We start from the raw sequence: 72,089 nt of genomic DNA, 5'->3' as shown, positions 1-72,089 counted from the left end.
TACATTTATTTCACTCTTCAGTTGTATAACATTTCACTATTCTAAGCAGTTTAAAAATCACACTCTTAATACACCACACAACTCCCAATAAGTTGCAGACAAGTTAAGCTCACAAAATGAAGTGGTAGCAAAATGACACTCCAGCAATTAAAAAGGGAGGGAAAAACAAAGTTAACTGAAATTGAATCACACCAACAGGTAAGTACTCAGGGCAATCGAACAAGAGAGACTACAATGATAAAATCAGATAGAAAAGGCTTAGGGCCAAAGTCAATAGGTCAAAAGTCTTTTGTTCAAGATAATACAGTTTAGGGTAGTTCGTGGTAAAGTTCGTGGCACGGTTTCCGGATGAGGTTGGTTGGTTGAAAAGGTAGTTCAAAGAGAAGAGAAGGACAAGCCCTCGGATTGGAGAAAGATTTCAAACACTTTCACGGCGGCTGAACGAAACGAACAACCGGATTTGCACAGTACCTTAAAATGGAGAGGGAGCTGTAGCTGAGGCAGAAGTTCCTGATAGTTCCTGCAGGCTCACGGTTCCTGAAGCGACTGTCGGACTGATCAGAAGTAGGAAGACTGGAGGGTCCTGCACTACCCAGGGAAGAAACCAGCAGCAGTGCAAAGCAACAAATAAAAGGTATGCTCCTTAAAACCCAAGCAGGGTCCGACCTTCCTGGCTATCCGGCCCACTGTAGCTCTGTACAGCGAATTCAACCAGAGGAGGGGTCCTGGCTTGCAGTTTGGGCGAACTAGTTGGTCCCACCAGCTCAAGGGAAGAAGTTTAATGGAGGATCTTCTCTGTCGTCGGATTCTGAAGATTCTGACCTGTAGCAGGGCTTCACAGGGCAGTTCAGTCGTTGTAGGGATCCTCTTCCGTCAGTTCCTCATTGGTTCTTTCGTTCCAGTGACTCTGCTCTTCCAGTCCCAGAGACCTTCTTTTTATGCAGTTTCCCCCCATTCATACACCCTGGCTGTCAATCGCACAGCAGGGTGGCCGTCCTTGCAAGGGCAGTCACCCAGCCAATCAAACAGGAGTGCGACTTGGGTTACCAAGGGAACCCATGGCAGGGGTCCTAAAACCCCTCCCTCACATACTGCCTACCCAGACTCTCAGGTGCCTAAAGGAGGGCTTCTGTGTGGAAGGTGATGAACAAAGGGACCAAACCTGGTTTGGCACGCAGAGTAAAACACGAGAAAGACATTTACAAAAAGAAATGGCTAATAAACCCAGCCGGAACCGTAATAAAATATATATGGTCAAGCGGGTTTAAGTTTGAGGTTAATATGATACCCTAAAACAATACCATTAAGATAACTGCAGTATAAAAAATAGGGTAGATACCACTGCCACCAGCCAAGTCTTGATGTAAAGGGAGCGAAGCAATGCTCCAAGAGGCACAGACAAAAAGGGATAAGATTTCACCCTTTCCAATACTCCATGTAAGATGGGGTGTACTGGGTAAAAGTGACTAAATAAAGTTAATGGTAACTTTAGCTTTTCTGGGGGACAGTAGTCAGCCCCAGAAAATGGAGTCATTGAGAAGTCTAAAAGACAATCCTGTGTCACTGCACTGAAGGTGCTGTGTAACACACATGGAAGAATATGGTGCCATGGAGTAGGTGAGGCTCCAGTGCCCAAGATCACACAAAAAGTAGAAATACACATAGCAAAACACATGTAAGAGTGGGAAAAAAGGCTCACACTCTTACCAGGTGAAAAAAATAAATCCTAGAAATCCAAGAAAGCTGCTGAGGGACTCAGTAGGTAAGGGAAATTAACCATTTATGAGAATTCTCCCTAACAGCCAATTATGGGTTACATGAGAACACCTCGGTCTAAGTTAGGCTTGATAACAAAGGCCTGGTTTCATCACCTATAAGAACTAATCTTTAGGGTCCTTAATTGGCTCAATGTAATCAAAGTCCTTAGTGTCAAGAACCTTAGGGGAAGTATTTTACGTGTCATGGCCAAACAATCTCCTCTATTTATATGTGGATGGAATCTAGGTCTGCCCAGGACTTTATTTCTTATCGTAATTGTTCAGGGTAGGTTTATCGCGGCTTCTTCTAAGGTTGACTCAGAGACCATAAATTCATCCTTTTGGGATCCATCCGAGGGCATCAGTGCTATAATAGGGGATCTACAATTTTGGGCGTACTTTGCTAAATTGATAGTCAAACTGGGTAATAAAGGGGGCATTGAAATATTCAAAGTTGATTCCGACAGTGTACCTTTTAGGTTTGGTGTTTTTCTTACTTTTCCCATTAGATTTCTTTTTAGTTTTCTTGATAGCTGGTTCTGTGATAGATACCTCCTCAATGCTAACACCCATTTGCATTTGTTCAGTTAGTCTATTATTATCCACTGCCTTGCGCTCTTGTCTCTTCTATTCCCTATACTGTTTACGAGTCAAATAAATGGTAGAAGTCTCACTAGGGAGTTCAACTATTTCTTCCCCCTCAGCATTAATGGGGTCATCATCACCCCCTGTACTTGAGCCGAATGCTGGACCATTAGAAGGGGACAGATTGTCCGACATAAACGGAACAGATGCAGCAATCAGTTCATCAAGGTCTCTGTCTTCGTCAGGTCTGATAATACTTCGGCTAGTCAAGACCTAGACCTCTCCCAATATCTTGTCGCACATCTTCAGCAGTACTTTCATCACAAACGGCAAAACAGAAAATTGGGCTAGAGACGGACACTGTTGTCCCATATGGTCGTTAGTAGAAACATTCATCCCCCCATCATCCATAGGGCACATATTGGGCGATGCCTAATGTCTACTCCACAGCACCCTGCTCATGCACAGATCTTCCTGCTGTATGCCCTTCCAACCCATTTGTATCAATGTGGGGGATGACTTGGACCTGCAGCTCCCCCAGCATTGAGAGCGGTTGATACAACTGGTCACTGGGGGCAAGAGAGTCACAAAGAGAATAGCACAAGGCCAGCAGGGAATGGTAGTTATCCATCACCGAAAAGGTGAGGTCCAAGTGGGGACTATTGTTTTCCCTGCATGGAATCTCACCACTTGGAACTAAGTTTTTTTTAGCCATCGTTGGTGGGGGGCAGGGCTTGGATTTAGATTCAGTTAGAAAATAAGATTTGATGTACCAGTTCCGGATTTTACATTTTGCTTACCCTTGGCTGAGCTAGTTCCCCGTACTCTGGGAGAGTTCACGTTGTTTCCATTGGCATGGTTTCGGGTGCCTAAGCCGAGCTGTATTTTGGGTTTGGGAGCAATTTTCCGTTGTTTGTGGTTATGCAACCTCAGGCTTATTTTTCCTGGCATTTCCGTACAAAAATAATAAAAGTAGTAGGTAAAAATATACGTTGGTATGATCATGAATATGTTTATTTAATGTTTAATTTAATGTTTGGAAGGACTATAAGGGTGGTTGGTTAGAAGCTTTATTATTGAAGTGTCTGAATGATTGTGCGAGTGGCTGATTTATTTATGTATTTTTTTGGTTATTTATACAGTGCGCCTAACCCCAGGGCATATGGGCGCTTTTCTTACATGTAAAGATACAATAGTTTACATATTAATAGTATGCATGGTTACATAGTACAATAGTAAGACCACATTTTACACCATAATTTACATTGTTATATAAAATATTTACATAGTTTAGAAAGGGAGTCCCCTCGATACTTATGACAAAGCACTATATAGAAAGACATATGTGATAGGTTAATTATTCAGACCTTGTGTAAAGATTGTGTAGCAGCGCTATAAACACTTACACAACCCTCTACACATTTTAAACTACCAACATACATGCACTGTCCTGGCTGAAATGCATAACAACAGATCAGTCTAAGTAAACTGTACATTTATAAACATGTCATTAAAAGCACAAAGCTGTTAAAATGCAAAGCCTAATGCCTTTGAGTGCATTCCAAGCGCTATGAAACATCTTTAATAGGCCTGCCTCATGGCGTGCCTCGTGGCACGCCTCATGGCCTGACTCCGAAAGGGCATGAATATTAATAAATACAGTATCACACGCCCTTAGCTGCATACTTGAAAAAAAACACATAAATTGTACATTAATATAAAAAAGACAATACCCCCCAAACTCAACTTTTTTGGATGATGTTGAAATAAACTCTGAATAAACAGCAGGCGTGTCCACAGGCCCATGATGAAATCCAGACAAAAAGCAAAGCCTTCTGTTAGGCAGAATCCTGTGCAGTGCCCTTAGGGACCACTACACACAATTAAGACTACAGGTGGCAATACAAGTTTTTCCTTTGGTGCAAGCCTATACTACTATGTTAAAGTGGTAGCAGTAGCGGAGCAGCCAGGCTTATCTCAAGAGTATATCAGCAGTAACAGAGATTACACAAAGGGACCACAATTACTGTGACTCAAGCAAACACTGACTCAAGGTTTTAGATAAAAAATATAAGTACATTTATTTTTAAACCATTTGTTATCAACACAACACTTCTATTAATTCAAAAACCACACGTAAAATATACTACAACTAACCAATTCACTTTGTACAGTATTAATCAAGGTAAGTACCCTGTGTTTGAATGGACCAGTGTTACGAAACAGAACGTGTTACCTTGAATACAATTGCGATCACTTTTTGACAGTTCGGTCTACTAGATAAACGCGTATCCGCGGCAAGAAATGCTACCGGGGCAAAAACACACTTAGCACCTGAGATACCCAGAGCGAGTTGGGGGCAAAAATCACAGGCAATATGTTAGTTAGGCAGACAGAATCGAAGAACACACATAGACAGGAATTCAAGAGTCAAAGGTCCAGAGCCAAAGTCAAATGACACTGGGTGCCTGTTGTTGAGGATCACACAGTCGGACAGTTCAAGATTCAACGTTGCCAAGAGTACTTTGATATTGTCAATGTTCGGAAGCAAAAGTTATAAGAAGGAGGGAAAAGTAAGGACAAACCTTAAAGTAGAGAAATAGGGATTTCACCCAAAATTCCTCAAACAGGACACAGTACCTTTCTCAAAGGAACAAAGCTGGTGCCACGGCTGTTGTTCCTGTTGGTTTCCTGCAGAACCACGCTTTTCTGCAGCTTCAGCACGAAGAAGGATGATGAGGGGGTCCGCACCACACAGGGATGAGGCCGGCAGCAGCGACAATGAATAAAAGGTGCGCTCTTTAAAAACAGGAGAGGGTCTTCAGGTGGCTATCCGGACCACTACAGCAGTGTGCAGCGATTTCGACCACGAAGGCGACCTCTGGCTGAAGAAGATGAGCTGGTTATCCCCACCAGGCTCAAGGGAAGAAGACTCTGGACTGGATCTCCTCTTAGTCGTTGAAGGGTAGATAGCTCAGGACTGCAGCAGGGCTTCACCGGTAATGGGTAGTTGCAGCAGTCGACCTCTCCTCCACTTCTCGTTGGTTCCTTGTAGTTCCAGTGGCGACTCTCTCACTTCCAGCCCAAGAGACCTGCCTTTTATGCGAAAAACCCCCATTCACACAGCCTGGCTGTCAATCACCCAGCAGGGAGGTTGTCCTGCCCAGACAACCACCCTGGCCAATCATGACAAAGTGCGACTTGGATTTCCTAGGATACCCTGTGCAGGGGGTGACTACACCCCTCCCTCACATTCAGCCCACCTAGACACCCAGGCGCCTTGAGGAGGGCTTCTAGGTAGAAGCCCGTCAAAAGACAGTGAACAAAGAAAGCAAACCAAGTTTGCCGCGCAAAGTAAAACACAAGAAGGAGTTTAACAAAAAGAAATGGCGAACAAACCGCACCAGAGCCAAACGAAAAAGGATTTGGTTAAGCGGGTTTAAGTTTGAAGCTTATATAATAGCCTACAATACTACCACCGTTATATAAGATAACCGCGGTAGACATTTAGGGTAGATACCACTGCCACCAGCCATGTCTAAATGTTAAAAGAGCGAAACAATGCTCTAGGAGGTACAGATAAAAAGAGTTAGGAGTTGACCCTTCCAGCACTCCATGTAAGATGGTGTGTACTGGATCTGTGGTTACATTTGACTAAGTAAAGTTAATGGTAACTTTACCCTTTTCTGGGGGACAGGCGTCACCTCAGAAATGGAGTCGGTGGGAAGTCTGAACGACAACCCTGTGTCACTGCACTGAAGGTACTGGGTGACACACACAAATAAGGGGGCTACTGAAGTGGTGTACTTCACAGCTCACAATCTTAAAAACAGGTAAAAGACACATAGCAAAATAGGTGTAAGAGGGGGGGGAGAGCTCACACTATAAGAAATAACTCCAGAGATCCAGCAAAGCTACTGAGGGACTCACTAGGTAAGGGAAATTAGCCATAGAATGAGAATTCTGCCTAACACTTTCCCACTCCGAGCTGCAATCAGCTCTTTCAAGTCAATTAGTTGACACTACAGGAGATCATCAGGCTGGTGCTCTGTCAATGGGGTTAACAGTCCCCTGCTGGAGTCAGAGACCCACTTTTAAAGGGTGAAAGCTCAATGTTGTTTAATCAACAACAATGCACATATTTATGTGTTTCTGCTTTCTTTTCAATAATTAGAGAGTGGCACCGAAGATTATGAATAGTTAGCTTCATGTAGCCTAATAGCAACATCTAAAATTAATTTCAGCCTGCAGATGTTTCCTGGGTACAGTGCCATTTTTCTTATCAATAGAAGCACTGCAATCTATTTCCTGCATACTCGGCAAGGATTAGAGAGTGACACTGTAGATTGTGAATAGTTAGCCTCTTGTAGCCTAATAGCAGCATCTAAAATTAAGTTGAGCCTGCAGATTCTTCCTGTGCCGTCCTTCAATCATAGGTAAAAAATAACCTAGCTAACTACTGTTGTGTTTAGTTGATAAACAGTGTCCATGTGTATTTCTGTTAAAAATGGATTTCTGAACTCTGACCTGGTGGGCAGAGGTTCAGAAGGCCAGCCTAGTTTCTTGGAACAGGGTAACCTTCTGGACAAGCCAGACCAATCAAGGTAGCATTGGCGGTGGTTAAGACTAGGTCTCAGGAGGGGTGAGGGTGATTAAAAGCCCACAATGAGCACACACAGTAAATGACACTACAAATTACTCTCAGTCAGGTGTATATATCAAAAATACATATACATTTTTTAAAGGCCTTTTAAATCAAACACAAAGCAAATATCAGCAGTAATAACCAAACCAACACAATACTAACTATTGAACATATATACAGTCACCAATGGCCTAAAGGAATAGCACACAGTATGGGTCCACTACCTGCAAAGAAAGGCAGCATACAGTGCAAATATCATTTAGGCAGTCCTTCACAATTCAAACCCTAACTGAGAGGCAGTCCAGTCCCTAAGATGAGTGGAGCCTTGAGCTCAAAAGTACTTTCGGTGCTGGTGCGCCCGATTGTGCAGTTAAGTCAAAACAGGGTCTCTTGCAGGGGCTGTAGCGACTCAGGAAGGTGGGTGAGGCAGTGAAGAATAAGTTCCCACTATTCAAGGAAGGTCTCTCCAAGAGGGCAGAATGGGATCCAAAAGTTGGGAATAGCTTGGTAGCTCAGGCTACCTCGATAAAGAAGAGTGGCCCCCAGGGGACACTCATGCGTAAAAATGGATGGGTTAGCCAGGGGCCACCGGTAAGGGTTGCAATTACTAACCAGCCCTCGGCGCACCCCGGACCAAACTTTGGCAGTAAAGTCCACTTCGGTCGCAGGTTCGAATCCTGCTGTTGCACAGCTCTGCAGCTTTCTGGGGCTGCATTCCAGGAATAATTATGTGGCAGGACAGTGGTGATTTCTCCGCTCCTGACGAAGGGATCAGTGTTACGCTCACCTGGTTCCCACAGGGGTGTCGGGCGGAACTGGACAGCCACAGTCTCCACCAACGTGATGCGTAGTGCAGAGATGACTGACTGGAATGGCCCACCTAGCTTCGTCTGCTTGACCCGTAGAAGTAATCTCCTAAAGGCGGAGAAAGGGAATTAGCCACCCGTGGATTTGAGTAATAGCCCCTCACTGTGTCCCCATTTATCACCTCTAATATTCCCGTTCACAAAGCTCACCTTATAGTTTTGAATGATGAGCTCTCCATCCTGCGAGGAACGCAGGGGCGCATTGATGGCCAGTTACTTCACTGGCTTGAGGATATTGGAAGAGTTCTAGACAAATCTTGGCTCCAAAACTCCTAGCGAAGGACTGTAAGCATATAGTTCTTAAGAGTTCAAAAATGTCTGAATAATCACTCTTGTCCAATTCCTTTGTTTATCTTGCAGCTTAGACCCAAAAGAAGATAGTTCCGTGGCAGCTGAAAGCGTTCAGGTAAGAGTCTGTGCTATCCCACACGGTCTGTTAAATGATGCCAAAGTTTAACTCGCTGCTTTCTCTTTTCTTACAGGTGCGGCGTAAGAAGATTTGGCGTGCTGGTGAATGATACCTCTGGCAGGAAAATCAGGTAAGTACATGGTGGCAAGAGATTGTCCTTGTTTGTTTCCCCTCGGCTCACCTTGTTGTTTTCTTGTCCCCCTAGGTGCTGGAATGCGGCAACATAATGATGGAGACAGCGCCGGATCGTAGAGATGGTGCGAGGAACTGTGAGTATGGCGCGGCGCTGCTGCTGGCGATGCGATGTGTTTAAAATAAAGTATTTTTCTTGTTCAAAGGTGCGATGATCCGGAATCAGGTAAGAAACCCAATAATGTTCTTGTTCTAACCTTTCTTCTTCTTTCCCCTTCTTTCTAGGCGCTCTGGACTCGAGGCGGGCATGGCACGAGGCTGGATGCTGGCTGCAGGCACGGTGAGCGTTACGCTGCAGGATGCAGAATAACGCGAAGCGTGTGCTCCCCTTCGGGCGTGGTTTAAATAGCCTCCAAAGTAGTCCCAGGTAAGTATTCCTCCACAACCACTACCGAGTAACAAAAAAGTCCCTAGGTAAAGTAGTCCCTTCCAAGCCTCATATGGGCTTGGATCTCTTGCAGCATGGTCTGCATCAGGTAAGTTTCAACATATGAGCCTGGCGTCTATGGCGCCAGGACTGTTCCCCCATATAAGCCTGGCGCCATAGACGCCAGGACTGTACCCATATAGCCCTAACAAGGGTTGCTGGGCTTTCTCTGGGTAACATGATGCCTGCTTCCGGGGTTGCTGGACTTGGTCCGGATGCCCGGGGGTAGACATCTTGACAATCAGGCCAATTCCGCTGCAGCGAGTCTGAGGGCACAGGGTGGCACAGCAGCAATGCACCAACAAAGTTTGTCACTACAGCTGGGCAACATGGTAATCACATATGCTCAGGTTCAGGCATACTCTCCTAATTCCAGACCAAGGAATGCTAGGTGTATGAAACCTGGTGGGAGAGTGCCTAATACCCAGTGCTCACAGTTTCCAAATGCTCAAGTGTCAACTCGAGACGGCGGCTGTTCCAGGGCAAAGGTCCTGTATGAGCTGGTCAGTTCATAGCGGGCCAGTAACATTTCTGAAGAGGCTCGCTTAGAGGTTAAGTTGGAGGTGCCAAGAATAGTTAGTCCCACTATTCCAATGGGTCGAAGCGCCTTTGCAGACCTTCTAGGTTCGATCAGAAACAGGGGGTCCAACAGGACGACAGCGGGCTCAGAGTGCCAAACCTTCCCGCGGGTCACCAGCGGTTCCTCAGCTCTGCTTCTTGGTTTCATGATACTTGTCTCCTTAAATAAGTTCGGTGTGAACTCAGAATGTCGACGTCAAATGGGTGTAAGATTCCTTCTGTTACCCAGAATCTCCTTCGTGCCAAAATTAAGAGGACCCAATGAGAGATCTGCTCACATACAGCCATCCCAGACGTGGACCAATCACGGACCATCATGGTCCAAGTCATTCCCAGCAAACCAGACATCCTCGCACCCAGGATGTGTACTGGAACTACATAGTCCATCCCCACAACCTGGGCTCACACACACATGGCATGCAGAAGCCTGCGGAAGCTTCGGTTTGCGTGGGGGTCTGCATGACCAAATAAGGAATTTCCCGGGTCTGCTCGACCTGGAGAAGGCCAAGGGACAAGATGGCCAAAGGACAGAACAAAGGACCTTGTGGCATGGCCATTTTAGGCACTGGTCACTGTCCTTGGGCCAAACACAGTAAACGTGATATGGACCATGGAAAAGGGTTAGAAATACATGAAGAGTAACATCAACCACAGAGCACTGACCTGTAAGGTACTTTGTGCACTGATAAAATGTTACTAATAAATAGTACCACAGTAAAAGACTAAGGGAAACAAAGTCTCCCAATACAACTGTCTTAAGGGCATGTCTTTTTTCCCATAACAAAATGAGCAAAAGCCCAGCGGAGTACAGCAGAAGGCTGGGCTCCACTGGAAAAAGTCAGGCTAGGATGGACAGACAACAGCAAAAGGTTGGGGGTTTCACAACTGGAGGGAAAATTACACATAAGTGGAAATCTTTCCTAACAATTTCCATCCAGAGCATGACTGCAAGACTTGGCCTTGGCCTCAAGCCCTGGGATCGCATCTCTCCAGGACTGAACTCTCTGCATTGGCTCCTAGTGGCTGCGATGATTAAGTTCAAGACCCTGTGCATTGTCCTACAAGGCCTACTGGGGCCTGAGGCCTCAATAGCTTCAACGCTCTCTTCCTAAATATCTTCCTTCTTGATCTCTTCGCTCATCCGCCTCCAATTCCCTCAGGGTCAGTCGCTTCTCCAAGCAATGAGTTGGTAGTAGATCTCTGTCTTCGGCCAGGGCCTCCCTCTGGAACAGCCTCCCTGCCCCTCTGAAACTTGAGGAGAACAATCTTCGGTTCCGGAAGCACCTCAAAACCTTCCTCTTTGCTTCTGCTTTCTCTCCTCCTCTCCCCTGCTGAACTCCTGGCTGAAACTGAAACTGCACTTGTCGCCTGGCCACCCTCTGATCTCAAGCCCAGGTCCCCTCCCCAACCAGTTGCACACCCACACTGCCTCCCTGGCAACCCCCGCAATTATGGACTGCTTCTGTATCCCTGCAGCCCACTACCTGCACTTGACACCTGTTGGCTGCACTCACCCTTTCACTTGCCACCAGCTGGCTGTACATTTTACTTATGGCTTTCTATTTATTCTAAACTATTTATTCTATATTTTCTACTGTTCATCTTTTGTACTGCATTGACCCCTCCTCCTGTCCCCAGCACTTTTCCCCTTTCCCCTTCCCCTGCACTTGCGCAATCTCAATGTCACCTGTCCTAGTAAGATTGTTGTCTCTGTCTTCCCTCTGTTCCCCCTCCCTTGCCTCGTTGCGCCTTGAAACACTTGTATATCGGTGTGTTATAAATGCCATATCATATCATATCATATCATGGTTGGTTGGTTTATACAGCTGTCGTAGAATATCCTGTATTCTGGCAAGCTAAATATAAAGATCCCTGTGCTTTCTGCTGATGTGGATAGAATGCTGCTCTGTGTGATACCACATTCCTGGGATTCCAGAGGCCTTGTTGGAGATAAAAAAAACACCAGCATTGATTCCCAGTTCTTTGGTGGTTCACAGTTTGGCAGAGGGACACATGTAAGCCGTGCACAAGATGCTGTAGACCCCATAAAAACAATAGTTTTACTTTTGTATGGGCTCTGGGAAGCACACTTTACTCAAAAAGCAAACTGCTTTTCATTATTTACACTCTGTATCAAAGCCAGTTCATATAAGATTTATATACATTTTTATATCAAAATTGATAACAATTTTTTATGTTAAACTTTTTGGGGAAGTTCATATACATTTCTTTCATAAATATGTTATATAAAAAAATATGAATTTTTATCTACATTTCTGTTTCAAAAATATGATGTTTAATATTGTATCAATTTCTATATAGAATAATTTGATTTTTGTTATATTATTTGTTATATACATTTTTATATCCAAAAATATTATTTTGTATATTGATTTGAATATACATTTGTACATCAAAAAATATTTTGTATATTATTATTATATACATTTTTATCTAAAAAAAGTTATCAAAACTGGGGGTGTGGCCAAGATAGCAAAGAGGTAGGACACTTTACCCAACCTCCGCCTCCGATCGGCAGGACCGCAATGCTTTTGGTGAATTAAGGACTCCCATCCGCACCTCCCGCAGTAAATACAGGAGCGGGGGCTGCAGGGATTGTGTGAACAAGCCCAGACAACTGCCGCAAACAGTGGCTGCAGGGAGAAGCTGGGTGGGTAACCGGATCGTCATCAAGGCAGCCGCCGGGGGACATGGCAAACACAGAGCAGCGAGGCAGCTGTGAGCCACACAGACCCTTGTGCAGGCGAGAGAAGGACTCAGCGGAGGGAGTTGGGTGCCGGAGTTGGTATCCGTGGTCCACGCGCGCCCCCTCCACCAGTGCGGGACATAAGCCGGTGACTCACCCCCATTGGAGAGACAGCGTAGTGCTTGACTGCCCAGCCCAGATCCTGCTGAAATTTCAGCTGCCAATATTGCTAGTGGCGGAGAGTCTGGGGTACATGAAGGCTACTGGGAGCCCCTGCATAATTTGAGCCTGATAAACAAGTGGTCAGCAGCGGTTGCCATGTATGAGCCGAGTGACTCTCCCCCGGTGAAGAGAAAGTGGAGAGCTGTGCAGTGTGGCGCGGCTGCCATCAGCGTTCTCGCCTGAATTCCATCAGCCTGTAAACTGAGAGACAGTGAATCTGGGGGTATGCAGGGGCTACCTGGTCCCCAGCCCACTTGAAAAACATTGCAGAGAGGTGCTGCTCTGAGTTGCAGGGAGAAGGGCAATGCCCAAGGGAATCACAATGCCATGCTGAACCAATAGGCAGTCCGGCTGGGTCTGGTGGCTGGAAATCCTGGGTGTGAGAGGGGGAGAGGACCTTGGACCCTGCCCAGGGTGTTAGGCTGTGTAGTGTGGGCTACCCCTTGCTCTTGTTTCCTATCCCCTATCCTAAGGAATGAATTACAGACAGTTTTGTTGTGGACAAATTATAGGCCGTAGGCATTTATTTTCTACAAAAAATACACAACCAAAAATATATAACAACATATGTGCTTTTGGGCCCACCGTGTCCAGGGTTGGAGATGCCAGCCTTCTCCTCAGCAAGTCTCTGTTATCCTTGGCAATCTGTTCCTGGACACGTGTCGCCGCCGCCTACGAATTTCTTCTACCGTATACCCAAGAAAGTACTCGGCGTTCCAGCTCCTCCTTGGTTCGTCTCCTTTTGTAATTGCAGGGTGGGTTGGGTGGAAATGATGTTTCTACTTCCCCTTTCCAGGCCTTAGAAGCTTACCCGAGCGAGGTGAGCTTCTTACCTGGACTGTGCTTTCCCCTTCTTGCTGGGGACTACTTATACTCCTTGGCCCCATTGTTCTACCCTTGGGGGGCTGGCCCTTCCCCGGCCCCTCTGCTGGTTCTCCTCACACCTTTCCTGGTGTTGTTGGTTGCTACCCTGACAACGCTGGGGCAGGGGCGCCACCTGGCCACCCCTCCCCTTGTGTTTTCATGCCGTTTTGCCCCCACCCCGTGCCTAACCCCCCAGGCTCTCCATCGCGCCGTACTTTGTACGGCCCGGGGCCTGGGACATAAGAGGAGCTGGGTGAATGTAATGAAGCATACTGCGCCATCAACAAATTCCTCAAAGCTTCCAGGTTCAATGGGGCTAGGCCGCTGATGAGCCCCTGAGCGCTGGGACGTGAAGAGGGTGATGCCTGCAATTGAAAGAGGGGGACTGGAGGAGCCCCCATCAGGAGCAGCACATTAGACTTTCTCAGAAGGTCAAAGGCATCAAAAAAAACTAAAAGCACAGGCATTTGACAGGCATTTGACAGGCATTTCTGTCAACGCCCACCAAGCAGGACCCTCCAGAGCAAAGCTTGGCCGCTGACACAACAGTGGAGCCACGCTCTGTGCCTAGTGTGCCACTTTTTAACGCCGGAATTCATAACCCAGTCCCTTGAACTTCTTTAGAGGGACATAAAGGAATTGCTTCGCTCTGAAATATCTGAGCTTTGGAAAGAGATGTTGGAGTCCACCACAGAGATCAGGAGCGAGGTAGAGATGAGGGATGCAGTGCACACGTGTTAATGGCTGAGGAAGGAGCCTGGCTACTGAAAATTACACTGGCGAGTAGGGTGCGGCGCAAAGTGCTGCAGCCACTGAAGGGGCCCGAGGAGAAAGCACCTGGTGTATGGTACCACCGGGGGGAGGGGGAAAAAAGAGCTGACCGCTGAATGAGCAAAGACTGGAACTTTCTTTTCTTCTAAGAGGAGCCAAGGGAACTAACCAACAGTCCAGATATGCCTGATGATATTTGGACCACTATAACGTCCATTGGCGAAGAACTGGTCTAGCAGTCTGGCGAACACTTGCTCCAAGTTGGAAAACGTATGAGGTTTACGCTGTTGTGTTTGGGAAATCGACGAGCATGGTGAATCTAGTCATATAGTTATTTTACACCAGGTATGGAAATCTATTGGCAAGCTGGGTCTGATGGGAGGGGACGGGGGGACTATCTTCCAGATCAGATACTTTGCTCTGAGCTGGGGTAAATCCACTGAGAATTTGCCGATTTTCGACACAATTACTGTGCAGTAATACCGCCAACGGTAGTTGTGCAGAGAATTCCCCATTGGGCACAATGGGGAATGAGGAATTCCTGAATGGGCCCAATGGGGAAGTACTGTTCCACCAAACCCGTGATCGGGCATTAATAGCGCCGGGGGGTTTGGTGGTAACGCTATTTGCCCCTACGGTATCCCAGCGGTAATACCACCGGGATAGCGCCCAACTCGTGATGAGGCCCAAAGTGTAAATAGTGTTGCATGTGTACTATTTTCCAAGACAAAGGGCCTCATTAGAAGTTTCTGCCCCCGAGGTCCGATCTGGCAGGCAGAAAGGCACCCGCAAGCACAACTCATAGTTTGCTGGTCCGGGAACTACGGTACCGGCAAGCTTACCGGTAGCGTAGTTCCGAGACCGGCAAACTTGTAATGAGGCCCAAAGGGTAAATAGTGCGAAGGTGGACTACTGTGTGCGGCCGCCTCTATGGGCGGTCACATGATACCTGGACTTTGCAGGGATACAGATATGGCCTGGAGTCTCCACGAGGGCCATCTTTAAAACAAATATGAATAATATAACATACAGCAGGTGTTTTGGATGCTGCGGGGGGCTGGCACGACACTGGTCGGGCTTGCCATGCCTCTTTTTGCCGCCCGAGCTGCATTGACAGGGTTAGGTGGTCTCAGGGTGGGCCGAGGTGCTGTGGGAGGAGGCCTCGGCATGGGGTTTTGCCTGACTGAATTGTTTACACCTGGGTTGTCCTTGCAGCCTTATTCTAAGGGGCTCTGCTTCAGTATATTTGACTTCTGGTCTTTTGCGGTGCTGGTGCACAGTTCTCCGCTCTTTGTTCTTGCTGTGCTCTATTGCGGCTTTGTGGATGTTTTTGCTGGTGTTTGCCTGCAATGTTGCACCTGGCACCATGGCTCCTGGTAAAAGGCGGTGCAAGCTGAAACCTGTGGCGGTGGAGAATGACACGCCGAGTACACTGTCTTCCTCTACGGACTCTGACCAGTGCTTCTCCTCCAAGCATTAGAGGACCTCTGCGCTGTCAGATAGGTTGTTGGTCCACATTTGCAGGAAGGCCCTCAGGAGGGAGGCCGGTGTGCAGAAGAATTCGAGATGCTGCAAAGAATATGGGGCTTTTGTATGCTTCTTCTTTCGACAGGAAATCCTCCCCCTCTTCCTCTGCAGTGCAGGCCGATGCTGAAGATCCTAAAGGGAAGTATCTGGATAAAGAAGTGGTGGCTGCAGTGTTGGTGCAAAAGTACATGAGGTTTCGTTAACCGCCCCCTTTGCCTAGTGTGGTGTCCTGTTCCAGGTCTACTCCTCGCCAGTTCAAACATACTATCAGAGCAGTACTGCCGTTACTTCCTGAGATTAGGGAGGAAGTCCTCAAGGGTTTGCAAGAACCTGAAAAGGTGGTGATTTCTTATGTTATTGCCAGGCTTTATCCCTTGCATGCACAGGATGAGGCGCTTCCGCAGGGGCATCAGGTGGAGAGTCTGTTGAGGGGTTTTCTGTTGGTTCAACCATTACTGACCATTGTTACTACTTAGGCCAATGGCCGCAGGTGGGGGCAGTGTTTGGGGACCAGAGTGCTCAGGAGCACTGGACGCTGATGCAGGCATCACAACCATCCAATTTGAGGGAGCTGGTGGCAATCTTCCTAGCTCTCAAGACATTTTCCAGTGCCATCCGGGGATCAGCTGCTCTGCTCCAGGCAGACAATATGTCTGCTTTGGAGTACAAACTATACCAAGTGTACCTGGTACGGTCTCGATCATCCAGGTGCACAATATATTAGAGAAAACAACTGACTGAGATCAAAAGTAATGGATGGGAAGGCTGATAGATACTTCTAACCAGGGTTAATTGTGCAGTCAATGTTTATTTTAATACAACATTCATGAAAACCGTGGTGATCTCAAGGTTAAGCAATTAGCTTCATACATAAACACCTAGTAAAAAATAGTGGCCCAACACTATTCAACCTATTTAATCAGGCGTACTCCTTCACCAACTCATTCACACTTCTCATTCAATGTAGCTCATCTGTACTGGCCTATACAAGTAAAAAGGCTAAACAACTATGATTTGCCAAATTTCATACAGGCCATATGTCTACAAATGTGTTTTTTTGTTACACAACAAGTGTTGTCACAAGTGTTGTTGACACGTGTTTCAGCCGAAATATGCAGGCCTATCAACTATTGCCCCCAGATGTCTCCAGCCTTCTTCAGGACAAAATGGGTGCATTGCTGTGCCCCACTTCTACGCCTGTTAGTGTTGGTGCCTCAACGACAAAAATAAATGAAACAATCCTTTTACCAGCAGTGTTATATCCATACTTGTTCATTCTTTACTTGAGCATATCTAATTATGCTTAACATCAATGAATGTGTATGGGTCCCAGACTTACCTCCAATAACAGCTTTGGATGCTGGCTTGGGACTGTGGGATTTCTCCAGAATGTTCATGCGGCCGAATCACTTGAAACAGTGCCTAAGTAAAGGCAACAAAGTGCAAAATAGGCAGCAATGAATGACGTGTACCTAAGCAGCCCATATATAAAGAACGAATTTGAAAAGAAATCAGCCTTTGGCAGCGCTGGCGCTCACCTAAAAATGTATTTATAATAGAAAAGAAGAAAAATAAAGGTGAGCTGCTAATTAGGACTTTCTTCCTTGAGGCTGACCTGGGCTTTGGAATAATTGAAGAATTGAGAGAGTCCAGTACTGCGCTTTCACCTTCTATATTTATTATAATTCCAAAAGATATAAGAACATTTTAATTAATTTCATTCAAAATGTAAAGTAAATCACAGGAATACACTGTATTGCTGTTCAATAGTGCCTTGTCAAAATTGATCAAATGATTTGTAAGGTCTAATGGCACTTATATTCACTCCATTTAATAGTAAGGTTGATACATTTATTCACAATTTTTGCTTGGCTTGAATCCTTTTGGTTGTGCTCCCCAACACGTGTTTTCCAGCTTATTAATTAGCGGTTCATCAAAAGGTGCAATTGTGGATTCAATAAGGTCTTGTCATTATTGTGAATTATTTGTATCCCTAGATGATTGGCATGCTGTTTATGGTAATTTGGAGCCCTGAATGAAACTAAGACAAAAAGATAATAAAGTCGTGATCTTAATTTCCTGATTCTGCTATTATTGAATAGGTTTGAAGCTATTGATAATGAAACCACTTACAGTTGAGTAGCTGTGCTGATAAACAAGTTGAATAGCTTGTCTGGCTACTTCAGTGTAAGGCTTTGCAGTTCTGCCACTCAAGCTGTAAATGTTTCCTAGGCCAAAAAAAATGACAAATAACCTTTAACATTATGACCTACTAAAAAGTTGAATTAATGTTTTTTTCTCTCAGTTGTTTAGAAAAAGATTCCCATTAATTGGTCAATTTTTGGTTACCTTAAATTCGTTTTGCTGTTGAATCTCTGCGATCCTCCGCGTGGTACGATTGCCATGCGGATAATCTGAAAATGGCTGCTATTTATACTGCGTAATGACATCATCGCGTTTATGTGCGCGGTCATATCATGCACACCAAACGTAAATCTGCCATTTTAGTTCAGGGCAACGAACCTTACGGCTCTTGCTGCTTGTATTAATCGATATAATAAGCTTACCTTGGTTAATTTGTTTTTGGATGATGATAATTGCTAGCTTGAGTTTTTGATAATGAACAATGTTTGTCTTGGTTTACTTATAATCAGTGCAATAAGCAATTATTGTATTGTATATAAAGAAACTGCAGTAGGTTGAATTGCACAGTACTCACTATGTGCTTCTATGAACGATCTCCATCATCTAAGTCAAGGTGAGGATCGCCCAATCGTAATGACCGACACTGGCCTGTATAGAAGTGACCCATAATGATTAAGGTCGAATATTATATATCTAATCAGTATGGTACAGTGGGAACAATATAAGTTGATTCCACTTACCCCAACCAATGATTTGACTTGGCTGTCCAATTAATGTTGGATGCCCTGCATTGCTTTGTAGTCAGAGCTTCCTCGACTGTACCGGATTGTGTTAGTCTGATGAGGAAGAAAACAAATAGCTTTGAGCTTTCAAGAAAGTCGCTAGCCCTTTATTGGGTTGTACAAACTGCGAGTGAACCCAGCTACATCTATGCATGGGGCTCTCTATTTTATTACAACTCCACCGCTAATTGCAGGAATAGGAGCAACATTCGTATCGACTAAGAGATACATCAGTGGGACTCTTTACCTATAGAAATTGGCCAAAGCACTCTTAAGCGCACTATTTAATGACTGATCTCCCTTTTCAACTTATAATAGAGGCCGCCAGTGGCAATCGGCTGTATAGTATATATATACGAAAGGGGCGGAACCCAAAGGTTATGCGAGTGCTTGGTACACTGCTCTTACCTGAATTAACGTGCTCCATTCACAGCAGCCTGTGGCAAGTTCTCTGGGAGTCTAACCGGACGCCCAGGATGGTGTGGTTCAATATTAGCTGTTCGAGTTGCATAGACATAGAAACAGGACTGTGTCCCTGTTCCCCGGAGGAGTACATGACAGGTGATGACTTTTAACAATACTCTCTCATTTCTAATGTCTATCTAGTCGGAGAAATGAGTATACAAAGGCTAGTAAATATGTGCAAGTTGTGTTGTGTTCGGAAAGATTTCATAATTGTATGTAATTGTCCCTCCATGTGTCGCCTTACTACGAGGTCCCTTTGCGGGTTGGGGAATTTAACGCCTGCTTTTTTGCAGGCATTAAAAACCAACCCGCAAAGAGAGCAGGGAGCTAATTAGGGTACCGCAATTTGCGGTACCGTAATTAGCGCCTTCACCCATTCCCATAGAGCCCTATGGGGCAAAAATGGGAATGGGGAAGGGCAATGGTGGAAGGGGGAATTACCGCCCGCCAACCTTGGAATAGGGCGGTAATTCCCCTTTCCACCAAGGCGGTGCCGGTATTTTACCGGCATGAACCATGGCACTAATAGCGCCATGGTTCACCGCCATCCGTGTAATGAGGCCCTTTGTCTCCCTTAGTCCTTTCCTCACGTTGCAGCTTTTGTGCAACATGTAACAAGTGTGCAATGTATCTTACCATACAGCACACTTGGGTCTATAGTCATTTCCAAGGGCCCTAGATACTCTCGCTGGACTTTTTATGAACTCTGCAGATGTGTCATGGACAGAACTGGTGGCAGCTATCTTTTCGCATTATTTTTAACCCTTTTCTGCCATGTTAACCGTGTTAACCGCGTTTGACACAAATTGGTGGCCTGGCTCCAAAATGGCCATTCCACGAGGTTCTTTGTCCTGTCCTTTGGCCATCTCGCCCCTTCACCTTCATTTGGTCATGCACTTTCCTGCGAATCCCAATGCTTTCGTGGGCTTCTGAATGCCTTGTGTGTGTGTCTTCAGGATGCGGGCTGGAATGTCTGATTCCAATACACGTCCTGGGTGCCAGAGAGTCTGGAGTGCCATGAATGCCTGGGACCACCATGGTCCGTGATTAGTTCACGTATGGAGTGTGTGTTTGTGAGCAGATCTCCCATTGGGTCCTGTACGTTTTCGCGCTGAGGGAACTTTGGATAGGATGAGGCTAAAAACACCACTACCATGTCGATCTCCTGAGTTCTCACTGAACAAAGGATAGGATCCAAGTATCCTGCAACACAAAGCCGAGCCGAGGAACTGCTGATGACCCGCTGGAAGGATTGGCACCCTGAGTGGGATAGAAGCTGAGGTAGTTTTAGTTTCCCTGGGTTCCTGGGAACCTAAAGTCTCAGAGGCCTATGCTAGGATTCCAGATAATACCAAGCACTACTTTAAAGACAGTGTGCTGATCAATGGAGTAGATACTCCAACGCTTAGGGATAGTGAGTGTAGTCGAACTGTGGTGGATTTTACCTTGGTAGACCCAGAGGAAGTTGCCAGAGCCCCTCTGTTACCCACTAAGTTGGCTGATGGCCCACCTCTCATGTTCCCAGTAATACCTGTAACTCTTACTATAAATGGTACAGCAGTCAGAATTCCAGTGAGCATACAGAGGCGTGTCCCAGGAAAGGTCTTGCTGGGAAATGATCTCAGAGCTTTAGGGCTTGTGGGAAATACAGCTAAACGATCTTGCACAAGCTCTCAAACAAGGGCAGCACTGGCCAAGACCACTGCAGTGCCCCAGCCAAAGGGGAAACTCAAGGCTAAAGGAGTAAGAAAATCCAAAAGAGGGAAAGAGAATATTCCCCCTAACTCACCTATCACTGAGGTGGAGGTAGTTGGTCAATCACCTGGACCTGACGAGGAGGAGGAGAACAGAAGTCTTTGACCCAAATGACCATCCTGAACTAAAAGATTTGTTAGTGGAAGGTGGTCCTGACAGGGAAGAATTTAGTAAGGGCCAATGTGAGTGCCCATCTCTGGAAGGTCTAAGAAGACAGGCCTGATTCCAGCTTGAGGGTAAACCTCCTGGGAAGCACCGGATTTATTGGGAAGGTGGGCTCCTGTATAGTGAACCTACAGAGCCTACAGAAGGAGACCATAGGAGGTTGGTGGTTCCCCTTGCTGTAAAGTGCCCCTTGCTGGTCACCTTGGAATCAAGAGAACCAAGCAAAGGTTATCCATGCACATTTACTGGCCCAAGATGGGGGTGCAAGTAGAAAGTCACTTCAGGTGTTGTGCACCTGCCAGTTATCTGGTAAGAGTGGCTCACCAATCCAAGCTCCACTGGTACCACCCCCAGTTGTGGGGGTACCATTTGAGAGGGTAGGGATCAACATTGTTGGTCCCCTTGACCCCCAAACATCCTCAGGGAATAGGTTTATCCTATTGCTGGTCGACCATGCCACCACGTATCCTGAGGCCATCCCATTGAAGACTGTGGGGGTCATTACGAGTATGCAGGTAGCCATGGTGCTATTAGCGCCATGGCTACCCCCATACCGCATACTGGGTCCGGGTTCCCTCAATGGGGAAATACCGGACCATTCCAACCTTGGAGGACCCAGTATTTCCCCAGAGAACCCATCCCCATTAGAGCCCCCATAGGGCTCAATGGGAATGGGGAGGGAGCTAACAACAGGCCCGTTAATAACAGGCCTGTTATTAGCTCCCTGGTCCTTTAGCGGCTCCCACTAAGGGCACCTGGTAAAACCAGCCACCCTTAGCGGGACCCGCTAAAGGACCTCATAATGCAGCGGTAAGGGGTTAACGGCACCAGCACCCTTACCGGCGCCGTTAACCCCTTACCGCCAACCTCGGAATGAGGCCCAGTGACTGCCAAGTTAGTTGCAAAAGCTTTGCTTGGCATATTTACAAGGGTTGGCTTCCCTAAAGAAGTTGTGTCTGACAGAGGCAGCAAATTTATGTCCAAGTATATGCAGGCCATGCGGACGAATGTGGTGTCACCTATAAGTTTTCATCCGCATACCACCCACATATCAATGGTCTGGTTGAAAGGTTTAACAGGAGCTTGAAGAGCATGATTGGGGCTCTGGAAGAACATCAAAGAAGAACATGGGATCTTCTGTTACCATGCTTACTGTTTGCCTACAGAGAAGTACCACAAGAGGGTGTTGGCTTCAGCCCCTTTGAACCTCTGTTTGGTCACCCTGTAAGAGGACCCTTAGCCATAGTCAAGGAGGGATGGGAGATACCCACTCCCCCCATTACTACCAAAGTGGTAGACTATGTGCTAGGGCTCAGAAAAAGGATGTTACTCCTGATGGGTCTGGCTAGCGAAAGGTTTAAAGGCAGGACAAGCTCTGATGAAACACTGGTATGACGAGAAAGCATCCCTCATCAATTTAACACCTGGTCAGCAAGTCCTGATCATGAATGCTATAAGGCCTAGAGCCTTACAGGACAAGTGGTCAGGCCCTCACACAGCGGTGGAGTCACTGGGTGAGGTCCACTATTTAGAGGACCTTGGAAGGGCTGGTCAGGCTCTAAAAGTGTTCCATGTAAATAGACTGAAGGCTTTCATCCCAAGAGTTGAAATCGCTGCACTGCTGTTGGCTTCAGATGTTGAGGAAGAGGAGTCAGAACCTCTCCCTGACCTGTTCCATAGCAGTCCTTCAGACAGCTCCATTGAGGGCGTCCATGTGGCCCCTCACCTGACTTCTGATCATCAGGCGGAGGTGAAAAGTTTGCTTAGGCAATTTTCCCCCTTGTTTTCACAGTCCCCTGGTTTGACACCTTGGTGCAAACATAGCATTGACACAGAATACAGTGTACCTACCAAAAGTAAGGGATACAGAATGTGGGACAAAGTAAGGTCTTACATTAAGACAGAGGTCAACAAAATATTGGATCTTGGAGTGATTGAACCCTCCAGTAGTCCTTGGTCCAGCCCAGTGGTTTTGGTTCCAAAGGCAGGTACTTCTGAATTGTGGTTCCATGTGGATTACAGGGCTCTGACTGCTGTCACCAACACAGATGCATACCCCTTGCCTAGAACAGATGAGCTGGTGGATACTTTGGGTGCCTCCAAGTACCTCAGCATGTTTGACCTCACTGCAAGCTATTGGCAAATAGCCCTTGCAGAACATGCCAAGGAGAAGACAGCTTTCTCAACCCCGGAGGGTCTTTACCAGATCATGGTAATGCCTTTTGGGTTGAAGAATGCCCCTGCCACTTTCCAGAGGCTTGTGAACCATGTGTTGAATGGGTTGGATGAATTCTGCCTTGCATATCTGGATGATATAGCAGTTTTCAGTGCCACCTGGGAAGACCATGTGAAACACCTTGGAATTGTGTTACAGGCTCTTCAGAAGGCCCACTTGACCATAAAGGTCAGCAAGTGCCAGATTGGACAAGGATCAGTGGTCTACCTTGGCCATGAAGTAGGTGGAGGAAGGATACAGCCTCTACCCAGTAAAGTACAAGCAGTACAAGACTGGCCTACCCCCACTACACAGACCCAAGTGAGAGCCTTTTTGGGACTCATTGGGTACTACAGAAATGTCATGGCAGACTATGGTACCATAGCTGCCCCTCTGACTGCTCTCACTACTCCAAAGAAACCCAAGAAGGTAACTTGGTCTGAAGAGTGTGAGAAAGCCTTCAGTGACTTAAAAGACTCCTTGTGCCAGGCCCCTGTTCTCAGGGCCCCTGATTACCAAAGACCTTTTATTGTGCAGACAGATGCCTCTGACACTGGGATAGGAGCTGTACTATCACAAGTAGATGAGAAGGGAAAGGAACACCCTATTGGCTTCATTAGTCGCCAGCTTAAGGACAGAGGGCTCAGATGGTCCACAGTAGAGAAAGAATGTTTCTCTTTTGTGTGGGCCCTAAGGAAGCTGAGGCCCTACCTCTATGGGACCCACTTCACTGTGCAAACTGACCATAAGCCCTTAAAGTGGCTGATGAACATGAAGGGAGAGAATCCAAAGTTGCTTAGGTGGTCCATAAGTCTGCAAGGCTTTGACTTCACTATTGAGCATAGGCCAGGTGTCCAGCATAGCAATGCTGATGGGTTGTCCAGAATGTTTAACCGACCTGAACAAGAAACTCATCCAGGGGTGGATTAGTTCCCCCTGTCCTTAGTCTGGGAGGGGCGAGTGTTAGGAAAGATTTCATAATTATATGTAATTTTCCCTCCATGTGTCAAACCCCAAACTTTTTGCTGTTGCTTAGACACCATTGACTGACTTTGCCAGAGAAGCACAGCCTTCAGCTGCACTCCTCTGGGCTTTCACTAACTTTTTATGGGGAAACTATCATGCCCTTGAGACAGTCAGTACTGGGAGACTTTGTTTCTTTGGATCTTACCATACCGCACACTTGGGTCTATAGTCATTTCCAAAGGCCTTAGATACTCTCGCTGGACTTTTTATGAACTGTGCAGATGTGTCATGGACAGGACTGGTGGCAGCTATCTTTTCGCATTATTTTTAACCCTTTCCTGCCATGTTAACCGCATTAACCACGTTTGGCACAAATAGGTGGCCTGGCTCCAAAATGGCCATGCCACGAGGTTCTTTGTCCTGTCCTTTGGCCATCTTTCCCCTTCACCTTCCCCAGGTCGAGTTGACCCAGGTCAGTCCTTATTTGGTCATGCACTTTCCCGCGACTCCCAATGCTTTTGCAGGCTTCTGCATGCCTTGTGTGCGTGCCTCCAGGATGTGGGCTGGAATGTCTGATTCCAATACACATCCTGGGTGCCAGAGAGTCTGGAGTGCCATGAATGCCTGGGACCACCGTGGCCTGTGATTGGTCCACGTATGGAGTGTGTGTTTGTGAGCAGATCTCCCATTAGGTACTTTCCATTTTGGGGCAAAGGGAACTTTGGATAAGAGGAGGCTGAAAACACCAATACCATGTCGATCTCCTGAGTTCTCACTGAACAGAGGATAGGATCCGGGTGTCCTGCAACACAAAGCTGAGTTGAGGAACCGCTGATGACCCGCTGGAAGGTTTGGCACTCTGAGCCCGCTGTCGTCCCGTGAGACCCCTCTGCATCTGGTTGTCCTAGAAGGTCTGCGAAGACGCTTCGACCCATTGGAATAGTGGGACCAACTATTCTCAGCACCTTCATCAAACCCTGCAAGTAAGCTTTCTCGGAAGTGTCCCTGGGCCAATCAGTGGACTGACCAGCTCACCTAGTTGCTTTGCTCTGTCACCGCCGCCTTTCCGAGGAGGCCCTCGAAAAACTTGGTACACTGCTAGCTCAGGTATCCCAGGCACCCTCACACCGAATGTCGTACACTTGGCATTCCCAGGTCTGAAGTGAGATGAATGTGCCAGTGCCAGGACCAGAGTAATTGCAGTTACCGTGTTGCCCTGCCGCGGCAACGACCTGTGCAAGTTTGCTGCATTTGTGACCCTCCTGCCCCTGAAGGCAGCTGCAGTTAAACTGGGTCGTTTCATCCTCCCGGAGTGGAGAAATCGCCACTGTCTCGTTTGGGAATCATTGCTGTATCTCAGGAGCTGAAAGGTGCCGAGATGTCCTTTTTGCCTCATTCGAACCTGCCAGTGAAGTGGACTGAACTTAACAGATTGCTGACCGGGAATGTAGTGCATGAAACATCTCCCCTAAAGCTAGCTGTTAAGTAACAGTCGAACTGCCCAAAACCCAGGTAGACGTGTTCTGATGAGCCCGGGGAGGGTGAGGTATCACTCTGGCGAAAAGAAGGGGGTATCATGGATGCATAAGGCCCTCACGGGAATACTAGCGGGGATCGTGAGATAACAATATCAGCCGGTAGCTCAAAAGTCCATAGAGGGGGCCCCTTCATGTGCAAATGAGGATATTCCATTTAACAGAGATATTTCATCCTTGGTTGACTGTATTTAAATGATAAATCCATTTCTGTTTGGTTCTGTGCAGCTGAGCAGCCAGGTTGCCACCTTGTGATTGTGTTTTAAGAGTTTGAAGAACAAACCACTGGAGATCTGTGGTCTGTGTGGCCCATCCTTGAGCAGTGTTCCACCAAAGGTTTATCACTAACCCTGTTTCTGATGCATGATCTATGTATTTAATGATATAAATGGCATTTTTTGTTTGACAATTGGTATGGTGCCTCAATTCCCATTTTATGTGGCCATGCTCGAAAAGATGTGTGGTCTCTGTAAAATTACAGCCTATGCATTTGCCACATTTATAGTGGCCAGTGATGGATGGAAGTCCCCATTGGTTTCTAACAGTCTGGTCACTGGGTATGTACGTGTATGTATGTTCCAGATTCTGTCGCAGATTAATGTTTCTCTTGAATGCGAACATGTGTTTTTGGGCAAGTGACCCCTGCTGTTTAACCAAGTGCCAGTTTGTATTAACTATTCTCTTGATGGCATTGCTAATTGGAATGAATGTGGTGACACATATCAGTCTTTTGTTCTCTGCTTTTGCCTGTGTGATGAGACAAACTTCTCGATTGGCATTAGCTGCCCTTTTATACTTGTCTTTAACCATTCTTTTGGGATTGCCTCTGTCAATTAAGCTGGTCTTGAGTTGATCTGCATGATGTTCAAAGTCCCGTTTATCGGAGCAGTTTCTCCGAATGTGAAGAAACTGCCCGTAAGGCAAATTGAGTTTTAAGCTAGCCGGATGGAAGACGGTAAAGTGAAGAAGACTATTGCGGTCTGTCAGCTTCCTATAGAGAGTGGTAAGAAGTTTGTCTGCTACTTTGAAGATTCTGAAATCCAGAAAGCTCACAGATTCAATGCTCCATTCCAGGCTGAACTTAATGTTTGGGTCACACCTGTTTAGCCATTGGTGAAATTCCATTAATGATGCCAATGTACCCCTCCATACCATAAAGACATCATCAATGTATCTCTTCCATACTGTGATGTCCTTGCCAAACTGATTAGTGATACTGGATATAAAGCATTCTTTGAAATTGCCCATATATAGGTTAGCTATGTCAGGGGCAAAAGTGGCTCCCATACTAACCCCCTTTTATTGCTTGTATATTTGGTTTTTAAACAGAAATAAATCTCAGTTATAGCTAACCTCGCACATTCCAAAATAAATCCATTGGGAGGTGATTCAGGGGATTCTCATTGGTCAAGAATCTGTTCAAGTACACTCAGACTTTCCCTTTGGGGGATGGAGGTATACAATGCCTCCACATCCATGGTAACCAGAATGCCCTCTGGCTCCATGGTGAAGTCTTGTATGAGCCTGATCATGTCCGCCGAATCTATGATGAAGTCGGGAGATTTAACCACAAAGGGTTTCAGAAAGAATTTTGTGTACACTGACAGCGATTCCAGGAGGGAATCAATTGCAGATACAATAGGCCTACCTGGTGTATTGTTCTCATTTTTGTGTACTTTGGCCAGCATATAAAACGCTGCTGTCTTCGGATGCAGCTTACTTAGGTACTATCATTCTTCTGTACGGATCCAACCTTCATTGATGGCATGATTTGTAGTATGTCATTTGACAGGTTAGCATGAAATTAATTTGCCTGGAGACTCTGGCATTCCAGTTGGGGTGCTGGGCAGAGAACACCCTGCTGTCTTTGTGAGCAGTTCTTACCAGGGGGGGGGACAGCATCCAGGCCGATGGTCTGAGAAGGAATTTCTCATCGTCCAATTGACTCTTGCTAAGCTCTGTGTTTCGCAGGATCTGTCAGAAGTTCGGGTCACCAGTGCTGGAACGGTTTGCTTCTCCGATGGATGCTCAACTGCTCCGGTTTTGCTCTAGGCTCCCGTCTCCAGGGGCTTGGGGTGTGGATGCCTTGATGCTGGAATGGCTGCACAGGCTTTTTTATGCATTTCCTCCAATCCCACTGCATCCCAACGTACTGCTGAAGATTCAGGACTCAGGGTCAGAGGTGATTCTGGTGGCACCGGTGTGGCCAAGGCACTCTTGGTACCCTCTTCTTCTCGACCTGGCTATGGCTCTGGGATAGTTCCTGCCCTCGTGCCCACTCTGGATAGGGAGGAGTCTTCCTGCCTCTCAGATTGGGATTCTGGAGGGTTTGGAGGTTGAGAGGAGGGATTAAGGGGACAAGGCTTAACTCCACTATTGGCGTTTGCTATTCAGAAGTCAAGGCATTTCTTGACACTAAAGGTGTATGAGGCACACTGGAAAAACTTTGCAAGGTGGTGCGCTAGGACGTCGGTGCATGCCCTAGACTGTTCCGTTCCTTTGATATTGCAGTTTCTACAGAATGGATGGAACCCGGGTCTCGCTGCGTCCTCTCTTATGGCACAATGGGAGGCAATCCAGGCTTTTAGGGAGCCCTGGGTTCTCAATTGTGGGTGTGAGCCATTGGTCTCCTGATTGTTAAAATGTTTTCTCTTGTCGAAGCCCATGGTGTGTGCTGGTGTTCCTCCTTGGGCCCTTCCCTTGGTTTTGCATGCTTTGAAGGACTCTGCCTTTGAACCAGTGGAGCCCATCGATATCATGTTTCTCACATGGAAACCCGTGTTTTTAGAGGCCATTACCTCAGCAAGAAGGCTGGGTGAAATTGGAGCATTGTTGTGAACGCCTCAGTTCCTGGGAGATATCCCAGAGTTTCTGCTTCTTCAATGTGTTCCGAATTTCCTTCCTGAAGTTCTTTCAAGGTTCCATCAGGCAGGGGCGTGGTCAAGATGGTGGAGTGGCGAGGCGCTTCTCACTGACCCGCTCTGACCATCGGCCTGACTAGATAGGTGATTTGGCACGGTCTTTCTCAAATCAGGACGTCCACACTGTGATCCGGCACCATTGAAACTGCCCTGGTGTCCTGGAGGGCTCGGGTGCTTCTGAGGGAGTGACTGCAGGCGGCAGAGCTAGGTCGGCCCCTACGGACGTAACCCAAAGATGGCAGCCTTGGCGGAAACAAGACTGGGGTAGCTTGAAGGAGGACTGGAGCCACCGAAAGCGCCACCTGAGCATTGCGATCAGAGCAGGATGCGCCTCTGAGGGCGCTCCTAGCAAGGGACCCGCTCCCTGGGGATTGAAGGAGGCTGTGCGGGGGTGCGCCAGCGATCGGCTGCTCAAGGCAGAGGTGTGGCCGAGGGGCAGAGAATCGATCTATTGAGGGCCTTCTGTTGAGGCCGCAGTGGGAGAAGTGGCCAATGTCCAAAGCCCAGGAAGAGCACGGCCCCCGCTCTGGGCCAAAGACACGTCAACCTTGAAGAGAGGGAGCCCCAGTGGGTGGTGCGGCTTCTGGCTCCCGGCACAGAGGATTGGGGGAAAGCCCCTCCCCCCAGCGGAGAGACCTATGAAGTAACGGTATGAGCAGCCAGTGTCCGGCTGCTGAGCCTTTGGCACACAGTTTACCACAGCTAGCACAGTAGCCGTGCCTTGGCATTTGGGCTGCTCTATTGGATAAAGGAAACCCGAAGTGCACCACCATGATCATTTATTTTAGGTCATGTCTGGGTGCACACGGTGCACATTTGAAAAAAGGAAACGACGTGCAGGAATATGATCTTCATAGTGAGAGTGTCCATGAAGTGAAGTGGGGATCTAGCCCTTTGGACGTTTATTCTGCCATTTTGCCCGCATAGGAGTAAATAAGCGAGTAAACTAGGGTGTTTGTGCTTCGCTAAAGCATATGTGTCTGGAGCCCGATTGCAGGTGGTGAGTCACAGGGCAAGGGGGAGACCCAGTTGTCCCAGACCCCAACAGCCGGGCACAAATGAGTGACCTTGGTCACCATCAAGCAGGCAGCCACTTGTTCCTACAGCACAGGGTCCAAGGGCAGCATGCCAAAATTGGGACAAAAAACAAGGGAAACAGGCATTTAAGCATTTTGTCACCTTTTTCTAAGCCTTCATCAATGCTTGACAACATGGAGAAGAAAGTGCCCTGAATGGGCTTAGGAAGGACATTAAACAAACCCTGCAGAACAAGATAGCGGTGCTGCGCAAAGAGATGTTGGACTCAGCCAGGGAGATTGGAAAGGAGGTGGGGGCCCTGGGAGATAAGGTCAACTAGAATGAGCGATCCCTGACAGTACTTGAGACGGAGTTGAGGAAGGTCCAGTGGGAGGTGGCCGCTGTACAGGACAATGTGGAACAACTATGAACAAAACGTGATGATCTGGAGAATAGGGACAACCACCAAATAATGTTCCTTCAAGAGGGAGCCAAGGGACATGACAAAGGACTGCTCCAGGCAACTTTTCCTGCCCATCATGGCTAATGTCCCTCTGAAAGCGATGAGAATCAATAGGGTCCATAAAGTTGACCCAAATAGAATTGACATTACGCACCCCACCACCCCCTGGACATAGTGGTGAAGTACCATGACTGCAAGGTTAAAGAGTCAATTCTGGCAGAGGCGCAGAAAGTTCAGTCCAATTTCGGGACTCCCCGATCTAAATTTATCACAACGTCTCTCCGTCAAACTTGGGGAAGAGAAGAGCTCTGAATCCGGCCACAGAAGATATGCGCCGCCAGAATATCTGATACAAGTGGACATCAGCCTCCAATTCAAGTTGAAGGACATGATACATACAGCTTTAACACTAGCAGAAGGAGCCTAGATTTTAAATATCCAGCTCCAGTCTGGAGATGTCTCCCGATCATCAACAGCCAGCTCTGGCAGTTTGGAGGCAGGATCCTGGTGAACGGAGCAAGCAGGGAAAAAGAGAGTTGACTGTTGATGGCTGCAGCAACCGAGTGTCTTGAACTCTTCCTTAAGCAGCCGGGGTGCGAGGGCCAATTAAGAGTGTCTGAGGTCTACCCGAGGTGCCACTTTGGTGGTTAATGTCAAGTTAACTGTAACATGTTTAGAAGTTATAAATCAAAAACAAAGAGGTGATGGCTGGAAGGTTTAGAATTAATCTTAACCACTGGCAATTCTCTGGGCAACCCTCCAGACCACCGTTTTTCGCCTGCCAAGCCATTACAGAAGGGAAAGAACATATGCAAATCAGGCTTGGCCCCACCCCAAAAGGGGCAGTCCAGCCCGAACTGCTAGGCCACATCCCTTCTGCACGAGACCACAAGCATCCCCAAACATGTTTCGCCCTTGTTGGGGCTCATCAGTGAGGAGTAGCTTGGGTCTCTAGGCCCAGCAGGCACGGGACCCACGTCTGGGCATACCCGTCCCACTTGGGGTGACATAGCAAAAACAAAGAGGTGATGGCTGGAAGGTTTAGAATTAATCTTAACCACTGGCAATTCTCTGGGCAACCCTCCAGACCACCGTTTTTCGCCTGCCAAGCCATTACAGAAGGGAAAGAACATATGCAAATCAGGCTTGGCCCCACCCCAAAAGGGGCAGTCCAGCCCGAACTGCTAGGCCACATCCCTTCTGCACGAGACCACAAGCATCCCCAAACATGTTTCGCCCTTGTTGGGGCTCATCAGTGAGGAGTAGCTTGGGTCTCTAGGCCCAGCAGGCACGGGACCCACGTCTGGGCATACCCGTCCCACTTGGGGTGACATAGCAAAAACAAAGAGGTGATGGCTGGAAGGTTTAGAATTAATCTTAACCACTGGCAATTCTCTGGGCAACCCTCCATACCACCGTTCTTCGCCTGCCAAGCCATTACAGAAGGGAAAAGACCATATGCAAATCAGGCTTGGCCCCACCCCAAAAGGGGCAGTCCAGCCCGAACTGCTAGGTCACATTCCCTCTGCACGAGACCACAAGCATCCCCAAACATGTTTCGCCCTTGTTGGGGCTCATCAGTGAGGAGTAGCTTGGGTCTCTAGGCCCAGCAGGCACGGGACCCACGTCTGGGCATACCCGTCCCACTTGGGGTGACATAGCAAAAACAAAGAGGTGATGGCTGGAAGGTTTAGAATTAATCTTAACCACTGGCAATTCTCTGGGCAACCCTCCAGACCACCGTTTTTCGCCTGCCAAGCCATTACAGAAGGGAAAGAACATATGCAAATCAGGCTTGGCCCCACCCCAAAAGGGGCAGTCCAGCCCGAACTGCTAGGCCACATCCCTTCTGCACGAGACCACAAGCATCCCCAAACATGTTTCGCCCTTGTTGGGGCTCATCAGTGAGGAGTAGCTTGGGCCTTCTGTAATGGCTTGGCAGGCGAAGAACGGTGGTATGGAGGGTTGCCCAGAGCAACGCCAGTGGTTAAGATTCATTCTAAACCTTCCAGCCATCACCTCTTTGTTTTTGCTGTGTCACCCCGAGTGGGACGGGTATGCCCAGACGTGGGTCCCGTGCCTGCTGGGCCTAGAGACCCAAGCTACTCCTCACTGATGAGCCCCAACAAGGGCGAAACATGTTTGGGGATGCTTGTGGTCTCGTGCAGAGGGAATGTGACCTAGCAGTTCGGGCTGGACTGCCCCTTTTGGGGTGGGGCCAAGCCTGATTTGCATATGGTCTTTTCCCTTCTGTAATGGCTTGGCAGGCGAAGAACGGTGGTATGGAGGGTTGCCCAGAGCAACGCCAGTGGTTAAGATTCATTCTAAACCTTCCAGCCATCACCTCTTTGTTTTTGCTGTGTCACCCCGAGTGGGACGGGTATGCCCAGACGTGGGTCCCGTGCCTGCTGGGCCTAGAGACCCAAGCTACTCCTCACTGATGAGCCCCAACAAGGGCGAAACATGTTTGGGGATGCTTGTGGTCTCGTGCAGAGGGAATGTGACCTAGCAGTTCGGGCTGGACTGCCCCTTTTGGGGTGGGGCCAAGCCTGATTTGCATATGGTCTTTTCCCTTCTGTAATGGCTTGGCAGGCGAAGAACGTTGGTATGGAGGGTTGCCCAGAGCAACGCCAGTGGTTAAGATTCATTCTAAACCTTCCAGCCATCACCTCTTTGTTTTTGCTGTGTCACCCCGAGTGGGACGGGTATGCCCAGACGTGGGTCCCGTGCCTGCTGGGCCTAGAGACCCAAGCTACTCCTCACTGATGAGCCCCAACAAGGGCGAAACATGTTTGGGGATGCTTGTGGTCTCGTGCAGAGGGAATGTGACCTAGCAGTTCGGGCTGGACTGCCCCTTTTGGGGTGGGGCCAAGCCTGATTTGCATATGGTCTTTTCCCTTCTGTAATGGCTTGGCAGGCGAAGAACAGTGGTATGGAGGGTTGCCCAGAGCAACGCCAGTGGTTAAGATTCATTCTAAACCTTCCAGCCATCACCTCTTTGTTTTTGCTGTGTCACCCCGAGTGGGACGGGTATGCCCAGACGTGGGTCCCGTGCCTGCTGGGCCTAGAGACCCAAGCTACTCCTCACTGATGAGCCCCAACAAGGGCGAAACATGTTTGGGGATGCTTGTGGTCTCGTGCAGAGGGAATGTGACCCAGCAGTTCGGGCTGGACTGCCCCTTTTGGGGTGGGGCCAAGCCTGATTTGCATATGATCTTTTCCCTTCTGTAATGGCTTGGCAGGCGAAGAACGGTGGTATGGAGGGTTGCCCAGAGCAACGCCAGTGGTTAAGATTCATTCTAAACTTTCCAGCCATCACCTCTTTGTTTTTGCTGTGTCACCCCGAGTGGGACGGGTATGCCCAGACGTGGGTCCCGTGCCTGCTGGGCCTAGAGACCCAAGCTACTCCTCACTGATGAGCCCCAACAAGGGCGAAACATGTTTGGGGATGCTTGTGGTCTCGTGCAGAGGGAATGTGACCTAGCAGTTCGGGCTGGACTGCCCCTTTTGGGGTGGGGCCAAGCCTGATTTGCATATGGTCTTTTCCCTTCTGTAATGGCTTGGCAGGCGAAGAACGGTGGTATGGAGGGTTGCCCAGAGCAACGCCAGTGGTTAAGATTCATTCTAAACCTTCCAGCCATCACCTCTTTGTTTTTGCTGTGTCACCCCGAGTGGGACGGGTATGCCCAGACGTGGGTCCCGTGCCTGCTGGGCCTAGAGACCCAAGCTACTCCTCACTGATGAGCCCCAACAAGGGCGAAACATGTTTGGGGATGCTTGTGGTCTCGTGCAGAGGGAATGTGACCTAGCAGTTCGGGCTGGACTGCCCCTTTTGGGGTGGGGCCAAGCCTGATTTGCATATGGTCTTTTCCCTTCTGTAATGGCTTGGCAGGCGAAGAACAGTGGTATGGAGGGTTGCCCAGAGCAACGCCAGTGGTTAAGATTCATTCTAAACCTTCCAGCCATCACCTCTTTGTTTTTGCTGTGTCACCCCGAGTGGGACGGGTATGCCCAGACGTGGGTCCCGTGCCTGCTGGGCCTAGAGACCCAAGCTACTCCTCACTGATGAGCCCCAACAAGGGCAAAACATGTTTGGGGATGCTTGTGGTCTCGTGCAGAGGGAATGTGACCCAGCAGTTCGGGCTGGACTGCCCCTTTTGGGGTGGGGCCAAGCCTGATTTGCATATGGTCTTTTCCCTTCTGTAATGGCTTGGCAGGCGAAGAACGGTGGTATGGAGGGTTGCCCAGAGCAACGCCAGTGGTTAAGATTCATTCTAAACTTTCCAGCCATCACCTCTTTGTTTTTGCTGTGTCACCCCGAGTGGGACGGGTATGCCCAGACGTGGGTCCCGTGCCTGCTGGGCCTAGAGACCCAAGCTACTCCTCACTGATGAGCCCCAACAAGGGCGAAACATGTTTGGGGATGCTTGTGGTCTCGTGCAGAGGGAATGTGACCTAGCAGTTCGGGCTGGACTGCCCCTTTTGGGGTGGGGCCAAGCCTGATTTGCATATGGTCTTTTCCCTTCTGTAATGGCTTGGCAGGCGAAGAACGGTGGTATGGAGGGTTGCCCAGAGCAACGCCAGTGGTTAAGATTCATTCTAAACCTTCCAGCCATCACCTCTTTGTTTTTGCTGTGTCACCCCGAGTGGGACGGGTATGCCCAGACGTGGGTCCCGTGCCTGCTGGGCCTAGAGACCCAAGCTACTCCTCACTGATGAGCCCCAACAAGGGCGAAACATGTTTGGGGATGCTTGTGGTCTCGTGCAGAGGGAATGTGACCTAGCAGTTCGGGCTGGACTGCCCCTTTTGGGGTGGGGCCAAGCCTGATTTGCATATGGTCTTTTCCCTTCTGTAATGGCTTGGCAGGCGAAGAACGGTGGTATGGAGGGTTGCCCAGAGCAACGCCAGTGGTTAAGATTCATTCTAAACCTTCCAGCCATCACCTCTTTGTTTTTGCTGTGTCACCCCGAGTGGGACGGGTATGCCCAGACGTGGGTCCCGTGCCTGCTGGGCCTAGAGACCCAAGCTACTCCTCACTGATGAGCCCCAACAAGGGCGAAACATGTTTGGGGATGCTTGTGGTCTCGTGCAGAGGGAATGTGACCTAGCAGTTCGGGCTGGACTGCCCCTTTTGGGGTGGGGCCAAGTCTGATTTGCATATGGTCTTTTCCCTTCTGTAATGGCTTGGCAGGCGAAGAACGGTGGTATGGAGGGTTGCCCAGAGCAACGCCAGTGGTTAAGATTCATTCTAAACCTTCCAGCCATCACCTCTTTGTTTTTGCTGTGTCACCCCGAGTGGGACGGGTATGCCCAGACGTGGGTCCCGTGCCTGCTGGGCCTAGAGACCCAAGCTACTCCTCACTGATGAGCCCCAACAAGGGCGAAACATGTTTGGGGATGCTTGTGGTCTCGTGCAGAGGGAATGTGACCTAGCAGTTCGGGCTGGACTGCCCCTTTTGGGGTGGGGCCATATCACAAAGGTCAGCAATGTCCTCTTCTTCAAAGGAAGTCTCAAACCCCTCCCCTTCCTCCTCACCTCTGTCTTTTCTCCTGATCTTCTTTTCTTCCTGGTTTCCTGGTTTCTCCTTTTTTTTTTGTGAAGATAGGGACGGCCGCGAAAGGACGCCACCGCGATACCGTATAGGTAAGGCGGTGAAAGATCCTCCGCGACCGTCGTATGAGGGGAAAAAGCCAAAGGCACAAAAAACCCCTTACGGGAGAGTTCAGGTGGTGGTCCGTAAACAGACGGAGTATACTTGAAGGATCGAAGTCACCAAAACGGAAGGCAGAGGCAGTCCAATAAAACAGGCAGGGTCGGAACACAGGATGATCCAAAGTTCACTACAACGGGAGGCAGGGGCAGTCCAATAGCAGGCAAGGTTGGTACACGGGAAGGCAAGATTGAACAGCAGCGGGAGGCAGAAGTAGTCCAATAGCAGGCTAGGTCGGTACACGGGAAGGCAAAATGTTAAGCAGCGGGAGGCAGAGGCAGTACAATAAGTAGGAGTGAAAATTAGAAAGGAGGGGACAAGAAGAGAGAGAATGGGTTAGGTAAAAGAGGGCAGAACGGGAAGAAGGAAAAGCGAAGGAGAGAAAGAAAACAGCAGGAGTGAGCGGAGGATACACAGAAGGCTTCCTAGCAACGCAACGACAAGCGAAAAACCAGGGAGCGATGCAACGCGTACGCGACCCGGAAGCTGAAGGCTAAAAGCTCCCGGTCGCGTACGCGATCGGAGAAAGACTAGACCTGCAGGCACGTAGAGGGAGGGGAACGTGGCGGCAGACTCTACGACAGACTACGTCGATATCGATCCCAGACTCGCCATCTGCCCCACGATGTGACAGTATGCCCCCTCCGAAAACATCCTCCCCCCGGTTTCCCCGGATGGAAACGGTGGAACTGGCGTAACAATCGAGTGGCGTGAATGTGGGATTTGGGCTCCCAAGTGTTTTCTGAACAGGGAAATCCTTTCCATCTTACCAAATATTCGAGGCTACCCCTATGATACCGTGAATCGCATATCTGAGCGACTTCATACTCTTCTGGAGTAGGATCAGTGGGAAGAAGATTGGATTGAGACTTACGGGACCAGGTATCTTCTACAAATGGTTTCAATTGGGAAGTATGAAATACTGGATGCACCCTTCGTAGACTAACAGGAAGTTGGAGACGAAATGCCACAGGATTTATCTTGTGCGTAATCTTGTAAGGACCTAAGAACTTAGGAGAGAGTTTAGAGGGATGAACCCACCGGGGTAGATATTTGGTAGAGAGCATGACTTGGGATCCTACTTCCCACCCTGGAACCTGTCTACGATGTTTGTTAGCCTGGATCTCATAACGATCTTGTGCCTCCTGAAGGCTCAACTTAGCCTCTTCATGTACCTTCTGTATGTGAGAAAGAGAAGAATCCACCGAAGGTGTGTGTGAGGGGGTTAAAGAGATGGGTGGAATGGAATGGGGATGATAGCCATAGGTGCAAAAGAAAGGACTTATACCAAGTGCAGAATGAACGGAATTGTTATATGAGAACTCTGCCAAGGGTAAAAGAGGAACCCAATTATCCTGTTGTCGGTTGATGAAACACCTTAGATACTGTTCGAGGGTTCCGTTAAGTCGTTCCGTTTGACCATTGGTCTGAGGGTGAAAACCCGAAGATAAGGCTCTCTCTATGCCCAATTTTTCACAAAAGGTCTTCCAGAAGCGTGAGGTATATTGACTCCCCCGATCCGAAATGATCTTAGCGGGTATTCCGTGAAGACGAAATACATCTTTTAGAAAAACCTCTGCCATTTCTGCAGCGGAGGGAATGCCAAGTAGGGGGGAAAAATGGGCCAGTTTGGAAAAAGAGTCCACCACCACCATGATACAAGTGCAACCCTGAGACCGGGGTAACTCTACGATGAAATCCGTGGAGATGGTGTACCAAGGTCCTGCAGGAACGGCATCGGACTTCAATAATCCTATTGGTCTTTGATGAGATACTTTGTTGCGAAGACAAATAAGACAGGACCGTACGTACTTCTTAGCGTCCTCCTTTAAATTTGGCCAATAAAAGTGCCTTAGAAGATATTCCTGGGTACCTCTGATGCCTCTATGTCCTGCAATCTTAGAATCGTGACACCATAACAGTGCCTTCTTCCTCTGTTCAAATGTGGGTAGATACAATCTATCTTTTACTAGATAGAACCCATCCTTGATGTTATACTTGGTATCTATGGGGTGGAGATCCCCTTCGAAATTTTCTTTAGAAGTATCTCTGACTTGCTTAAGGAATGTAGACAGTTCTCCGATTTGTTTGGTTTTCGGAAACATCAAATCTCGGTTGCCCTCTGTCTCTGTAAGGTAATCACTGCGACGAGAAAGTGCGTCCGCCACCAGGTTCTGTTCTCCAGGAATGTATGTGATGTTGAAGTCGAACTGGGCAAAAAAGTGTGCCCATCTTGCTTGTCGGGTGTTATAACACTCAAACTGTTTCAACACTTGTAGATTCTTGTGGTCAGTCCTGATGGTAAATGGATAAATGCCTCCTTGTAACAGATGTCTCCATTCGACACACGCTAGTTTCATGGCAAGTAGTTCTCGTTCGATGACCGAGTAATTCTTTTGACTAGAGTTGAGTGTTTTTGAAAAATAAGAGACAGGATATTCGAGATTGTCATGAGCTTGAAGTAGAACTGCCCCAACCGCCATCGCCGACGCATCAGTCTCCAGTATAAAGGGGAGATCCTGATTCGGTTGTCGTAGAATGGGAGCAGAGCAAAAGTCTTCTTTGAGAAGATGAAAACTCTCCTCGGCTGCATCAGACCAAGTAAACGGCATAGAAGACTTCTTAAGTAAAGATGTAATGGGTAACACTCTTTGGGAGAAGTTTGGAATGAACTTCCGATAGAAGTTAGCCAATCCTAGGAACTTCTGTACCTCCTTTACTGATCTTGGCGAAGGCCAATTTAGAATAGATGTGACCTTCTGTGGATCCATCGAGATACCCTTACTAGAAAGGATAAATCCCAAATAGGAGATAGAGGATGCAGCAAAAACACATTTGTTCAGTTTGACGGAAAGATGATTATCTTTGAGACGTTGAAAGACTTCTCTAACATGTTCCTTGTGGTCTTCTGGTGTTCGAGAAAACACTAAAATGTCATCCAGATAAACGATGGTAGTATGGCATAGGAGATCTGAAAACAGGCGATCCATGAAGCGTTGAAATATGGAAGGAGCATTGACTAAGCCAAAGGGCATTACCTGATATTCGAATAGACCGTATGGAGTCCGAAAGGCAGTCTTCCACTCGTCTCCTGCTTGGACTCGAAGTAAGTGATATGCGTTTCTTAGGTCAAGTTTTGTAAAGATGGTGGACCCATGTACAGCTTGGATTATCTCTGTTATAAGTGGCATGGGATACCGGTCTTTGATGGTTACTTTATTTAAACCCCGGTAATCAATGCAGGGACGTAGCTCTTGTGACCCTTTCTTTGGTATGAAGAATAGCGAGGCCCCTGCCGGAGACTTTGAAGGTCTGATGAGTTCATTGGCTAGATTCTTGTCCAGGTATTCTCTGAGATAGCGTCTTTCTTCCAGAGAAAGGGGGAACATCCGACAGAAAGGGACCAGAGCCCCTGGCATGAGATCTATCCCACAATCTTCAGGACGGTGAGGAGGTAAATCCAGAGGTATCTTTTCTGTGACTACCTCGGTGTATTCCTGAAGATCAGTGGGCAAACAATGAACAGATCTGGTCTCACAACAACTTGATGTCTTGACAACTTCATAACTAGGTTCAGGCAGGCACTCAGACTTGCAGGTAGCGGAGTGAAAGCTAAGAAGGTTCTTTGTCCAATCTATTTTGGGGTTGTGTTTTCGTAGCCAGCCAATCCCAAGGATGATGGGGAAGTGAGCCGCACGGATAAGGTCAAATGATATCTTTTCAGTATGTTGTTGGACTGACATCACTAGTACTTCCGTGGTGTGTGTTATCAAGCCAGAGCTTAAAGGTTCGCCGTCGACCCCCTCCACCTTCTGATCCTCCTTCTTGGCAATACGAGGCACACACTTCTGAGTGGCCCAGTAGGTATCCATGAAATTGCCAGCGGCGCCACAATCCAATAGAGCCTGAGCCTGAATCTCCGAGTCACCCAGTAATAGAGTTACTGATAAAATCATAAGGCGAGCATCTTCTGGGATCGCAGGGGTAGAGACTGAAAGAGTAACATATGGACTACTCGAAGCCCCTCGGAAGTTAGTCCTGACACTCACCGAGGGCGACCGTTTCCCGACCGTCTTGGAGGGACATCTGGGCAGTCCCTAAGGAGATGAGTCGAAGCCCCACAATACATGCACAGGTTTCCTTCTCTGCGCCTCTTACGCTCCTCAGAAGTAAGTGGAGCACGAGTAGTCCCTATCTGCATTGGTTCTTCTCGAGTGGATCTTGAAGAGGATGTAGGGACGGGAGGAAGGGGAACCAAAGGAAGAGACGCATAGGGTTTGGATTTCCTTTTCTCCGCGCGTCGTTCAGCCAAACGGAAATCAATACGAAGTGTAGCAGTCACGAGTTCATCAAACGTTGTTGGACGAGCGATACGGGCCAGTTCATCCTTGAGATCCTCTCTCAACCCCCGTCGAAAGATGGCATACTGCGCTTGTTCCTGCCATCCTGCTTCTGAAGCAACTTGTTTGAAGTTCGTGATGTAAGTAAGCAATTCTGACTCGCCCTGGCGTATATCCAGCAGATCTTCAGACGCCAAATAAGTACTCTCGGTTCGTAAGAAGGTTTGTTGTAACAAAGTCCTGAAGGCGTTATAATCTTGCAGCACTGGATCTGTTCGGTTCACTAGGGGGGTGGCCCAAGCAAGGGCATTGCCAGTCATATGAGTAATCATAAAGCCAATTTTGGCATGATCGGAGTCAAAAGTATGTGTACGAAAAGAGAAGTGAAGATTACACGCATCCAAAAATTCCTTGACCCTTTTGGGGTTCCCATCGAATTTGCCGGAGACTAAAGGAAGAGGAGGTAGATCTGTTGAAAGGCGTTCTCTTTCTGTCACTCGCTGTAGCAATGTTGCGTTTGCACTTTTTAAATTCTGAACCTCCAGGTTCAGGTTCTGTACAGCGGCTACTAATTCTTGAATCTGTTGGGGAGTTGCCATCTTGGTATTGTGGCGTTGCAAACTATCACAAAGGTCAGCAATGTCCTCTTCTTCAAAGGAAGTCTCAAACCCCTCCCCTTCCTCCTCACCTCTGTCTTTTCTCCTGATCTTCTTTTCTTCCTGGTTTCCTGGTTTCTCCTTTTTTTTTTGTGAAGATAGGGACGGCCGCGAAAGGACGCCACCGCGATACCGTATAGGTAAGGCGGTGAAAGATCCTCCGCGACCGTCGTATGAGGGGAAAAAGCCAAAGGCACAAAAAACCCCTTACGGGAGAGTTCAGGTGGTGGTCCGTAAACAGACGGAGTATACTTGAAGGATCGAAGTCACCAAAACGGAAGGCAGAGGCAGTCCAATAAAACAGGCAGGGTCGGAACACAGGATGATCCAAAGTTCACTACAACGGGAGGCAGGGGCAGTCCAATAGCAGGCAAGGTTGGTACACGGGAAGGCAAGATTGAACAGCAGCGGGAGGCAGAAGTAGTCCAATAGCAGGCTAGGTCGGTACACGGGAAGGCAAAATGTTAAGCAGCGGGAGGCAGAGGCAGTACAATAAGTAGGAGTGAAAATTAGAAAGGAGGGGACAAGAAGAGAGAGAATGGGTTAGGTAAAAGAGGGCAGAACGGGAAGAAGGAAAAGCGAAGGAGAGAAAGAAAACAGCAGGAGTGAGCGGAGGATACACAGAAGGCTTCCTAGCAACGCAACGACAAGCGAAAAACCAGGGAGCGATGCAACGCGTACGCGACCCGGAAGCTGAAGGCTAAAAGCTCCCGGTCGCGTACGCGATCGGAGAAAGACTAGACCTGCAGGCACGTAGAGGGAGGGGAACGTGGCGGCAGACTCTACGACAGACTACGTCGATATCGATCCCAGACTCGCCATCTGCCCCACGATGTGACAGGCCAAGCCTGATTTGCATATGGTCTTTTCCCTTCTGTAATGGCTTGGCAGGCGAAGAACGGTGGTATGGAGGGTTGCCCAGAGCAACGCCAGTGGTTAAGATTCATTCTAAACCTTCCAGCCATCACCTCTTTGTTTTTGCTGTAGAAGTTATAAATGCCAGTTTACCATTAGGTTTCTAAGAGATTTTGGTCGGGTTGGGTGGGAGGAGCGGGAGGTACCTTCCAAAATGGAAGATATACTAATTGGAATACATAAAAGGAATATACTGGGAGTCCTACTGAACGTTACTAAGGCTAGGGAAGGATATATACAAAATTAACAACAGCATAGGGTACTACTCAATCGACATTGGGGCACGTTTAAATCTTCCGTCATGGATTGAGGAGAATTGTTTGACTGGCAGGGTATTGTGAGAGGCACTTTGCACCCCAATCATAATTGCAGTTAACGTGGCAACCTTGAAGGCTCAGGGCCTAAATACCCTGAGCAAGCGCATAAACCTATTTCATCAGCTAAAACATCTTCAAATATATGGATGGGCGCTATAAGAAACCCACCTGTTAATCAAAGATTAAGGTAGGCTTAGAAATAGAAACTATCCATACCAATTCTTTTCATCAGCAGAAAGTAAGCGGAACTGAGTGGCGATTCTCATACATAACGACCTGGGATTCACATATAGGAATACAAAAAAAGATGACAAGAGGGGCATGTTCATAATGATAGAGGTGAAATTTGCAGGAAACGTATGACAAATCTTTCATTCTACGCTCCAAACACAGGGCAAGGTGCCTTCACGCTACAGCTACTATTTCAACTGGGTTCTGGCGGCGAGGGGAACTTCATTGTTTTAGGAGACAAGAATCTTCTTTTCGTTGGGGCCAAGGAAAGATTGGTTCTGAAAACTTAACGAGGGAGGCCTTGCAAAAGCTGAGAAAACAACGGCTCAACATTATTCTGGTAGACAGCAGATACTGCATATACCTTCACTTACAATGTTCACATCATCCTCACGCATTGATTATATCCTCATTACTTTGGGCCTGAAACAACTGGTATTGACCTCGGAAATAGAACCCATGACTATGACTGACCACTACATGGTCTTGGTAAAATTCAGGGATTGGTTAGGACGACGGAAGCATACTCACTGGAGGCTCCCCGTGGCACACCTATGGGACCCGGCACGCCTCAAGGATTATAAGTGTGGTCCAGGACTACCTAGCCATCTATCATACTGATTGTTAGGCAGAATCCTGTGCAGTGCCCTTAGGGACCACTACAAACAATTAAGACTACAAATGGTAATACAAGTTCACCTTTGGTACAAGCCTGTACTACACTGTTCAAGTGGTAGCAGTAGCGGAGCAGCCAGACTTATCTCAAGAGTAAATGAGCAGTAGTAGAGATTACACAAAGGACCACAATTACTGTGACTCAAGCAAACACTGACTCAAGGTTTCAGGTAAAAAAATATAAGTACATTTATTTTAAAGCATCTGTTATAAAACACTTCACTTCTATAAATTCGAAACCACACGTAAAATACACTACACACAACCAATTCCACTTGTTCCAGCAAATTCAAGGTAAGTACATTAGGATTTGACAGACAGGTGTTGTGATACTAACGCGTACCCGCGAATAGAAATGCTCACGAAGTTAAAACACACTTTGTACTTTAGAATTTCAAACAAGGGAAAAGTGAATAAAAATCATAGGCAATACTTTTTCAAGGCAAGGATACTCAAGGACTTATTCAAAGCGCCAGTGTCAATGGAGCAGATGCTCAGTTGCCGAGGATCACACATTGAACAGTTCGAGATTCGAGATGCCAAGAGTTTGTAAAGATTGTCAAATGGAAGGAAAAGTTATAAGAGGGAGGGAAGAAAGAACAAATCTTTGTGGAGGAAAAGGGTTCATCCAGATTACGGCTGGTCAGACGGAGAGAATGACCAAGTGTGCACAGTACCTTATTCCGTTGCAGAAAAACTGGTGCATGGCAGTTGTTCCTGGTAGTTCCTGCAGGCTCACAGTTCCTGCGGCTTCAGTCGTGGGGACAAGAAGGAGGACGTCTGGGGTGATCTGCACTACCCAGGGATGAGGCCAGCAGCAGCGAAAAAGACAACGATGAATAAAAGGTGCGCTCTTTTAAATCAGGAGAGGGCTCTCTTGATGGCTATCCGGACCACTACAGCACAGCAGTGATTTTGTCCCAGGAGAGCATTCTCTGACTGAAGAAAAGACGAGCTGGTTGATCCCACCAGGCTCAAGGGAGAAGACTCCGGACTGGATCTTCTCTTAATCGTTGAAGGGGTAAATAGCTCAGGACTGCAGCAGGGCTTCACCGGGACTCGGGGTTGCAGCAGCCGTCTTCTCCGCATCTCTTCGGTTCCTTGCAGTTCCAGTGGTGACTCTGCCTTCTAGCTCAGGAGTCCTGCCTTTTATGCCAAAATCCCCCATTCACTCAGCCTGGCTGTCAATCACTCAGCAGGGTGTTGTCCAGCCCGGACAACCACCTCAGCCAATCAACACAAAGTGCCACTTGGGTCTCCAAGGAGACCCTGTGCAGGGGGTGACTACACCACTCCCTCACATTCAGCCCACCTAGACACCCAGACGCCAAAGGAGGGCTTCTGGTCAGAAGCCCGCCAAAGGTCGGCGAACAAAGGAGGCAAACCTGGTTTGCCGCGCAAAGAAAGGCCCAAGAAGGATGTTAGCAAAAAGAAATGGCGATTAAACCCAACCAGAGCTGAATTAAAAAGTATTTGGGCTAGCAGGTTTAAAGTTCGAGGCTACTAAAATAGCCTAAAACACTACCACATTATGTAATATAATCGCGGTAGGAAAATTAGGGTAGGTACCACTGCCACCAGCCAAGTCTTAATGTTAAGGGAGCGAAACAATGCTCCAAGAGGTATAGATAACAAGGACTAAGAATAAACCCTTTCCAATACTCCATGTAAGATGGGGTGTACTGGATCTGTGGTTAAATGACTATGTAAAGTTAATGGCAACTTTACCCTTTTCTGGGGGACAGTAGTCAGCCCCAGAAATGGAGTCGGTGGGAAGTCTAAAAGACAACCCTGTGTCACTGCACTGAAGGTGCTGTGTAACACAAAAGAGTTGGGCTACTGAAGTGATGTACTCCAGAGTCCACAATCACAAAAACAGATGAAATACCCATGGCAAAACACAGGTAAGAGTGGGGAAAAAGCTCACGCTCTTATCCAGTGGAAAAAATAAACTCCAGAAATCCAGCAAAGCTGCTGAGGGACTCACTCGGTAAGAGAAATTAGCCATAGAATGAAAATTCTCCCTAACACTCGCAGGAGGATTTAATTCACTCCTGGATGGATCTCACACCTCTAGTCGGTTATAAACATCCTAGAGAGACCATCAGCATTTTGGTGGTGACTTCCTGCTCTGTGCTCAATGGAAAAATCAAATCCTTGTAGGCAGATTGACCATCTGAGTAACTTCGGGTTTTCCCCTTTCATTTGCATCAGCCATCTCAAGGGTTGGTGGTCAGTCTGAATAATGAAGGTAGAACTATACAAGTATGGCCTAAACCTCTTCAGTGACCACACAATAGCAAAACATTCATGTTCTATTGTTGCCCACCTTGTCTCAGGATCCTTTAACTTCCTGCTGATTAAACAAATGGGGTGTTCCCTACCTTTCTCATCCAGTTGACTAAGGACTGCACCTATACCTACATTAGAAGCATCAGTTTGTACAATGAAGGGTTGGTGATAGTCAGGAGCTCTTAGGACTGGAGCTTGACAAAGGGCTTTCTTGAGACCTTCAAAGGCTTGATTGCGCTCCTCATTCCACCTGACCATTTTAGGAAATTTGGGAGAGGAGATGACATTCAAGGGAGAAGCTATGGTCCCATAGTTCTCAATGAAGTTCCTGTAATATCCAGTGAGACCTGGAAAGGCTCACACTTGGGTTTGAGTAGTAGGGGTGGCCCAGTTTTGTACAGCTTGTACTTTGCTAGGCAATGGCCTTATTTCACCTCCTTCTACCTCATGTCCAAGGTAGACCACTGTACTCTGACCAATTTGACATTTGCTTGCCTTTATGGTCAGATGGGCCTGTTGGGGGAAAAGCTCACACTCTTACCCAGTGGAAAAAATAAACTCCAGAAATCCAGCAAAGCTGCTGAGGGACTCACTCGGTAAGGGAAATTAGCCATAGAATCAGAATTCTCCCTAACACTGATGATACATCCGTAGCCACTCAGTGGGATACCGTTAAAGCAGTAGCAAAGGGCAATATCATCACCAACTCATTTACGATAAGGCGAGCGAGGGGTCTGGCTGAAACACAACTACTTGAGGAAGTTAAGTAGGCTGAGAAGACCTACACTTCAGCTCCATCTAGGAGCCACTTTAAGCAACTTAGTGTGGCTAAAAATCAACTCAGACATATGAGAGCAGAGCGTTCCATGCTGGGGCTGCGCCACAGATACTTTGAAGAGGGGAATATACCGTGAAAGCTGCTGGCACACTTCCTTATACAACAGGAAAGCCGCTCATTCATATATGCAATGCAACACAAACGTATGAGGGACTGCAAAAGGAGGAAAAAAAAGAGATATATTCCATCAATACTACAAAACACTCTACACATCGAGTGCTCCTCAGTGGGGGCAAATACTATTCTACCGAATGGGAGTCTGGCTAAAACATATCTCACAAGGGGAGAGAGGCCTTTTGGACTCTCCATTGATCCCCAGGAGGGTCTCCAAGCTATAAAAACTTTGAAGACAAATACCCGGGCCCAGACGGCTTAACAGGCTCTTTCTATCAGCCATTTAATCAGGTTCTAGCAAAAACCCTGGCAGAGCTTTTTAACTCCATAAGGAACGGGGGCAAGGTGCCAGACTCGATGAAAGAATGCCAGGTGATATTAATACCTAAACCTGGCAAAGATCCCAAACAATGCTCGTCCTGTAGGCCTACAACCCTATTGAACTTAGATTCCAAGATCTTTACCAAGCTCCTCACCAGCTGTCTTGTGAAGGTCATGCCTTCCCTTATTGAGCCTGATCAATCAGGCTTTATCTAGGAAAGAAGTACAGCGGACAACATAAGGAGGGTTCTACACCTTATAGATAAATCTGGCAGAATTAAATCACACTCTCTCCTCCTGGCTTTAGACGCTGAAAAGGCCTTTGACAGGGTGGAGTGGGGGTTCCTGAGGGAGGCATTGGCCAAGTAAAATATTGGACCTAGAATGCCCCACATGATACTCTCTAACTATGCAGACCCAACGGTATAACTGCTAATTAACGGGGAGTCGACATCCCCCATTGGCCTAAGAAGAAGCATGTGGCAGGGCTGCCCCTTGTGCCTTTGCTCTTCACAATGGTAATGGAGCCCTCTGCACCAAACATAAGAGAATAAAATAAAATTAGGGGAAAACCTTTGGAGGAACCCAGCAACAAATGAATCTCTTTGCTGACAACGTTATTCTCTCCATCACAGTCACCAACACCTCCCTTCAAGAAATAGAATATGAAATTTGTTGTTACGGTTTGGTCTCAGGCTTTAAGGTCAACATAACTAAGTCAGAAATACTGGGTCTCAACATGCCTCCCCCACTGTGGGAGGAACTTGGGCGAAGATTCTCCTACTCGTGGGCATATAAAACTGTAAGATATCTCTTACTAAATATACCAGGAAAACTGGGGGACCTGTTTGGGGCTAACTATCCATTGCTAGTAAGGTAAATAAAAACGGACCTCGATCAATAGGGAACACTTCGCCCCTAGTAGTTCGGAAAAATTGCTATTATTAAAATAAACATACTACCAAGATTTCTGTAACTTTTCCAATCAATCTGCATACCTGACTTCACTGGCACTATTGGCCAGTGGGACTCGATGCTGGTATATTTTTTGTGGAAAGGAGGTTGCCCAGAGTCAACAAATGCATGTGATATGCCGCCACGACCCAAGGGGGTTTATCGTTTGTGTTGTGAAGTACTTGTTATGTATGGATGGAATGCTGATGTGAGGCAGTGGAATATTTGGTGATGAATGTAGTGTGAGGGTTCTAGCTCAGATCAGTTGAGCCTGGGTGATGGGGCCCAGTAGTTCTATGTCTCCCTACTTGTTAGCTTAATGTGACTTGTAATAAAGTATATGTGAATAAGCCTCAAGAAGACTACAGAAGTAACACTATTTGAGTTCCCAAAACTCGTGAACTAATACAGAGCATCACAGATTAGAGCAATGATTAGATTGGGTGCAAAAGGATTCCAATACGATTTGGGTAACAATGGACCAGGCGGTGGTGGGGTGACACTTATGGATGCAACCATTGGTGCCTCGACACATCAGGGCACAAAGTCTGCAGACCAATCCTATAACACAGGCTACCCTTGCAGCTTGGGACAGCATGGGCCGGCTGCAAAGATGTTTCACATTTCCTTCACCATTCACCCCACTGAAACACAATAAGGACTTCACACCTGGGTTGACAGATAGGGTGTTCACCCAGTGTATACACAAGGAGGTAAGCAAGATGGGGGATCTCTTCCTAAATGGTCAGTTCTGAACATTTGAAGACTGCAAAGAGTCTTTGGGGCTTGAGGAGGCTGATCGGTTTCGATAACTACAGGCAAGACACTGGGTCCTGCAACCGCTCAATGCGACACCAGCAAATAGACAACTGACCCCGTTGGAACTAGTGTTTCAGGGAGAGGCAAACTACAAGGGTCTAATCTCCAGCATTTACAAATCAATCAACCCATTAGGTACGACACACCACAGGCCCTGTTGTGAGAGATGGGGGAGGGAACTGGGTGCTTGCGTTACTGAGGAGGATTGGGACAAAATTTACGAGGGAATGGGGGGAGTTTTGTCCCTGCCTAGCTGAAACCCAGGCGAAGATTCTGATCAGATGGTACAAAAACTCCTTCCAGACTCCACCACAACTATCCCAACAACTCTAAAATGTGGTGGAGGGGGTGTAACCAGGAGGTTTCATGCACTTAGGGGATGCCTGGAAATTCAGTAAGATCTAGGCTGAAGGATATATTTAATTTTGACATACCTAGTGATCCCTTCCTTTGTACCCTGGGCCTCAATGAGTTTATACAACAGGCTTCCACAACAACATAGCAGAAACTACTGACTCAACTCTTGGTGGCTGCCAGGCTATTTTTCCTTCAGCTATGGCAGAAGCCTGAACCTCCACCTGTGACCATGTGGTTATACAAAGCTTGGTCTATACTGGGAATGGCAAAGCTTGCCCCTAATTTGAGGAACACACTGCTATATTTCATTGTCACATAGTCACCATTCTTGAATTATATGCAAAAAGAGTGCAATGCACTCTCATGGCCTACACGACTGAGATCACTGAACTTACTGAGCATACCCTGAATGACATGCTGAACTGCAAAACCTATTTTAAAGTATGCAATGTTGTGTATATCTTAACGGTATTGAAGTAACTCTCGGGGGTTGGGGGGAAGAAGGACAAGGATACCTTGTACAAATTTATGTTTTACATTGTTTTGCTATGCCAGTGGATATCCAGAGTATGTAACAAGGTTTAAAATCCAATAAAACATTACATTTAAAAACATTTTTCCATCAGGCCCAGGATATTGTGCTGCCATCTTTTTCCCCCAATCCCTTTGCCTGATTAGGAGCAGTGGCATAACTTGGATGTGAAAAGATCTGTCCTGACCTACCGGACATAACGGCATCTTTCTGATAGTTTAACAGCCTGTGACATTTGAGGGACTGAAGCCTGGCTTGAATAGCCGATGGATTAAGCAGCATATTCTGCGGTGCAGTTCTCTTTCCCTACTGCTGTTCAGAGTCGCTCTACAAGAGGCATGGCGGCCTCTTGGGCAGAGGCAAGGGAAGTGCTGATTCGGGAGATTTGCTGTTAGGCAGAATCACATGCAGTACCTTTTGGGAACACTACATGCAATTAATCCTACAAGTGTCAGTACAATTTCACCTTTGGTAAAAGCCTGTACTACACAGTTATGGGGTAGCAGTGGCTGAGCAGCCAGGCTTATCTCAAGAGTTTAAGTGAGCAGTAGAACAAGTTACACAAAGGACCAACAAATACAGTGATTCAAATATACACTTACTCAAGGTTTCTTGGTAAAAGAATATACATGTATTTACTCAGTCAGTTAGAAAACATTACACTAGCTATTGCAGCTCAATATCGCACACTAATAAACCACAAATACACAACCGGTAAGTAAATAAACAAGTTTAGCTCCCCTCAAGTGAGAGCAAAATGGCACTTCAAATACTTAATAAAGGGGTAAAAAGACAAGGTTATAAGAAAAGACACTCCAAATACAGTCATGGGCAGGGCAAAGGGCTTCAGTTAAATACAACCAGCAATTCTTCTCAATAGCCTGGGCCACAGTCAGTGGTTCAGAGTCTTTGTATAGGATAGCACAGTTCTGGTAGATACCAGTTAAGTCTTTGCCGCAGAGTTTAGAAGAATTTGGCTAGGTGAAAAGTTTGACGAATGTTTAGGGAAGGACAAGCCTTTGAAGTTGAGGAAAGTTTCACGCACTTTTACGCACTTTCTCGATGGCCGAAAAGATTTCCGGACAACGTTTGCACAGTACCTTGTCAATGAAGAAGAGCTGTAGCTGAGGCAGTTGTTCCTGGCAGTTTGAGCAGATCTCGCTGTTCCTGAGCTTCAGTCGTGGGGACAAGAAGGAGGACGTTGGGAGGTTCCTGCAATGCCCAGGGATGAGGCCAAAAGCGGAAGCAAGACGTCGGTTTAAGGTGTGAGTGCCTTAAAGACCACGAGCTGGTTTCCTTCCCTCTGGCTGTCCGGTTTTCACCAGCACTCTGATGAAAATTCGACCAGATGGGGACAGTGTCCAGGTGGCTTGCGAGTTGGTTGTTCCTACAAAACACAAGGGAAGAAGTTAACCTTGAAGGGCTTCTCTGTCGATGGAGTTTCAGGTAATTCAGACCTGCAGCAGGGCTTCACCGGTCGTCCAGGAGTTGCATCAGTCCTCTTCCTTCAGCTCGTCTTCGGTTGTTTCATTCCAGTGGTCGAGTCTGCTTTCCAAGTCCCAGAGACCTGCTTTTAAACAGTTTTCCCCCATTCATTCCAGTCTGGCTGTCACTCACACAGAAGGGTGGCTGTCCTTGCCGGACAGCCAGCCAGCCAATCACGCCAGAGTGCATTCAGGTCTCCTACGAGACTAAGCACAGGGAGTTTCGGGCACCTCCCTCACATCCTGTCCACCCCATACATACTGGCGCCAGAGGAGGGCTTCAGCACTGAAGCCAGCCAAAGACCAACAAACAAAGGGACCAAATCTAGTTTGGCAAGCAGAGACAAACACAAGAAGGACCTTTCCTAAAAGAAATGGCAAAAAAAGTCGCTCAGAGTCTGTTTTTACAGATAGGTCTTGGGCGACATGTTGAAAAACATGGCTGACCCGATTTTTAGCTACCGTTGTTCGTGGTCGGAAAAAATCATGGTAGTTTGATGTAAACCACTGCCACCAGCCATTTAAAGTAGGAAAGTGTAACATTTGACTGTTACATGAGTGTTTTGACTCAGTGGAAGCTAGGCAACCCCTCCAGCACTCTATAGGAAGATAGTGTGTGCAGAGTCAGTAATTTTAGAGACTAGTAAAGTCAATTTAACTTTACATGCTCTGGGAGACAGTAGTCAGTCCCAGAGAAGGTATTTAAACCTTGGGAAGTCTGAAAGACATCCCTGTGTCACTGCACTGAAGGTGCTGTGTGACACACAGAAAAAGATGATGCCCATGGAGTTGTTTTAAAACTCCATAACCAAAGAACACAAAAGTAAAACGCACATGAAAATACATGGAAGATAGGGAAAAAAAGGCTCACACTTTTACACCAGGTAAAAAAATCAAATCCTAGAAATCCAGCAAAGTTGCTGGGGGTCTCAAAAGTTAAGGGAAATTTGCACATATTGAGAATTCTCCCTAACATCTGCATGGCAGCTACCTCGGCCGACCCTAATATGTTTACCAGACATTAGCGCCTCAATTTGCATGTACGAGGGCCTTCCTCCTTTGGGGAGAGGGTGTTGAGTGCTGGGACTGCGACTCATTGTGGTATTCTGAAATAAAGTTGGAGGTAGGTTGTTGCAACTGCACACTGGTTGGTCTATGTTTTTGTGTTTATTGTGAAGAATCCTGCAGATCCCTCACTGAAACCCTGCCTAAAGGCTCTTCCCATGTGGCCAAGGGAAGGCAGAGGCTTCCTGATCCCAACCCTGGCGGTGGTGTACTGCAGGAGGATCACCTGGGTGGAGACAGGGCCCAGGGTAGTGAGGAGACTCAGTTGGATAAGACACATTGGGCCTCATTACAAGTTTGGCAGTAGCTTTGCCGGTAAAACCGGCAGGCTGCCACCAAACTTACGTTTTTTTCTGGCACCCACGTATGGTAATTACCGGGCCATTACGGCCCGCTTGACCCAGCAATTGCACATTCGCGGGTGCCGGAAAAAAATCTCCCCATTCCCACTTGAGACCAATAGGGCTCAATGGGAATGGGGAGGTTGGATCCACCAGCACCATTCAGAATGGTGCCGGTGCATCCGACATGCTCTGCTCGCGGGTGCTGGTACGGCCACCACGCTAGTCCTGGTGGGCGGGATGGCACCCGCGGGCAGAACTCATAGTTTGTCGGTCCGGTAACAATGGTACCAGCAGGCTTACCGTTATTGTTGTTACTGGACCAGCAAACTTATAATGAGGCCCATTATTTTTCCTCTGACAGGGAGACTCTTAACAACTGTGCCAGAGGAGATAATGGCTTATTGTTATTTTAATGTCTCTCAATCTTCTATTAAGTCTAAGGTGGTAAACCCTAAGGTTGGAACAACAAAACATATTATACCAAAAGAAAGACTCTTTTTGGTTTCTAACATTACAGGCCCTCCTCAATTCCAATGGTACACTACTGTCAGATTTCCTTTATTATTACCCCTTTATTGGAGATTTATAGATTAGTCTTGTGTGGGTAGGACGTTTTCTATTGTGGTTGGTTTGGCCTTAACTTCTTAATACAGAATCCTGGTTCTGACCCAAGGCAAGATGAGTTTCTCAGTGACAGCTCTGATTGGCTAGAGAGCACAGCAGGACAACAATGAACATTCTAAACTGTCACTCTTTGCCTTTCATCATCTAAACCCCAGCTGAGAGGACGTGTGTAGAAGCTGCTCTTGCTGAAGTCTTGGGCCTGGTGGAATTAAACTTTCAGGCTCTAGCAGTCAAGCAGTTACTCTTCAGGGGTTTCAGGAGAAGATCCTTGATTGTCAGGAAAAAGTTCTAAAGACTGGAAATCCTGAAGTTCTTTGAAAATCATTCTGAAGATAAGTGACTTTCATTTGGATTTTAAAACCACTGCTCAGCTTTTATTTTGAAGTCATTTTAAGTGAGAAATCGTAAAATTTGAGCTTTGAACTTGTAACTTTGAACTGTTTGAGTGCGTGAACTTTGGCGTTCGTTTTGAAAGTAAGTGCAAAGTTTGACGTGTGAGCGCCTCGTTTGTAACACGTGTGACGTGTTTGCCTTTGGCGTATGGTTGAACTGCTGCGTGTGCAAAAACTCTTCTACTGCTACGAATTTTGTTCAGCGCGTGCGCGCGTCAGAAATTGCTACGGAATCTTCAGCACAGGGGTTTTTCAGCCCGTGTGTTTTGTAAGCATGTGTGCTTAAACGCGTGAGTTTTTCAGCACGTGTGTTTTCAAGCGCATGAACTCTTCTGCGCGTATACTCTTCAGCGCGTGTGTTTTCCAGCGTGTGTATTTTCAAGCGCATGAACTCTTCTGCGCGTGTAATCTTCAGCACGTGTGTTTTCCAGCACGTGTGTTTTCAAGCACGTGAACTCTTTTGTGCGTGTACTCTTCAGCGCGTGAGTTCTCCAGCGCGTGTGCTCTTCAGTGCATGGAATCTTCAGCGCGTGTGTTCGTCAGCGCATGGAATCTTCAGCATGTGTGTTCTTCAGCACGTGGAATTTTCAGCGCATGTGTTCTTCAGCGCGGGTGTTCTTCAGCGCATGGGATCTTCAGCCCGTGTGTTCTTCAGAGCGTGAGTTCCTTTTGCGCGCGTTTCTTCAAGAATCCACGTACCCTATTGCATTGTGAACTTGTTTGGAACTAAAAGAAAAGAATGAGGAACAGAATTCATTAAAGCCAACCTTTACTGGAACTATTTTAAATTTAAAAAAAAGCAAAGGTCAAGGCTTCCCAGGTTTGCTAAATAGAAAGAAGTTGCTTCTGACTTCAGGAGACTCAAGTAAGAGGTAGAAAGATTTTCAGCAACTTCTGTAATCTTCTCTAAGAAATTTTAGAAGAAGAACCAGGTATGATTCTTTACACTTTAGTTATGTATTTAAAGTCTTTATAAACCCTGATGTTAAGTAAGTAATGAGAAGATTTGTGTCTGTTTATGTATTCACTGCAGGTTCAGCATCGGCTAGTCTTGGCGCTACCAGCTTGGTGTTTTAATGTTATCCACTTCCCCCTTTCCCTAACAGAGCTGAGTTGTATTTTAGTTCTGAGAATTACACTTCAGGGGGATTGTCGGGAGTTCAGCAGCTTCCGCGGACACAGGAATCCTCTCAGCCTGACAACTACAAGGGATGGCGGAAATGGTGTCTTCTCTAAACCATTTTCCTCTAGACAAGTTAAAACCTACAGCCCCTCTGTTAACATTACTAAGGGAATTAAATCTACCCTCATAAATAATCAAGTAGTAGAAAAACCGAACTTTGATTAAACAAACTACATGTCCCAGAATCCTACAGGGACTGAGATGAGGAAGCGGGCCGAAGAGGCATGCAGATGTACTAGTCAGGCAATTAGGCCTAACAGCCATTGCAGGAGTCAGGCAATTGAAACTAATGGCTCACACCTGAAGCCAATTGCCAAACCTGTGAGGCATAAAAGGCTGCAGCAGGAGAGGAGAGAAGGAAGGAGCTGGAGCAGGAGTTGGAAGGCTGGCAGTAGTAGTAGAAGAAGAGAAGCGTGAGGCTGGCAATTCATGAGGAATTGGTAGCCCAGAAGGGATGCAGGAAGTGGAGAAAATGGATGTAATGTTCTTTTACGTCTGACGAGAACACTACGGCTTTCACTGTTAGTGCCTGTGCTACATTTACATTTTTAGAAATATATTTTCAGAACGACAAACAGTTTATACTCACTTTTAAACATACTCAAGTTACTTTAGAGCTGGTTACAGTTACCAGCAAGGCTTGCTGACTGAACCTGAACTCCGAGCTTCACTCACCGGCTCTAGGAATACTGCAGTTGCGGGCTGCTTCACTTTCCCGACTTCCTTTCAATCAAAGTTTGAGAATCGTTACAAGTTGATTTCATTTGATGAACTTTTGTTTTGACTTGGAACTTACAAGAACTGGTGCAAGACTTTTCTTTTCATGTTGGAATACTTTACAGTTGACTTTAAAACGCTGGGGAAGGGATTTACCCAGGACAGGTGAAGGTGAGCGAAATATTGTTCAATCATTGCTTTTTATGTCATGTTATTTTATTATTCGCTTTGAATGTTTTCTTGTTTAGTGTGAGGGCCAGTTTGTTTATGTTAGGAGTTATGCCCTTAGTCTTTAGACTAGGAGGGGAATTCCCTGATAGAGTAGGGCAAGCAAGGAGTTGTTTGCAAACTTTTTCTTTAATAAAATGTCGAATCTTGAGAAAAATACAAGCAATTGTCTGCCTCGCATTGCTGAGCCCTCACATCGTGAATCAATTTTTCACAGCTATCTTTAGTATGCCTCACAAGTAAGTACTGGGATGAGGATGAGGGACGTGGAGGTAATGACCCAGTACTTACCATAATCTTCATTACTCCTAATCCTACTCTTCCTCATCATAGTACTTACGACCCTCCTCCCTTGCCCTGGTGTGGCATTAAAAACCTTCCATGATGTGTTAGGGAGTATTGACACTAACATGTTGTGGAGGTGGGGGTATTGCACTCTCTGGAGGTGTGGGGCAGGTATGGGGGTTAGTGAAAAGATGTAATGGATTCCTGGTATGTAGGTCGGGACCTAACAAGTAAGTACTGCGAAAAGGATGAGTAGGGCTAGGAGTAATGAAGATTACTGTTAAGTTACCAGGTCATTAGAACTCTGTGAGCTATGCAAAGAAAACAACTGAGGCAACTGTTACCCCAAGGTGAAGAAAGATCATATGAGTAATTCTTGTGCAACTAAGATATTTTTGTGATTGAAACATTAAATTGTTAGTCTAGAAAATACCCTACCATAGCATAGACGGTATATTATGTTGGCCGAAAACCAACCACATCATTAGCCTAGCATCGCCAGTACAGAATCGTCAGCATAACCATAGAGCGTCCATTTTGTATCAACAGAATTTGCCATTTTACAATTTTGCTTTCTCTTGCTTTTCTGTTCAATCGCTTTGCTAAAATGGATTCTATTTCGTTCTGCCCATGCACAAAGCAAGGCTACAAGTTACATGCTGAGAGACTAGCTCAGGCAGAAATGCACTGTTTTCCTCCCTCTTGAGTCCTTGAAAGTAAGCAGAAAGGCATTTAATCACCAAGCAAGTGCCAGCTGGTCTCGCTGAAATGGCAGAAACTGTAGAAATAGACAGTTAATAGCTTGAATTATACTCTCTTTCACGGCCCCACTTTCCTGGGCCCCTTTAGATCGAGCCGACCTCTAGCTCACAAATAGAAACCAGGAGATAGCAGGTCTTGGAATGTGTCCCTCCTACGAACACAGCTTGCTCACAGAACAAGAGCACTATGTTCTCTGTAACAAGGAATAGTGTCTGCACCTTCGCAGATTGCAACTGTTGCTGAATAAATGTCTTAGAAGGTGTCATAGTCATCATAATTGTCAATCACCGAACCCTTGCTAAAGAAGATACATTATGGGCGGTTTTTGGTGTGTCACGACTGATAATATGATGATCTTTTTGTATATATGTTACTGTTGTAGATTATTTGCTCTCTTGCGTCTCACGAGGTCTGGGTAACTAACCCACGTTGCGAGACATGAGATCCGGTCGGCCAACTGAGACTATTTGCTTTGCAATAAACCCTAGATTCTGGGAATTGAACCTTGTGCCTGGCGTATCAGTTCATGTATGGTGATTGTGCCTTGTTTCTATGCACGAGGGGCCCCCAGGGACCCTTCAAAAAATGGCGCCCGGATAGGGACCCTCCCCCATTTGCTCCATCATGTACGTTGAAATTTAAAGAAGGTGAAAAACGAATCGAGGATGAGGCCGTCGAGCCGGGATCGAGAGGTGTTCGGGGCACCCCTGTGAAAGTGATGAGAGACTCCTTTGCAGATCTGTACACAACCGGTCCCTGATCGACGAGTCCATCCAGAGAGCAAGAAGGCGAGGTTCCCGAAACGAGGCAGATTGAGCCAGATACGCAGTCACGATGATCCTTGGTTGCGTCTGTATACAGACGAATTGCGTCTTGAGAGACGAACTGATTGATCAGGTGAGTCGTGCCCCGATTCTTAATAGCCCAGATATTGGTTGAGAGGCACTCTTGCAAGATCAAACGCCCAGGGTAAGGTACGAATAAGATCAAACATGCCTGGGAAATTGTCTTCCTGTCAAGTGGGATTTTTCCACTGCGGTAGACAATCTTTGGAAACTGGCCAGGCTGCACCACCCGTAGGGTCACCAGCGTTCAAGATGTATGTGAAGTATGGAATGGGGGCAATAATGTTTTGTGAAATTTGGCATAGGCAGACCAGACACGTAGAAGATTTGCAATGGCTGCAAAATGGGAGTTTTGAGATGGCGCAAATAGAGCATTTGGAATCAGTATTGCTGCGCAAGAAAGCACGCCCTGCGACATTTGACGTCATTAGAGACTGGAGGAAGGAAGCTAACCTCCGCTTGAGAAACAGAGAGAAACAAGCGCGTAGGCACAAATCTAATGCAGATAGAGCGCTAGAACAGGAAGAAAAAGAGTGGGATGAAGAAATTAGAAAGGCAGACAGGAGCCTTCAATTAGGCATAGGTAAAATATATCTTCAACAAGAGTTGCATGCATCAGATGAGCTAATCAATAAGATTTTAAATGAGAAAAGGCAAGAACGCCCTAAAAGTAAGATTGACATAATTGCGCCAGTGCCCATTGCTCAGCTTCAGCCCCAGCCCACCCCCGCTTCTCAGCCTCAGTTACCACTCCCCCTTCCAGTTGTTCCATCTGCACTAACCCCTCCTGAACACGTGATCCCACTTCCCCCTCCACCTACCGAGCTTGAATCCGCAGCTATCAGAGAAGGCAGTATGGGAGAGATGGGGCCTGCACGAAGCGTGTATGCAAGAATAACTCATAGTGCGGTCAGCAAGGAGAGAAAGAGGGAGTTGAAAGAACAGGCAGAAACGTATATCGAAGGAAATGATGAGGCCTCGACGCTGGGGTCGATGTATGATTATAAGAAGCTCTGTGAAAAACAGGTATTGTTGGAATGCATGGGAGAATATCTTATGGAAAGATGGAAGCAATTAACTGGTATGGTGCCACCGCAGAAGTTGCTGGATTTGAATGCCTTTTCACGTATAAGAGAAAGTGATTCAGAGATGAAGGAACACGTGGACAGGCTTTTTGAGTTTAAAAATGAACTTGATGAATTGTATTCAGAGATGTTTTCTGTTCCTGGGTTTCGGTACAAAGAGATAAGAAGAGGGAGACAAGAGACAGCACCATATCTGCAACAGTGTTCTTTCCACCATCAACACCTGTCAGTGAAGAAATGAAAATATGTACGCGAGAGGCGCTTAGATGGATTACAGATGCTAGCATTCCTACAATGGAGGTGCATGATACATTTGATGAGTATACAATAGAGATGCAAAGAAAGGTGTTGCAGGTAATGGTTGAATATTTGCAAGATAGATATGTAGAGAAGAAGCAGTGCTGCCCACCTGAAATAATGGCAGTGTACAAAAGAGCGTTATCACGGGATACCGGAGAGACTACCCTATCCCTTGATCCAGCTATAGTGCTTCATAAGAGAGAGGAACAAGGAAGAGCGAGTGCGATATTTCCCACGAGGAAGGTCCCACCCACTTTTGTGGCAAAAGTAGAAATTCCTGCCGCAAACAGGCAAGGTAATGGTTGAATATTTGCAAGATAGATATGTAGAGAAGAAACAGTGCTGCCCACCTGAAATAATGGCAGTGTACAAAAGAGCGTTTTCACGGGATACCGGAGAGACTGCCTTATCCCTTGATCTAGCTATAGTGCTTCATAAGAGAGAGGAACAAGGAAGAGCGAGTGTGATATTTCCCACGAGGGAGGTCCCACCCACTTTTGTGGCAAAAGTAGAAATTCCTGCCGCAAACAGGCAACCAGCGCAGGTGACAGAAGCGCATTATACAGCACAATATGTACATGTCCCTTTCTCCAGACAAGAGGTGAATAACATAAAACAAACAATCCCTGATATAAGAAAGAATCCGGCGGGATTCTATAAAGAAATTGAATCATATTTGAAATCGGCAATTTTTAATATGAGCGATATTGACCTATTTTCCCTGTAATTCTCCCAGCAGATATATGGAAGCAAATTAGGAATGTAGATGATCATGAAAGTTTGGGTGCTACTTGGGAAAATTTAATAAAAGAGGATGCGGACAGAAAAGCAGGCGAAAAGCCATTGTCAAATATGTCAGCGTTACCAGCATGAATAGTACAGAAATTGAAGGCTATAGTGCCTGAAAGAAGAATTATATAGGACAAATTAACTGCATGCGTGCAAGGCAAAGATGAGTTGGCTACTGGCTATTTCAATAGATTTGAAGAAGTGTTTACAGATTTTAGTGGTCATGATTTAAGCACTGAACCTGGGAAAAGACTATTTGTTGACAAATATGTGAGAGGGTTGTTACCTCAAATCCAAAATTTGATAATGACATCTGAAAGTGCGTGGCAAGCAAAATCACAGAGTGAGGTATTAGACATGGCCCAGTACTATGAAAATAGAGTAAATACAGAAAAAGAAAAAGAGGTGAAAGATAGAGTGAATCTAAAAACGAGAGTGTTACTACAGCAGGTAGCAAATAATAATAGGGGAAGAGGAAATGCACAAGGAAGAGGAAATTACTCGAACATGCATGGAGGTCCACTTAGACTAAACCAATGTGCATACTGTAAGGAAGAGGTTCATTGGCGAGCACAGTGCCCACATTCGCAAAATAGAAATGGGAATGGCCCGAGAAGACAGAACACAGGTCGCCCGGGATCACAGGGGCAGAATAGAAACAATAGTACACAACAAAATCAGAATAATCAAGGAAATAGCAATCAGAATCGAAATCAAAATCAAATTCAGCAGAATGGAACTGGGGATGGAAACTTTTTTGATACGCAATCAAATACATACTATTCTGGTGACTATACATCAGATGATGTATTGTTCCACTAGGACAGCCCAGGACAGGGGTCGGAACCAGTGTCTATTCCCGTTGACCAGAAAGGACCCTATGTAGAAATGAAAGTTGGGAATAAGGAGCACATTTTTCAGAAGTGCTCAATAGACCATCACTTGGTCCCGGAAATACCACTGTCAGGGCAAAAGAACGTTTCAGTAGGGTTCGCAGGCACCCCAGTAATTAGCCCTCTGCCACAGTCAGGACCGATAACACTTGGACCATTTACTGAGTCTTGCCCTTTCCTGTTGACACAGAATTGTGGCGAGAATCTATTAGGTTTAAACTTAGAAGCTAAGTGCGGTTCTTCATTGTTCTCCTGATGGAGTGTTTTTGCTGATCGCAACACAAAAAATGCCAGTGTCCCAGTTCCTGTCCAAACCCCTGCCAACAGAGTTAAGTAAGGTACCGACTTGTATATGGGCGATGAATGATAACGATGTTGGTTGTTTGAAAATAGAGCCAGTGAGAGTTGTTTTGAAAGAGGGAGTAACATTGCCGCGTATTCCCCAATATAACATTTCGGTGGAAGGAGAGAAAGCATTGAAATACATTGTCTCAGATTTGGTTAAAAGAAACGTGATTGAAGAAATTACTGGTAGCACTTGTAACAGTCCCATTCTTCCACTTTATAAGAAAGGAGGTAATGAAATACTGTTTCGTTTTATAATTGATTTACGCGCATTAAATAAAGTAGTAGATCCCCAATTTCCATTGGTCCCAGATGTCACTACCATTCTGACAATGATACCAGCTTCGGCTGCATATTTTAGTGTAGTCGATCTTAAGAGTGCATTTTTTAGCATTCCAGTACACCAAGATAGCAGATACCTATTTGCTTGCACACTAGGAGGACGTTCTTTCACATTCACACAAATTCCACAAGGTTACACTGAGAGCCCAAGTATCTATAGCAGAGCATTAAAAGAACAACTAGACATGCTAGAGCTACCAGCGGGTTGTGTTCTATAGCAATACATTGATGACTTGTTGATTGCTGCTGACACAGAAGATATTTGCAAATAGGGTACCGCCGTGTTGTTGACACACTTAGCATTGCATGGTCATAAAGTGTCTTTAAAAAAATTCCAGTATTGTCGAAAGGAGGTGGCCTATTTGGGCTACCTACTTTCAAAAGAGGGGAGAAGACTGACACCAGAAAGAATAGAGAGTATCTCTAGTATGCCTATTCCAAAGACATAGGAAGGAGTCAGAGCCATAATAGGCATGGCTTCATATTGCCGGCAGTGGATAGCAAATTTCGCAATGATTGTAAAACCAATGGTGGCACTAAGAAAAAAGGATGTTGCCCTACCTTTGCCATGGGATGAGGAATGTCAAAATGCATTTGATCTGCTCAAAGTTGCTTTGTGCTCAGCTCCAGTTTTGGGCACACCAAATTATGAAAAGGTTTTTAAATTATTTGTGCATGAGAATGAGGGTTGCGCGCTGGCTGTTTTGACACAGGAACAAGGAGGAAAAAATAGACCATGCGGTTATATTTCTTCTGCACTGGACCCTGTAGCATGCGCTTTGCCGCGTTGTTGGTGAGCTGTTGCTGCGGCTGCTGCGTCAGTAAAACAAACAGAGGGAATGGTGTTGGGGCATGCTTTAATTTTAATGGTGCCCCACACAGTAGACGCTCTCTTAAACAGAACGCAGACGCAACACCTCACATCAGCTAGATTGACTAGATATGAAATTGTCCTGTTTGCACCACATATTCAAATTCAGAGGTGTTGCGCTTTGAATCCTGCAGAATTAATGCCCCCTCCCAATGAAGAAGTGGGTGAGAATGAATCACCTCCCATGATTGTTTAATGGTTCCGGAGGAAGAAACGAAAGGGAGAATTTATCTAACCGACACCCACAGAAAGAGCCAGACGGAGAACTGTTCTGTGATGGTTCCTGTTTTAAATTACCTGATGGCACGTCAACTGCTGCCTATGTCATCACGACACTAAAGAGTATTGTGGAGAGCAAAAGAATTCCATAGAATTCAGCGCAGGAAGAAGAGATAATAGCATTGACAAGAGCATGTGAAATTTCTGAAAATCTAAATGTAAACATATATGCTGACAGTCAGTATGCATTTGGGGTGGTGCACAATTTTGGCCGACTCTGGGCTGAGAGGGGTTTCCTAACATCACATGGAACTAAGATCCAAAATGGCCCCTTGATAGCGCGATTGTTGTCTGCACTTACGTGTCCAAAGCGACTGGCAATAATGAAATGCGAGGCACATAAGAAAATAACATGTAAGGTAGGAAAAGGAAACGCATTTGCAGACAAAATTGCAAAACAAACTGCCACTGATTTATGCACGAAAATTTTGATAGTACAGTCAGAAGAAGTGCCCTGCATGATAGAAAATGGGATTGCCACAGTCAAAGAGATGCAGGCGGATGCAACTGCTGATGAAATAAAAGGGTGGGCTAAGGGCTCTGCAGAATTAGACTTAGAAGGTTGCTGGGTGGCCAAAGAAAGTAGAAAGTGGATGCTGCCCAACTCCTAGGTAACTGCAATGGTCACCATGTCCTACAGCCCCACCTACATATGCGCGAAAAAGATGGTTCAGCATCTGGCTACAGTATGGCAGAACGCGCACATAAGAAAAAATGCTGAGAGACTAGTTCAGAATTGTATGAATTGTTTGCAACACAATATTGGAAGAGGAACAGCTAATCCAACAGGTAGTTTTGCCCCCCCCTCTATGCCCTTTGCAGTGATCCATTTTGATTTCATAGAAATGGAAAGATGTCAGAACCTAAAATACATCTTGGTGGTAGTGTGTGCATTCAGTAAATGGGTGGAAGCATACCCGCTAAAGGACTGCACTGCAATAAGCATGACAAAAGTGATGCTAAAAAAATACTTTTCCCAATTCGGCCTGCCACGGGTCATATGGTCAGATAATGGCCTGCACTTTGTTGTCACCGTGATATTGCAGATTTGTGCAGGCCTTCAGATTGATAAACTATTCCATTGTGCCAGATACCCGATGAGTGCTGGTCTTGTTGAACACCAGAACGGCATATTGAAAGCAAGATTAGCAAAATATGTTAGTGGAATAAACTAAAATGGACAGATGCATTGCCTTTAGCTTTGTTGTGCATGCGCACATCTGTGCAAGCAAGGACTGGACTCTCCCCATACAAGATCGTGATGGGGAGACCTGCTTATGTATGGTGTGCGCCGAAGCCCAGGTGCTTGAATGAAGTGGAATACCCTGTGCTTAGTACATACTGTAACATTTTAATGCAGAAGCTTCGATTGATTCATTAGCAGGTGCAGGAGGCTCTTCCTGTCAGATATACAGGACCGGGGCATTGTCTGCAGCCCGGTGACTGGATCCTGGTAAAGAACTTTGATCGGAAGTCTTCGCTTGCACCAAGGTGGCGTGGCCCTTATCAGGTACTCCTGGCAACACAAACTGCAATTCGTGTGGACAGTCGAAAGGCATGGATCCATGCCACCCACACAAAAAGAATTCCATCGCCATTGAGAGAACTGCCTGATCCAGATGACCAGAATAAGATGGCTGCCTCTGACTCGAAAGACACCATTGCCAGTTCTCTGCCACAAATTCTGCCTGAGCCGGAGAGAAAGCCTGAGAGGATTGCTAAAAAGGAGAAAGGGCTAAATGTGCCCCAAATTTGCCCAGCCGAATCTGCATCGTCACAGGCTGACATAAAGCCTGCATCAACACGTTGGCGCCCATCATCACTCGCTGCGTCACAGGCTGACTCTCTGAGCCTGCATCTATTCATTGATCACACAGTACCTGGAGCAATACGGTACAACCTACGTTCTCAAAATCGAAAGTGATCTGATCTTCGTGTTTTATTTTGTTGCCTCTATTCCCATCACTGATGAATTGGGAAACGGAGGCCTAGGGAGATGGAGCATGGGGGTTGTACCAATCTGGGAGCTGCGGAAAGCTATTCCCGGTGCTATCTTTGAAAATAAAAAAATCCATTTGTTGATCACCCCGTGCGAACGAGCGGGGCGCTTATGGTACAAAGGCAATTGATGTTTGCTCTGGAATCGTTTGAGTAATGTGTAGGAGCACGATGATCTCGCCTTACGCTTAGCAATCCAGGCTGCTGAGAACTGGCCAAAACACCTTGACAACATTTTCGAACTTGGCTGTGTTTCAACGGGTGCTGCTGCAAGAAGTATTCACAACGAACATTGTTGGAGAAGAAGAGTCACTCATGATGCCCATATCTGCTTTTGCCCCCTCCTGCACCAATGCTGTAATAAATATAGAGACTATAAAGAACTATAGAAAGAATTACTGTAAGAAAGTATTGCTAATGATTATGTCGCTTTTGGGTATTCTATGTACAATTATTCTAGTATTATGGTATTTGGAGAGCGTGCACTCATTGAGTTCTCTCTTGCCTGCCACAAAAGTATCTGTCACAGACAGTCCAGTCCATGTACTCACTTATACTCTCCCCTCAATAGAATAAAGACACAGGGAAGGTTATGGCAATAACACACTGCTTTTAATTATGAATATGACTCACTCAATACTGAACAAGACTAACTGCTGGGTCTGCAGACATTTACCTCAGCATTGTGGAAAGGGAATAGGATGGTATGTACAGCCATTACCACTTAACACAGCATGCTATGTATCACTGAGTGCACTCTTCTATGGGAAGTGGAATAAGAGTGACACGGGTCAATTAGATAGGACGAACATGGAGGAATTTGAGAAAGTGGTAATGGAACCTGTAGGTTGTTTCATATTTAACAGAGGGAGGGTGATAAAACTAACAGTAACGCCTGTATGTGCCCTATAAATCATCTGTAATCACGTTTCACATGAACCCAGTAGGGAACAAAGATATAGTGCCCCCCTCGTATACAATAAATTACAGTCCTCGCACTGTTCCTTTTTGCTTGCGAAAGGAAGGCTCCTATTCAGTAGGGACATTTAATAGATGCATGAATATTGCAGTACTCGAGAGAGAGGAAGAACCAGTATATGTAGGTGATCCCGTCTATTTCATATGTGGAGAAAAAGCTTATCCCTGGTTGCCTAGAAATTGGGGAGGTACATGTTACTTAGGGATCCTTTTCCCAGGGGTATTCCTTTCAAAAACGTCAGACATAGGGAAATTATCCAGATCAAGGCCACGACGGGATGAGGAAGCAAGATTTATTGCAGGAAACATAGCAAAATCATTTATACCATTTTGGGGTCAAGCGATAAACTCTTATAATATAATGCAATCGTCCAGAATCTTGGAGAAAACAATAAATGGAACAACGGATATATTGTATAATATGACTCTGGAAGAGAAGGCAATAAGATGAATGACACTTCAGAATAGAATGGCTCTTGACATAGTTTTGGCTGACCGTGGAAAAGTTTGCAAAATCGTGGGGTCAGCGTGCTGCATATTTGTAAGTGACTCCTCCCCTATGATTTTTGAGGCAATAAAGAAGTTACACGTCCTGAGTTCTGACCTCCATCACTCGGTAGGTGGTTGGGAACTGAACATAAGTTCCTGGTTTTGGGAGTTATTACGCTCATGGGGATGGAAATGAGTTGCAATTTTAGCAACAGTCCTCGGAATCTTCCTAACATGTTGTTGCTGCATACACTGTCTGCCAATAATTTGCACTGAAATAAGTGATGAATGCATACACATGGTGACACAAAAAAGAATTCCCAAAGTGGATACAAATACAAATCACAAAATGCAAACTATGAAAGAATTCATGTCCATTAATATTGATGATGACGATGACGATTACAGTAGTATGCATTGTTCCGAATCAGATACATGGTCAGAGGAAGACGCGATGTATGGTTGATGCGTTTGGCTTACGGCCAAGAGGAGGGTTTGTTAGTCTAGAAAATACCCTACCATAGTATAGACGGTATATTATGTTGGCCCAAAACCAACAGCATCATATGCCTAGCATCGCCAGTACAGAATCGTCAGCATAACCATTGAGCGTCCATTTTGTACCAACAGAATTTGCCATTTTACAATTTTGCTTTCTCTTGCTTTTCTGTTCAAACGCTTTGCTAAAATGGATTCTATTTCGTTCTGACCATGCACAAAGCAAGGCCACAAGTTACATGCTGATAGACTAGCCCAGACAGAAATGCACTGTTTTCCTCCCTCTCGAGTCCTTGAAAGTAAGCAGAAAGGCATTTAATCACCAGGCAAGTGCCAGCTGGTCTCGCTGAAACAGCAAAAACTGTAGAAATAGAAAGTTAATACCTTGAATTATACTCTCTTTCACAGCACCCCTTTCCTGGGCCCCTTTAGATCGAGCCGACCTCTAGCTCACAAATAGAAACCAGGAGATAGCAGGTCTTGGAATGTGTCCCTCCTATGAACACAGCTTGCTCACAGAACAAGAGCACTATGTTCTCTGTAACAAAGAATAGTGTCTGCACCTTTGCAGATTGCAACTGTTGCTGAATAAATGTCTTAGAAGGTGTCATATTCATCATAATTGTCAATCACCGAACTCTTGCTAAAGAAGATAAATTATGGGCGGTTTTTTGTGTGTCACGACTGATAATATGATGGTCTTTTTGTGTATATATTACTGTTGTAGAATATTTGCTCTCTTGCGTCTCACGAGGTCTGGGTAACCCACGTTGCGAGACGTGAGATCCGGTCGGCCGACTGAGACTATTTGCTTTGCAATAAACCCTAGATTTTGGGAATTGAACCTCGTGTCTGGCGTATCAGTTCATGTATGGTGATTGTGCCCTGTTTCCATGCACGAGGGTCCCCCAACGGCCCGTCAGAATTTACAGGTCAGACTTTGAAATTGATTTTCAGTTTGATATTGTTTAATTAAAAAAGCAGGTACAATAAAAATATGGAATATGAGAATAGACAAGGTGGTAAAAAGAAAACGCACAGTATTAATTTGTTCTATAAGACTTTGATCATTTAGAAAAAATAGTGTTCTATTTCAGGTGCACCTGTGCCTCTTGTGTGCAATGCAAAGCCACAATTTCTTTAAAGACGAGCATTGGCAAAGCCAATAGTTTTGCTGCTTTCTGCTGTTCGTTGTTTTTTGCATTAATAGGCACTAAGGTGCAAAGAGGAGAGTGCAACTTTTCAAAGGTGGATGCAATAAGGGGTGCGGATGTGCAAGAGAATGATAAGTAAGAAGAATAGAGCAAGGGAGGAAATTAATGAGAGAGGGTTCCATGGATGATAAGCATGAGGAAATATGAGCAAGAAAGTTTGAGGGTAAGAAATAAAGCGAGAGTGTGAGAGGAAGGATGAGAGGGGGTACAGAGTGGGGTGGGTGTAGAGAGAGTGGGGGGTAGGGTCGGTGGGGATAAAAAGAGTGGGGTAGGGTTGTTGGGGGTAGACAGTGGGGGAGGTTGTATGGGGTAGAGAGTTGGGTAGCGTGAGTAGGGGTAGAGTTGGTGGGGTAGAGAGAGTGGTGGTAGCTTGGGTGGATGGGGGTAGAGAGAGTGGAGGAAGTGTGGGTGGGTGGGTCTAGGTAGAGAGAGTGGGGGTATGGTAGAGAGAGTGGGAATGGGTAGGGGTAGACAGAGTGGGAATAGAGTGGGTGGGTGGGGTAGAGAGAGTGGGGATTGGGTGTGTGGATCTGGGTAGTGTGGGTGTGTACGGGTAAATATGGTGGGGTTGGGTGCGGTAGAGAGAGTGGGTGGGGTTTTTAGAGAGAGAGGGGGAAGAGGGTGGGTGGGGGCTGATAGAGTTAGGGTTGGTTTGAGTGGGTGGGTGGGGGTAGAGAGTGTGCAGGTAGGGTGGGTGGGTGTGGCTAGAGAGTAGTGATTGGGTGAGTGAGGTTAGACAGAGAGGATGGGGGTAGGGTAAGTAGGGGTAGCGAGTGGGGTAGGTTGGGTGGAGTTAAAGAGTGTGGGTAGGGTGGTTGGGTGGGAGTAGAGAGAGAGTGCAGGTAGGGTGAGTGGAGTTGGGTAATGAGGGTGGGTTGGGTAGAGAGTGTGGGGGTAGGGTGGTGGGGGTAGAGAGAGTAGGGGTAAGGTGGTTAGGGTAGGCAGAGTGTAAAGGCCCTCCAGACACACACCTAGTCGCCCGTCCCTCCCTTCGGGCACACACTCAGTTAGCCAAACACACTGAGGATGCTCTTTAAATTCTCTCCCACCAGACCCAAACCCAGTTGCCCTGTCCCTCCCACCAGATCCACACCCAAATGTCTAATCCCTTCATACAGATGCCTACCAGATCCACACCCATATGCCCATCCCTCACACTCAATCCACACCCATATGCCCCATCCCTGCATCCAGATCCAAACCTATATGCCCTACCCCTCCATCCAGATCCACACCCAGATGTTCCATCCCTCCACCAGATTCACGCCCAGATGCCCCAACTCTCCATTCAGAGCCATACCCAGATGCCCAATCCCTCCCTCCAGAACCACACCCAGATGTGCTGTCCCTCCCATCAGATCCACACCCAGACGTCCCGTTCCTCCCACCCACCAGATCCACACCCAGACATCCCATCACTTCAACCAGACCCACACCCTGACATCCCTTCCCTCTCTAGATGCACACTCAGATGCCCCATCCCTCCCTCCAGATACCCCATTCCACCCACTAGATCCACACCCAGATGCCCCATCCCTCTCTCCAAATGCCCCATCCCACCTACCAGATCCACACCCAGATGCCCCATCCCTGGCACCAGACCCACACCCATATTCCCCATCCCTTCCACTACATCCACACCCAGATATCCCATCCCTCTCTCCAGACCCATACAGAGGTGCCCCCACCCTTACCACCAGACATACATCCCGATTGCCCATCCCCCCTCCAAATCCAAATACAGATTCCCTATCCCTCCACCAGATCCAAACCCAGATGCCAGATCCCTCACACTCGATCCACACACATATGACCCATTCCTCCCTCTAGATCCACACCCAGATGCCCCATTCCTCCCTCTAGATCCACACCCAGATGCCCCATCCTTCCATCCAGATCCATTCCCAGGTGCCCCATCCCACCCACCAGATCCACACCCAGACGCCCAGTCCCCCCGTACAAATCCACACCCAGAGGCCCCATGCTTCTCATCAGAACTACACTCGGACGTCCCTGCCTCTCTCCAGACACACGCCCAGACACCCCATCCCTCCATCCAGATCCACACCCAGATGTCCCATCCCTCCAACCAGATCCACACCCAGATGCCCCATTCCACCCACAAAATCCACACCCAGATGCCCCATCCCTCCCATCAGATCCACACCCAGACAACCAATGCTCCCTACCAGATCCCGACTCAGACACCCCATCATTCCCACCAAAACTGCACCTGGACATCCTCTCCCTCTATCCAGATCCACACCCAGATGCCCAATTCCTCCTACCAGATCCGCACCCAGATGCCCCATTCCACCCACCAAATCTGCACTCAGATGCCCCATCCCTCCCACCAGATCTGCACCCAGATGCCCCATGCCTCCCACCAGATCCGCACCCAGATGCCCAATCCCCTCTCTAAAGCCACACCAGATGTCCCTTCCCTCTTTCCAGATACACACCCAGATGCCCCATCCTTCCCTCCAGATGTGCCCCCCAGATGCCCCATCCCTCCATCCAGTCCAATACAGAGATGACCGAAACCTTACCACCAGACATACATCGCGATGGCCCATCCCTCCTCCAAATCCACTTCCAGATTCCCTATCGTGCCACCAGATCCACACCCAGATGCCCCATCCCTCACACTCGATCCACACCCATATGACCCATTCCCCCCTCTAGATACAAACCCAGATGCCCCATTCCTCCTACCAGATCCACACCCAGACAGCCAATGCTTCCTACCAGATCCGATTCAGACGCCCCATCCTTCCCACCAGAACTACACCCGGACATCCCCTCCCTCTATCCAGACACACACCTAGATGCCCCATCCCCCTCTAGATGTACACTCAGATGCCCCGTCCCTCTATCCAGATCCACATCCAGATGCCCCATCCCTCCATCCAGATCCACACCCAGATGTCCCATCCCTCCCACCAGATCCACACCCAGACATCCCGTCCCACCCACCAAATCCACACGCAGATGCCCCATCCCTCCCATCAGATCCACACCCAGAGAGTCAATGCTTCCTACCAGGTCCGACTCAGACGCCCCATCCTTCCCACCAGAAATACACCCCAGAGATCCCCTCCCTCTATCCAAACACACACCTAGACGCCCCATTCCCCCTCTTGATGCACACTCACATGCCCCGTCCCTCTATCCAGATCCACATCCAGATGCCCCATCCCTCCATCCAGATCCACACCCAGATGCCCCATCCCTCCCACCAGATCCACACACAGACATCCCGTCCCACCCACCAAATCCACACGCAGATGCCCCATCCCTCCCATCAGATCCACACCCAGACAGTCAATGCTTCCTACCAGATCCGACTCAGACGCCCCATCCTTCCCACCAGAACTACACCCCAGACATCCCCTCCCTCTATCCAGACACACACCTAGATGCCACATCCCCCCCTCCAGATGCACACTCAGATGCCCCGTCCCTCTATCCAGATCCACATCCAGATGCCCCATCCCTCCCACCAGCCTCCTGCCCAGAGTCCCCACCCCTCCCACCAAATCCACAAAAAGATGGCCCATCCCTCCCACCAAATCTACACCCAGATGCCCCATCCCTCCGTCCAGATTCACACCCCGATTCCCCTGCCATCTCTCCAGATCCATACACAGATACACTGTTCCCTACCTCTAGACGTACATCAAAAACGTCCCTTCCCTCTCCCCAGATCCACACCCAGATGCCCCATCCCTTCCTCCAGATGCCCCACCCCTCCTATCAGACCCACACCCAGATGTCCCTTCCCTCCCACCAAATCCACACCCAGATGCCCCATTCCTCTCTCCAGACCTATACACAGAGGCCTGCACCCCTACCTTCAGATATACATCCAGATGGCCCATCCCTCCCTCCAGATCCACACCCAAATGCCCCACCACTCGCACCAGATGTTCACCCAGATGCCCCTGCCCTCTCTCCAGGACCATACACAGATGCCACCTTCCATACTTTCAGACATACATCCCGATGGCCCATCCCTCCCTCCAGATCCACACCCAGATACCCCATCCCTCCCACCAGATCCACAACCAGACGCCCCATCACTCCATTCTGATCCACAATTAGATACCCCATCCTTCCCACCAGATCCACACCTCCATGTACCGTCCCTTCATCCAGATTCACACCAAAATGCCCCATCCCTCCCACCAGATCCACACATAGAACCCCATGCCTCCCACCAGATCCACACCCAGATTCCTCGTCCCTCCCTCCCCCTTAGACCCATACCCAGACACCTTGTCCCTCCCACGAGACTCACACACAGAGGTCCCTTCCCTCTCTCCAGAAGCACACCCTGATGCCCCATCCCTCCCACTCAATCCAAACCAATATGACCCATCCCTTCCTCCAGATCCACACCCAGACGCCCCCACCCCTACCTCCAGACATACATCCTGATGTCCCATCTGCCCTCTTAATTCACACGCTGATGCCCCATCCCTCCACCAGATCCACATCCCGATTCCCCATTACTCCCACTGGATCCATACCAATATGACTCATTGTCAGGATCCAGAAGAGGCAGCGCCTGTACACTAATACCAGAACCTGCCATCTACCTTGGCGCTTGAGTCAACAGCGTATATGCCGGCAAAAAACTACCAGACCCAGCCGGCCTCGTGCTCCATTGAAATGTGAGACTCCGCCTACGAACGTCTCAAGCCTCGATTCGAAACGGCTTCCTACTTAGGCCACGCCCCCCCTTACCTCGCTGCTCCTAAACCGTCTTCCACGGTAGTAGCATTTTGTTTCCTGCTCTGTCATTCATTGATCGGATTCCCTGGTATTCTTGACCTACGCTCCTCCTTGTGGACATTGAATTTTGGATTACGTCTCTGTACCTCTACTTCGCCGCCTCTTTGGTATTGGATTTTGGACTGCTACTGTTTTGTATTTTGCGTGCCGCTTGTTGATGTCTTGCTACCTGGTCCCGCTCCATATACAAATATTCCTTGCCCACCACCATCGTTGAACCTTTGTTTTC

Source organism: Ambystoma mexicanum, chromosome 5p, assembly GCF_040938575.1.
Source record: "Ambystoma mexicanum isolate Mex_15411 chromosome 5p, UKY_AmexF1_1, whole genome shotgun sequence".
Taxonomy (NCBI): Eukaryota; Metazoa; Chordata; class Amphibia; order Caudata; family Ambystomatidae; genus Ambystoma; species Ambystoma mexicanum.
The sequence above is the reverse complement of the archived record's forward strand: the minus strand, read 5'-3'. Positions refer to the sequence as shown.